The sequence below is a fragment of the Neltuma alba genome, unplaced genomic scaffold, assembly GCF_004799145.2.
Source record: "Neltuma alba isolate B1F8T4 unplaced genomic scaffold, ASM479914v2 tig00010370_pilon, whole genome shotgun sequence".
Lineage (NCBI taxonomy): Eukaryota > Viridiplantae > Streptophyta > Magnoliopsida > Fabales > Fabaceae > Neltuma > Neltuma alba.
Window position 1 is genome coordinate 626,307 of NW_021635275.1, and position 61,685 is coordinate 687,991.

Here is a 61,685-nt window from a genome sequence, read left to right on the forward strand (position 1 = left end):
CTCTTCAGAATCTCCATCAATTGAACTTGTCTTACAACAACCTTAGCTTATTGGTGTGTTGCCTTCCATTCCTACCACCTTAAATTTTTATTTGATCAGAAATAACATAGAACACCTAATTTGCAACTCAAATGATTGTCATTGACAGGTATCATTCCAACTTAGATAAGAGCTCTTTAGAATCTCAATCAATTGGACTTGTCTTATAACAGCCTTACATTACAGGTGCAGTTATTCTCCTATAACCTCAGGTTTTGTGACAAATCTCAACAACTTTCATTTGTACCCAAATTTATTTATTACAGGTGTTATCCCTTCTTCAATTTTCAATTTGATGAATTTAATAGAAGTTGATGTTTCTCAAAATGAATTAAGTGGTAGCATGCTGAAAGAGTTCGGACATGTCAATTAATTTAAAATGTCTCATACTCAAATGAGTGCACAAGCTCTATCGTGCAAGAGGAAAGCCCTCTGTCCAGTTATTATTAGTTCAAGAAGCATCCCACCTTAGCCAAAATCATCAGTCTTCTCCGAAGATTTTCCCGTGAAGAGTCATATTCAAGCTCAAATGGACCTATAAAAGGGAAGGACAGATTATGTTGTGAAAAATAGATATTAAAATGGAGATAATGGAGGGTGGTGATTTTATAAAAGCAATGAGAAAAAATTTAGACATTTTCTCATTGTCATCTATTTTATGCGAATTTACTATGCATCTTTGAAAGTCCACGTATTCCAACTCCAATTGTATGGTACCAATAGACTACTTTTGTACTAGTATATATCCAGTAGTTGATATACAAGCCAGCTTGACATTCAATTTTGTTTTAAATATAAAATCCCAATCCACGTTGTCTCTTATATGTATCCATTTTTCCCAATGTAGTCCTTGTAATAGTTACATATGTTAAAAGTTTTATTAAATAGTAGTTAGTTAATACATATGATTAGCAAGGGTATTTTAGAAAAGATAACAACTATTTATTATAAACAACTAATTTAAATAATTTTTTTATTCCACTCAAATTAGTTAACTAGCTCTTATATTAAAGACAGGTGGTAGTATCTCCCGTCCTTAATTTAAAAGTCAAATAATTAATTTACATATATTAAAAAAAATAGTTAAGTTAGTTATTCATAATAAATAAATATTGTCTTTCCTATATTATTCTTGTTAATAGCATGTATGGGATCTACCTTTTAATGAAACCCTTTAGCATGTGCAATATAATTACCACTGCTTCAAGAAAAAAAAATAAATATGAGAGATAAAATAGATTGATATCTTATAATTTGGATCAAACTAAATATCTACCTAGTCTTGTACTATTCAATTGGGGAATCTCACATCTTATACTTTAGTCAATTATCTCAATTTAAACATTCTCGAAGAACTTTGACCTTAACGATATATGGAGTTTTAATTTTCAATTCTATCTTAATTTTTAAACAGCAAGAATAAGTATATTTCTATAATTTAATTTGTCATGTGTCTTTAAATATTGAAGACTTTGATATTGACTATGCGTATTATCTAGTGATACTCTTTCGGTCCTTAATATAGGATTTAATTGTTAAGTTAATTTTGGTCCTAAATATAAAACTTATTTTTTATATTTATCAAATTTTCTTAAATTACCCCTATGGATACTTTTTCAACCATAATCAAGTAAGAAAAGAAAGATATTAAGAAAAATGATTATGGTGTTTTAGAAAAAAAATATATCATATTTCTTATAGTTAGCTAACTTCCTTTACTTCCTTAATTTAATTAAATTAGTTAAATAGGTCTTATATTAAGGATCAGAGGAGTATTTTACTACTCATTTCGGCCAACTTTTCCTTTGCCAAATAAATATTTTGTTATAAATTGATGAACTTTTGTACTTGTTCCTGGATCTTGCTGCTCTTTCTTTATCTTTGTAAACTTCAACAAGCTTTCTACCAAAAAACTTCAACAAGCTTGACTGATATTAAAAGCGTTCCACATATGATTTCGAATATTGATTCAATTGTGCCGAACTCACAAGTTATGTTTATGTTCACTGCATTTGCTTTTGGACATCTTAGACGTTGATAATAGAGCTTTTGAATTCTTTCTTACTTTTCAGAATAGAAAAAAAAGGTTACTACATTTTATTAAAGAAAAAGTCTTCATAATAAAGTATTGAAAAGAGGTTGCAAAGTTATATGCTTTTTGCTATCAAATTAAAAGAAGGCACTGTATATCGTTTAACCACACAATAATGATAAAGAAAAAGTGTAAGCATGTTTATATGGTTGCTGCGGGATAAGATCGTTCAACTTTCGTATTTCCATACCAATCTTATATATAAATATATATATATATATATATATATATAATTTAAAGACTCTCTGCCTCTGTTCGCATTTGATTATCACTTGCATCCAGCCAATTTGTGTAATTAATATGATTGTTTGGAAAAATAATTATGAATTTGTGAGACAGAATGAATTATGATATTACATCATATCTAGGATTAAAGCAAACCCTTCAATATAATTTTATCTATATTTAGAACCAAAGGGAGAGCGTGTGTGTGTTTCTAAGCACAAATGATTTTCACTCACCAGAGGATAATCCACTATGAAACTGTTTTGAAGTCTTTCTTATCTTGAATGAGATATCAGAAGTTACTAAATTTTAGAAGTGGAAACAAGCTTCTATAAATGTTAAAAAAGAAGTTGCAAAGGTATATGATCTTTAATATGAAATTAAAAGAACCAACACATAAGCACCCCTCTCTCAATCACCCACAATAATGATAAAGAAAAAGCATAAACACGTTTTTTGGTTGTCCTGGGACACGCTTTGCTTTCAACTTTCTTCCCATTTACATATAAAGACTCAAATTAAAGGATAAGATTTTTAAGCATAAGTCCTCTTAAAGGATAACGTGCCACTTTTTCTCTTTCTTTTTTTTTTCGAGAGGAAGGAGATTATGCAAAATAATCTGAAAGTAAATGAGGACTTAAGTGACTTACATTTAGGACCAAAACTTCCACTTGTAAGTGACTTACATTTGGTACTACAGCAGTACATGTAAGTAAATTGGTCTTATATGTCCAATAAGGCGTTACAACTCGTTTTCTTTGTCTTTATTATTCTGTCATTGGACAACATTGACGGGGAAACAATACTTCTAGAGCCATGATAGTTACGCTTTTGTCTGTATAAAGGTACTCTGTGGGTGCATGCATTGTGTGATCATCACTTTGTGCAAACAAAATTAAAGAAAGATGGGTGTGATTTTTTTATTATTATGCTTTGCTATAGCTTCCTTCGTGCAAATTAATGGCGCAGCTAAGGCCAATATGATAGAAGAGGAAAAACTTGCTCTGCTTCACACCAAATGGTGGGATTTTAGCCATAGTGCCTATAACTCCTCAGACCCTTGTCACTGGGAAGAGATATATTGCGATCAATTTGGAAACGTTATTGGAATTGATCGGCCAATGATTACTCCAAAGCACCCTCGACTAGCAGACCTCAACGTCACTACATTTCCCAACCGAGAAGATTTGACACTTACTGCAATGGGTTTGATAAGTACCATTCTAACTGAGATAGGAGTTCTTCATGATCTTACCTATCTAATTAAACTTGTCTCATAACAATCTTACTAGCAAGTTAATTGACATTGTTCACTCCTACCAAACTCACCTATTAGCAATCTACTAATGAAAACTGCTTTTGACAGATGCAATTCCATTGCAAATAGGAGAATTTCAAGGTCTCTTTTTTTTTTGGACTTGTCTTGCAATAATCTTACATGTGCGTTATCTTCCACTCTTACCCCATTGGATTTTTATTTTGATCAGAAGTAACCTATAACACATTTACAACTCAAAGGGATGTGTTTTGATAGGTACTATTCTAACTCAGCTAGAAGATATTCCGTGGGTTCTAGAGCATCAACAAATGAACGGTTTCCACTCTAAATAAAATCGGAGAATCGAGAGAGAGTGGGAGTGGAGTGATGAAAAATGCAGATATATATATAGTAATCACCTAACACAAAAGAGAGAAAACCTTGAGAAACACCGTACATGCACAAACCCCCCCCCCCGGAACATTTATAGAATCCAAATCCAAAATCATAAAGGATAGAAGAAGGCATGTCAAGATAAGCACCAAGAAAACGAAAAGAACAACAATAAATGAAGATAAAATTGCCAAAGTAGATGCATGAACCAAGAATGAAAGCCATTAGAAAAAGATGCTAACATCAACAACCAATAGCCAATTAGATGCAAAAGAAACTACCCCCTAAGACCACCACGTGGACCAATCACAAAACCGCTACAAATAAGACAAACCTTTGAAGAGCTTGGAAACTCATGGGTTCTAGAGCATCAGGAAATGAACAGTCTCCAATTCAAACAAAATCGGAGAATTGAGAGAGATTGGAACCGGAGTGATGAAAAACACAAACATATATATAGTAATCACCCAACACGAAAGAGAGAAAACCTTAAGAAACACCATAACCGCACAAAACCCCCCCAACATTTATAGAATCCAAATCCAAAATCATAAAGGATGGAAGAAGGCGTCTCAAGATAAGCACCAATGAAACCCCACTCTCCCAAAACATAGAAAAATGAAAAAGACAAAAATAAATGAAGATAAAACTGCCAAAGCAGATGCATGAACCAAGAATGAAAGTCACTAGAAAAAGATGCTGACGTCAACAACCAATAGCCAATTAGATGCAAAAGAAACCACTACCTGAGACCACCACGTGGACCAATCACAAAACCACTACAAAGTTTATAAGTTATATAGATATAGATAGATAGATAGTTCAGAAATTGGCTAATTATGGTTACGTGCTCCGCTCTTCTTTGAGATTCATTTAAAAAATTATTAAATTATAATTTCGATACATTTTCATGCTGAGACATGGTACAAAAAACACAAAACATGAGAATTAATACTCCCTCCCACTTCTCTTTCTTTTAATAATTTAATTGTTCTCTCTCATACTCTCTCTCCTTATTAATGGGGGCATTGTTGGAAAAAATATTATACTTTTTACACATTAATTGTCCTCAACTAATTTTAACTGTTTTTTTTATCAACGTAATTTGATTATTTGTCTCTTATAATAAGGAACGGAGGGAGTATTATTTAACATAAATATAATGGAAGAATATGAATGAAAACTTGTGTTAAGCTAATCTATATTTGATCTGTGCTCGTTGGGAGAACAAATCTAATCGGCACTCACCTTCAAGTTAGATAATAACAGTAGTGATTTTTTTTGGTTTCTTCCTTTATTAATGATATGAGGAGTCATTATTGATTGCTTTTGCATGGATCCATATATTTTTCTAGGAAACTATTCGTAATTTGTGCTTTGTCTGAAATTGAAATTAAATGCATACTGAAATATTATTAACACTAATACAAGAAAGTAAGAACTGATATTGGTGCTCTTATAATTCTAAATAATCCATATCTTTTCTTGGTTTAAATGAGGTGATTGAAAGTAGCTTAAAAGAGTATTTGAACCAATGAATATGGAGTGTCGACTCAGAAAACAAAAGAAAGATAAATAAGGACAGGTATATGTGATAGGAGTACTACAAATCCTTTATTGCTTTATATATTTAATATATAAATGACTAACTATTTTCAGGTTTATTTATAAAAACAATAAACTGAGAAAAGTTTTTACATCTTTCCAATTATATTCCACCACAGGAACATAAGAAAATGATGACTTTAAAATTAAAATATGTTATTCCACAAAGCAAATTCAAGGTCTCGTGGCTTCCGAAGGTGACTTTTAATTGCGACATTTCTGACTAATAAAGTTTATTAAAAACTGCAGATGTAACAAAATCCGTAAAAAAAAAAAAAAAAAACTGAATCTGTTTTAAAAGAATTGGAAGGATAAAATTTTTTTTACAAGAATGAGTACACATATATTTAAGTTAAAATAATCATTAAATTGTAATTTTACATTCTAACAATCTCTAGTAAATCTCAACGATCTCTTCATTTAAAATTATAAATTCAAATTAAGAAGGCTATTTAAAGTCTCTCTACATTGAAATCTCAACAATCTCTTTACTTTAATTTAAATGAAGAGGAAATTCAATGCAAATAATCTCAAGAATCTTAACCTTTTTTTATGTGCATTTATTTTATATTGAAAATCTATGAATATAAATTTACCCCCAAAGGTCTAATTAAATGCTAGCAACATTTTTTTTTTTTGCCAGAAAATGCTAACAACATTCTGACTAATAAAGTTTACTAAAAATTGCAGTTATAACAAAATGTGTAAAAAAAAAACTTAAATTAAAATAGTCATTAAATTGTGATATTTACATTTCAACAATATCCATGTAAATCTCAACCATCTCTTCACTTTATTCACAAAAACTAATTTATCATTTAACGTTCACATCTCCCAAAATGACACTTGAATACTCCGGGAATTTCAAGGGAAGAATATTATCTGCAGACTAAACTAAAAGGTTATTCGCACAAAATATATATTATATATATCTAGTTAGATTTAATCCCAACTCTTTGAAGTGGATATTTGATTATATGATTTTTGGCTTTACAAGCATCCAGTATTTTAATATATTTTACCTGGAATATGTTATTTAATATTTTATGTTATAAATTAGCATAGTGTAAAATCCCTAGCCAAAAAACAAAAAAACATAATGTGAAGTTGATAGATAGCTATTCGGATATATTTTTGCTGTGTATGGCTTGTTAAGAAGTATTTTATGGTTTTATTTATTTATTTTTCTCTTTGCTTGATTATTTCTTTCTGTTATGATTTTCTTTTGAAAATCATAAGGAAGTTAGGGAAAATTTGAAAAATGATTTCTGTCAACAAAATTTTTTCTGGAGAAACAAATTGTATTTAATATATTCTTGAATAGCTCTAGAAATCAAAGATTTTTTTTTTTGATGAAGGTCTAGAAATCAAAGAATGAACCTCTTCGAATTGTAGTAATTTTTAATTAAGCTAAAAACTAAATAAATAAATCAGTGACACTGGTGAGATCCACGAAAGTTTGGCCCTCTTTTCTGATAATCTCGACTTTAGATGGATTTGTAAGAGTAAGAATTTCTTACAAATTAGATTAAATGGATTTATGTACTTTAATCTTTATGGTAACAGAGCTAAAACAAAACAAAGCATTAAATGTTATGCCGCTTTTTTTATATATATAAAACTTCATAGAATGGAATGAATGACATTTTTTATATAAAACTTCATAGACTACAATGAACAGCTTTTTTTGATTAAAACTTCAAAAATGGAATGAAAAAAATGGAGAAAAACATTTGCCTCAAGCATCAATCCAATGGAAACATACATAAGTAATTATGTTCTTTAGAATTCTCCATATATAAGCTCGGGTGTTTGGCCCATTGGTCCAAGGATCATTCTTTGCATCTCCTTCCCTTGCGTACCTTCTTATCATTTTCCTCGCCCTCTGTCATCATTTTTTTAGTGGTTCATACTCTATTTCATGCACTGTCACTCGCCTTTCTTCCACCGAAATTTTTTTTGCACCCAGAGTCAGACTAAATGCCTCGGGATGTGCAAGTGAGAGCTTTGTCATGAAAGTGGCTTCGTTCTCCCGAAAAGCATGGCAATGGTCCAGTAATGTTCTTTGAAGGCACGATGATGTAGTGCTCTCAATACATGGCAAGAAGAAGAAAACACAAACATACACCTAAAACCAAAAGAGAAAATAAGAAACGGGGACAAAAGACGGCACCACAGCACAAAAGCACCCAACAACTCCATATTTATAGGATGACCAACTCAAAAAAGATCCCACTTTCCCAAAATATGGGGAAACAAAAGGACGGACAATAAATGAAGATAAAACTACCAATGCAAATACGGGCACCAAGACTGAAATGATATGGACAAAGCACTGAAAAAAAGATGCTGGCATCAACAACCAACAACCAATGAAATGCAAAAGAAACTGCCACATAAAACTGCCAGATGGACCAATCATGAAACCGCTACAAGGTTTATAGGTTATATAGATATAGATAGATAGATAGATAGATAGATAGATTTCTCATTAAATCTATATTTTATTTATGAACCTGTAGAAAGAACAGAGTTGTATTAGTAATAAAAAAAATTAAGATACTTGATTTTATTTTCAATAAATTTTACCCGGAAAATGCATATCTGAACTTAATTAATGCTTAAAAAACCAAAATGATCATAATTGTTATTTAACTTTTCTTACTTGAAAACCGTTTTGTGAATATGTTAAAATTAGATTTAGGTTAAATATAAGAAAATTAAAATAAAATTATAAATTTTTTATTTATAATATAGTAGCAGCGGAAAAAACATTTCTGACTGTTGTTCAGTAGTTAGTTGTGATTTGTTTTCTCCTTATTGGTTTGTCCAGTGGAGTCAGCTTCATTGTAATCTTGACGAGCACATATGTTTGCGGGATATTGGATTATATATTAAATCTCTCTTTGTGTGTTGCTGAAATCTGGAAGACTTTACACTAGTATCTAATTTACACTTCAATATTAATGAACACCATTAACAATGATGCTTTTCTTCTTTTTTGATTTTTCAAAATAATTAGGAAAAAAAAGTAAATTATTAATACTTGTAACACCTGTTTTCAAATTGCCTTTTGAATATTTGTAACACTTGACGTATATATAGCTTACTTTCTACGTCTGTTTTATCTACAACCTCCCCTTAACAGATAAAAAAAAGAAGTCTCCAAAATAGACATTAATAGTATATTTTGTAGTAGTGTTAAAGTTTTTAGGAAAAATGACAGAAAAATTATTCTTGAATTTGAAAATTCTCAAATGATCACTTAAATAATCAAAATTTCAGTTTAGTATAGTTAACCAAAATAGGATTTTCAAATTTATTAAAATGACCATATTGCCCTTAAAAGAAATTATCAAGCACTCTCACTGGTCACCGGAACTCCAGTGGCGATAGAGTTCACTAGAGTTCAAGTGGGTGGCCAATCACTGGAGCTTTGATGTTTGGTAGACGTCTGGTCATTAGAGCTCAAGCAGCCAATAATTATTTTTTTGGGTGATTTTTTTAAGTTTAGTAACATGATTAACAAATTTTTTAATGCTATTAACAAGTTCGTTATGGTAGGTAGCAACAAGTTTTTTTGAAAATTCAAAAAGTAATATTTTCATAACTCGAGTAACGCAATTAACAAGTTATATAACGATATTAAAAACTCTCATAATGCCATTAACCATGTGATCTAAGAGTTTTTTGTACTTTTAGAAATTAGCCATGGCATCATAAATAGGGAATTGCTCAAATCCTGTAGTACGATTAACAAGTTCTTTAATGTTATTAACAAGTTTGATATTGCCATTAACAACAAATTTTCTAGAAAATTCAAAAAGTAGTATTGTTACAGTAACGTCTTGAGTTTTATTTTGAGTTTTAATAGCCTCTTTTTGGTTGATTTTGAGGATAAATTAGTGATTTAACCTTGATCTTGATGTTTGGTTTGGGATTAAGGTATGTTGAAGGAATAGGTGAACAAATCCCTGGAAAGATTTGTTCACTTTGCCGTGGCGAACCGGGGAGTTCAAGGGAGGATGTCTTTCGGGAAGGTTTCGCCTCAGTGAAAGTGGGAGTTCGCCGCAGCGAAGTTGGTCAGGTGAGCGAGAGTTTCCTCTAGGAAGCTTTTGCTGCAGCGAAGTCTAGTTTTTAGACGAGTAATCCCTCTCAGGATTAGTTCGTCGTGACGAAGGGGGTCGAATCTATATAGTCGCGGGAGGGGTCTGTTTGTGCAAAAAATAGAAAATCTAAAGGAAGAGAGAGAGGCTCTGCTAGGGTTTCGGTGTTTTGGTTTGGAGAAGGTGTTTTTAAGGGTCCAATACCTCAAGTAAGTGAATCTAACCTCTAATCTACTTTCTTTCTTGGAATTTTTGAGGATTTATGGTGAAACCCTAGAGTTTTCTAGGTTGTGATGGAATTGAGGTTTTTGACTGATTGTTTTGAGTTTAGATGATTGCTTTGGGTTAGTTTAAGTGTTTAATCGGTGTAGTTTTCTTAGATTTGAAGAACTTTGAGTTTTTGAAGTTAGGGTTTATGGAAATGGGAGGTTTGTGATTGAGGATGATAATGTGGAGGTTGAATTTGAGTTTTATGAATTGGGTTATGATAAGGAGGGTTAAATTGGATGTTTAATCGGTTTAGAATATTGCTAAGACTTCAATTGTTCTAATTGGATGTTTGGATGTTGAATTCCTAGATTGGGTCCTTGAGGTTCGAATCCTAAATTGATGTTTGGAAAGGAATTTAATGTTTTAATAGATTTTCATGACCTTGGAGTGTTGCCTTGATAGTTATGCCCTTTGGAGTTGGGTAGAGTTTTGGTTGGGTTAGGAATTTTGTATCCCCAAGTGTTGTGTTGACCATTTTATGAGTTTGTTAACTGATATATGGTGGTTGTGTATTTTGTGCTTGTGTAGACCGGTTGTGAGTCTTGTTGGTGCACGGGGCTTTATTGTTGGTTTATTATTCCTTGCTTAGGTGAGAGGTAACTACTTTCCAATCCTGTGTACATGCTGTTACGGTACTGTGAGTGGATTTATGTTTTGTGCTTCGAGTAATAAATGGTGTTCTAAATGTACTTTGTATATGAAAAGAGAAATTGTCTTGTGGGGTATTACATGACATTAATGTATTGAGAGTATTAGAAAGATATGCTACCTGTTGAAGTTACTTATGAAATGTGAACTTATTTATTGGTAATGCTTGAGCATGACTCATGATTTGGGAAATGGTGAGAGATTTGGTTGATACTACCACATGGTAAGGCCTCCATTAATGCATGATGGTTGGCTCTTTACATCCCCTAGAGTGAGGGATAGGCCTTTTATGGCTCCTTACGTCCCCCATAGTAAGGGATAGGTCGTGTTCAGCTCTTTAGAATCCCCCAAAGTGAGGGATATGGTTGGTGGGTTGCATTATTGCATGTGCATATTATGTTGTGGCTATCGCCTATAGTTTTATATGTAACCGCCCCCACTTGACACCTCATGAGCACCTATTAGTTTGTACCCTGAATTGGAATCGTTGGTTACTGGGACCTTTGTCTCATCCCGTGGTTTACAATGTTTTTAGGTGAAGGTTCTAGGAGTGCGCCTTCAGGAAGAGACGCAGAGGCTTGAGCTTAGTTAGCTGTAATGCCTCTAGCTTTTGTATATGTATGGCTAGTTGTATATTGCCACATATAGGGTCTTCTGGATATATTTTGATTACATGGCCTTATTGTAAACTGGAGAAAGAGTCATCTCCTTATTTTGCTGGCTAAAGGCCGTTCTTGTTATTGTACAAATTCTGAATTTATGTTCATGCGGATAGTTGAATGGGCTTTTATGCGATTCTCTGTTTACTCGAGCATGAGGCCCGGAGGCCCAATTGAATGAATTGGGTGATTGATTGTAGGAAAGATCTTTGGTTGTATGCAACTTGTTTGGGTTTCTACCCACAGTTTAATTGTTAGCTTTAAAAATGGTTACATGTTTTCTTTTCTACTATGGTAGCTTGCATAACAGTTTTCCTTTTCTACCATAGTAGTAGTTTTATATCGAGACTTATAATGTATTAGAGAAGGAGTTTTACAGTTACGACTTCAATAACATAATTAACAAGTCATGTAACGATATTAACAACTCTCATAACAAGTCATGTAATGATATTAATAACTCTCATAGCCACAATGACTGAATAATAAATGAGAAAATTTTATTGCACAACTTTCACAAGGAGCTGATATTAAAAACACCAACTATAATAAGAAAATTCTGTTAATGGCATTATGAGAGTTGTTAATATTGTTACACGACTTGTTAACTGTATTATTGAAGTTATAAAAATGTTACTTTTGGATTTCATGAAAATTTGTAGTTAACGGCCATATCAAACTTGTCAATAGCATTAAAGAACTTATTAATCACTTTACAGGACTTGAAAAATTTCCTAAAAAATAGTTGCCAGCCATCAGAGATTTGGCTACTAGTCGTCGGCTAGCCTTTAGAGCTCTAGTGACTGGCAGCCCAACTGAACTCTAGTGGCCACTACCAACACTGAAGTTCTAGCAATTGACCAGCATTTGATGGTTTTTTTTAAAAAAATAATTTTAAAGGGAAATATGGTTATTTTAGCAAATTTAAAAATCCCAATTTGGTCAGCTATACCTAAACTAAAATTTTGCTGACTTGGATAACCATTTGGGAATTTTCAAATTAAAAATACTTTTTTTGTCATTTTCAAGTTTTTAAGTAAGTAAGAAAAGACCATAATAGTGGTAGTTGTAGAATTTTGAATGTTTGCTTGAATTGTAAGAAGCAAATAACTTCATGACCCTGACATAGAGATTGCAGAATTGCAACACATTTGACACTTTTAAGGTGCATGTATACATACTATTTTTATCCTAAATGTAAGACTCATTTTATAATTAAATATTTATATTATAAAATATGTCTTAATTTAGGACCAGAAGAGTATTTAATTTCATTCATAATTAACTTAATATATAAAGGATGCTTAGGCAAACAATCTTGATAATGATGGGAAAGGAGTCTCTCTACCTCCATTTTTCATCCACTCCTCATCTCAACTATAGAATTGAGATTATGGGTAAGAATGTTTATAAGCAATTCATCAAATTGTTTTCATCCTATATTAATAAGGGAAAATGGCCAAAAAAAAGTTAATAATTACTAAATGCCAAATAAGGAATGTTAACAAAAATTTGTTGTCATTTTCAAATTCAGTATTATCAATACCCAATAAAGTGTTATTACTAAACCTAATTTGAGATTTAACAATTTTCAGCTTCCTTTTTTATCATTTTTCTTATTAATAATCTTGTCCTTCAGTGGATTTCTCCCTGGTGACTTTTTGTGTGCATCTTTATTCTGTCACGCCTTTTTTTCTTTTGGAATTTCAGAATGGATTTATGTCATTCTAATTCACTATTTTACTGATCAAAGCCTAGATGCAAAATAGTATCAATGGAGGTTTTAAGTGAAAACCAAAATCCCGATTAAAGAATACAAAGATACAGGAAATCAGAAAAATACAAAATAGGAGGACGCAAAATTAATAAAGAAAGAAAAAAATAATTATCCAAAAGTTTCAATGACAAGTAAACACTTATCATTTCCTACCCAAAAATTTGTCATTATACTCTGTTCTATTGTTATTGAGATTTTTTAACAATTATATATTTTTTTCCTATTATATGTTGGGTCTTTTAATTTTATATAAAGTTTCAATTAATCTCTTAATTTTAATTAGGGAGAATCCCATAAAAAAATTTTGAAATTACCAATCCCAAATGAGAAATTCTTACAAAATTAGTGTTGTTAAAACCTACTAAATGTTATTATTAAACTTAATTTAAGATTTATTAATTTCACGTTTTTAATTTGTGAGATTATTCTTTTTACCTCAAAGTATACTTTTTTATTTTTCTTTGGGTCAATTTACCTAAAAGTATACTTAGTTGGCCCCAAAAAAAAGATATATATATATATATATATATATATATACATCTTTTTTTTAAAGACTTTTATAGCAATTTTCTAAAAGAAGTTAGGCTAACCTCATGACGAAGGTATCGGGCTTTTTATGGCCTGAATAACTTTCCACTTTGTAATGTGGGTCAGTTTGCATTTGCCTATTAATTCTCTCGCAAGTATTACTCCCTTTATTATTTTTATGAAAAATTTTAAAAAAAGTCTCTAATTAAAATTTGTATTGATGAGAAGAACTAAATCAATATCTGTGTGTATAAATTTGCACAGTACCAATACTTTCTATATATAAAATTTATCAGTCCTTCACATTCACAAAATTTTTAATAGGAAATTTTTTTTTTCGAAATTTCCCTTATTTTTATAAGTTTTAAAATTTCAAAATTACCTTAATGATTTAGTCAACCATATAAAAACATCAATGAAGTCAATTCTTCCCATCAAACACGTTAGATGACCTTAATCTCTCGTCGTGAGGCATACTCCAACTTTTAGACTGTGGGGGGGGGGGGGGAACAGGTTGTAAGAAAAAGATGTAAAGTTGTGCGACTTTTTCTATTAAATTAAAATCATCAATTTATAATTATTGAAATGCAGCGTCAATGAGGCACCACACTACTAGGGAATGATAATACGGGTCAATCATGAAGTTATAAGTTAGTCCATGGTTGGTTGAACCCATGTGATGCGGGTCGAGAAAGCCTGTTTGCAAGTAGATTGGCTTTTAAGGGGTGTTTGGATGAAACCAAACCATGGTTTGGAGAATAGCTTCTGAAAATAATTCTGAAGAGAATAGATTTTTGAAAAATAGATTTTATGAAAAGTAATATTGATAAAGTAAGAGTGTTTGGATAGTTGTTATCAGAAGTACTTTTCATATGTGCAAATTACTAAAAAAAAAAACATATGTTAATATGATATTACATAAAAGATAAATTTTATAATATATTTTTATTTGAAGTAATAAATTGGTTAATAATATTTTTTTTGCCAACATAATAAATAACATATAAATAATACAATTAATAAATAATTAATGTGTATATGTATTTATAAAATATAAGATTAAATATGTTTTCAGAAAAATGATTATTTTTTGGCCAATTGAAAAATATTATTTTTTCTTAAAGATTTTAAACATGAAATCCCATACCATTTTTTTACAGCTAGTTTTTTTAACAACATACTACTTTTGATTTTTAATATAAGAGCTATTTTGATATTCAATTTAGTTCTAAATATAAAACCCCAATCTATTTGTTTATCTTATTTATCCATTTTTTTCTAAAATAGTCATTGTAGTAGTTACACATGTTAAATATTTCATCAAATGGTACTTCTAGTTACTACATATAATTAGAAAGGGTATTTTAGAAAAAAAATAATACCTATTTATACAAATAACTAACTTAACTAATTTTCTTAATCTACTCAAATTAGTTAACTAGCTCTTATATTAAGGACTAGTATGGTATTACAATGTAAAAAAAAAAAAAACCACATTTTCCAAAAGCAATTTTTTTTTTTTGCTTTTCATGAAACCATGGTTTGGGAGGGTCAAACCATGGTTTTGGAGCCAAACCATGGTTTCATAAAAATGTGGGGTGTTTGGCAACCTAAATTCTAAAACCATGGTTTGAGCTCCAAAGTGATTTTGGCAAGGTTGCCAAACACCCTCTTAGTCAATCTTAATCCATCTTTAAAACTATAAACCTCTAAAATTTAAAAATAATGAGTTCCTTTTTGGGAGTTATATGTGGTGTTCATCACGTGTTTGGCAATTTCATGTCCATTATTTTCACTATAAAACCTCGAAAGAGCGAAAACTTTAATATTGATGAAGACCATTAGCAACTCTGCCCATATCACACGATAAGATCATTATGTCCATTTGCCATTGGACAGGCATACTCCAATGACTTTGACGCGTAAACAATACTTCCAAGGCCATGGTAGTTAAGCTTTTTGTCATTTGGATATTTCTCTATATAAAGACTCTATGATGGGTGCATGATCACTTTGTGTAAGCAAATTAATTAAAGATGGGTGTGATAGTTCTATTTTTATTATGCTTTGCTGCTACAACCTGCTTCGAGATTAATGGTGCTGCTGCCACCATGAGAGCAGAGGAGAAACATGCTCTGCTTTAGAGCAATTGGTGGGATTTTAGAAATAGCGCGGACAACTTCTTGGATCCTTGTAACTGGAAAGGCATACGTTGCAATGACTTTGGAAGCGCTTTTCAAATGAATCAACCAAGGATTATTGCACAGAAACCTCAGTTAGCAGACCTCAATCTCACTGCATTTCCCAACCTACAATATTTTACACTTTCTGGAATGGGTTTGGTAGGCACCATTCCAACTCAGATAGGAGTTCTTCATAACCTCGTGTATTTGGACTTGTTTCATAACAATCTTACTGGTACGTTGTGTGCCTTTCAATATTATCTTGCAATTTCACTCAATTTAGAAGTATTGTATTTACTTCCACACAACCTATTGCATCTATTGACAGGTATTATTCCAGTGCAAATAGGAGCTCTTCAAAATCTCTTCCATTTGGACTTATAACAACCTTGCAGGTGTGTCAGCTTCCACCCTTGCTATACCTTGACCTTTTATTTCAAAAGAAATACTACTTCTAGTCTTTAATATAATAGCTCATTTGATTTTTATTTTGATTATAAATATAAGATCCCAATCCATCTTGTTTCTCATATTTATTCTCTTTTTTTTTTCAAGGTAATTCTTATAAGAATGGTAGTTCTAGCCTATACATTTGATTTGAAATATATTTTAGAAAATACAATATCTATTTATTACAAATAACTAACTTAACTAGCTTTTTTAATCTACTCAAATTAGTCAATAAACTCTTTTATTAAAAACTAGAGGTAGTAACATATAACATATTTGCAACTCAAATGATTATTGGTTTTGATAGGTTTCATTCCAGCAGAAATAGGAGCTCTTCAAAATCTCATTCATTTGGACTTGTATTACAATAATCTTGCGCGTGTTACCTCCAACTCTTATTGCATTGAATTTTTATTTGATCAAAAATAACATAGCACATGTTTGCAACTCAAAGAAATGTGTTTTGATAGGTACCATTCCGGCACTGATAAAAAGTCTTCAAAATCTCACATATGTAAAGTTGTCTCTAGACAAAATGATTTCGAGTGATTTACTTCTCATCTTTATTCAAACGCAAAAAAAAAAAAAAAATCAAAAAATCAGACATTGACACTAGCAAAAAATAACACTTCTTAAACCATCATACCGAAATCGTTCATTGCAGGGAGCCTAAAAAATATGACTGGTAGCATTTTTGTAGATATTGATATACATTTTAGATCAGTTCCTTAAAATTGTGATCTAAATAATACTTTTTGGACTGAACGTTAAAGCAACTGATCTAGAAACCTTCCTTAGTTTCATGGGCTATAGAGGTGACTCCTGAGTTCTGAGATAGTTTCAGCTTCCAATGTGTGGTTGTGATGCCAATAGGCATTTTGTATACCGTTCGGTAGGCCCACAAAGCATCATCCAGTTTAGAAGACCAATCCTTTCTTGTGTGTCCCACTGTCTTCTCTAATATCTTTTTGATTTCTCGGTTGGAGATCTCTGCTTGGCCATTGGTTTACGGGTGATAAGCCAAAGCAACCTTGTGCTTGACAACATACTTTTTCAATAGAGCCCTAAATTGATTGTTGCAGAAATGGCTTCCCCCATCACTAATTATTGCCCTTTGGGTTCCAAACCAGGTGAAAATGTTCTTCAGGAATTTGATAATCACCTTAGCATCATTTGTTGGGGAGGCAATGGCTTTAACCCATTTTGATACATAATCCACCGCTACCAAGATGTATTGATTGTTAAAGGACTTCGGGAATGGTCCCATGAAGTCAATTCCCCACACATCAAATAATTCCACCTCAAGCATGTTATTTAGAGGCATTTCATTTCTTTTGGATATATTGCCCATCTGTTGATAACAACCACAATTCAACACAAATTCGTAGGCGTCTTTGAACAAGGTAGGCCAGAAAAATCCAGATTGCAAGACCTTTGCAGCAGTCTTGTTACCCCCAAAGTGACCTCCATATTCAAATGAATGATAGAATCTCAGAATTTCTTCTTGTTCACATTCTGGTACACACCTTCTTAGCAATTGGTCAGCACAATGATGAAACAAGAATGGTTCCTCCCAATGGTAGAGTTTGATGTCATGTAGGAATTTTCTCCTCATGTAGGAATTTTCTCCTCTGATGATGGTTCAAATCCTAGGGAATAATGTCATACACAATGAAATTAACAATATCAGCATACCATGGCTCCTCGATGTGAGCTATAGTAAAGAGCTGTTCATTAGGGAATGTTTCATTAATGGTCTTGTCCACTTCGAGTTGAGCATCAGTACTCAATCTGGATAAATGATCAGCAACTTGATTTTCTGTGTTCTTTCTATCAACAATCTCTAAGTCAAACTCTTGCAGTAGAAGCACCCATCTAATCAGTCTCGCTTTTGACTCTTTCTTGCCAAAGAGGTATTTGAGAGTTGAATGGTATGTATACACCGTGACTTTGGCTCCTACAAGGTATGATCAAAACTTCCCAAATGCAAACACCACAGCAAGCAACTCTTTCTCTGTGGTGGTATAGTTTTCTTGAGCATCAACGAGTGTATGGCTCACATAGTAAATTGGGTGAAAAGTCTTATCCTTCTTCTACCCAAGTACTGCTCCCACAACATAATCACTGGCATCACACATAACAATGAAGGGCAAACTCCAATCTGGGGCCATCATTATTGGAGCAGAAACAAGTCTCTTCTTCAATTCTTCAAATGCTCTATAGCATACATCATCAAAATTGAACTCTATATCCTTTTCAAGTAAAGCACATAGTGGATTGATGATCCTAGAAAAGTCCTTGATGAAACGACAATAAAAGCCGGCATGTCCTAGGAAACTCCTCACACCCTTTACATTTGTTGGTGGAGGAAGTTGTTCAATCATAGAGATTTTTGCCTTGTCAACCTCTAGTCCATCCTTGGATACCCGATGACCTAACACGATGCCCTCTTTCACCATGAAGTGACATTTCTCCTAGTTGAGAACAAGGTTGGTTTCTTCACAACGTCATAAAACACTTGCTAGATTGATTAAACACTCGTCAAATGAATCACCAAAAACTGTAAAGTCATCCATGAATACGTCCAATCGAAAACTAGATGATAGGTTACGAAGATATACAAGGAAAGAGACGCTTTGGAATACCTTTCAGTTAATCATGGGTTACACCCAGAAAAGGCGGCCCTTTAATTTCTGAATGAAGCCTTACAGTAGTGTGCTCAATCATATCTGCAAAAATGGCCATCATACAACATTGAAAAGTGGCCGGTGCATTGCACAATCTGAAAGGCATACGTTTGAAAGCAAAGGTCCTATAGGGACAGGTGAGAGTTGTTTTCTCTTGGTCTTCCGGAGCAATAGCAATCTAATTGTAGCTAGAATACCCATAAAAAAAAACAAAAGAATTCCCTTCCGGCAAGCTTATCTAACATTTGATCCATAAACGGGAGAGGAAAGTGATCTTTCTTAGTTGCAGCATTTAAATTCCGATAATCCATACATACTCTCCACCCCTTAATAGTCCGAGTAGGAATCAACTCATTGTGAGTGTTAGCCACTACAGTCATACCCGATCTGATTTTTTGTTTCTTACTTAATAGAGTATATTAACCTTGATTAGAAATAACCTATAATGCATTTGCAACTCAAAATGATTAGCTTCAATAGGTACTATTCCAACTCAAATTGGAATCCTTCCAACTCTCACTTATCTAGACTTGTCTTATAATAATTTTATTGGCGAGTTATGTACCTTCTACTCTCATATTTCATATTTACTCAATTTAGATTTGTATTTACATCTATAACTTAATAGAGTAGATTAACACTTAATTTTTTATTTGGTAAGAAACAACGTACAACACATTTGTAACTCAAATGACTGGCTCTCTAACCAGTACTTTTCCAACTCAAATTCGAGCACCTTGGTGGGTTCACAAAATGCTAGCCCGCCTAAATTATTTTTTTTAAAGAAAATTTTGTTGTTACATAATTGAAGCAAGGACCAAGGAGCTAAGAGGATCAAACTTGATTTTTAAGCATAAGTTAATAATTGTGCAACAATAACTAAATTTATTATTGAATATAAGTTTGTCATTTGAATAGAAAATTTTTTAAATATTTCTTTAGTTCATGTAAATTACTAATAAATGTTATAAATAGTACTGGCCGTAGTATTGATTTTTTTTTTTTTGATGTAGTATTGAGTTTTTTATGTCAATGCTAATTGTACATATTAGTGCACTAATATAGGTGTGACATGCAAGGTACAAGATTAAACCATGTTACTGGGAGAAAAAAATCTTACACACATATACATTATCATAATGCTTTGAGGATAAAGTCATAGTGTAAACTAAAACTATGGCATTAAATAAAAATAACATGTTGACAAGAAGATGTGCATTAATTCTCTCTCTTATTATTAAAATTTTAGTTTCATTTTTTCAAATTTTATGATTACAATTTTATTATTTGATATTATTGTTGGTGGGGGAATGAGAGTTGGGCTTTAAAATCTGAAATGTTAAAGTTGGACTTGAACTAGATACTAGATAGTATATATTTAGGTGAGACATGTATAAAGATTGATTTAAAAAAAAAGGGGGGGGGATACCTGCCAACCCACAAGCTAGCCCACGGTGGAGCGAGCTCAAAGCACTGCGGGTTGAAATAGCCCACACCTTGGTGGGTTGGCATTTTGCCAATCCAAACCCGTCATTTTTTACAAACTCATCCCATATTACCAGCTCTTTAGAAGCACTTTAGAATTAATGGGATAATCTTATAACTGTTGGGTATTGAGAATGACTTCTTATGATCGTTAGATATTAGCTCATTAGAGAAAGAATCATAATACGTTTCAATCGGTGCTTAATTGAAATAACACGTAATAGACAGCTAAGAATCAGGATATGTTTAGGTCAGTGCTTAATTAAAATGACAAATAGACAAATGTCATCAACTCAAAATTTGTTGCAACAGCTATCATTAGAGGTTTTTTTTTTTGGTGAAACAGGTTTAAAACTCAAGCTTTTTATTTTTAATTTTATTGAATTTTTATGCTATAAAAACTAAAGTGTTTTACTATTTTAACTTTAATTTAATGCTTTTTTTTTGTTATAAAAGAACTCAAATTTATTTTCAACTCAGTTCTCAATCAAAATCAAATTAGGCCAAAACACAGGAACTCTTAATTTATCGGTAAAGGTTCTTTTTTTAAAAAATTAATAATTGACTAATATTATTTTTAGAAATTAAAAAATTTACAAATCATACGATGAATTCGACACTATTTGGCTTCAAAAAGAAATTTTTTTTTTAAAAAAAAACAATCTGGCTTGGCTTTTCTCATTCATTGATCCAAAATTAGAATATTGGAATGACAGACTCAGATTTTTCCCAAAAAAAACACGAAACAATAAAAGTTTACTGACATTCATTAATGCATACTATGAGATAAGCGAGAGGCACGAGAGGTTTTGTGTCCCTAAAGATTAATCTCTAGAAGGTCTGTGACAGAATCAAATGGAGTTTCTTACTGAAGGTGCTCTTGGAGGCAAGAATGGAGAGTACTTTCATAAATCTCATCATGCAATGTGTTTCCACCCCCTCTTATAATGTTCTCTGGAATGGGCATCTTACTAATTATTTTGTTTCAAAGAGGGGACTCTGCCAATGAATCACCCTACTTGTTTGTCTTGTATTGTTTGAATAGGTTATCACAGTTTCTTCTCTCCTAAAGTTCCCGAGGCTCTAAGGAGGAAAATTAGCTTGATGACAGGCATGAAGATTACAGAGGAGATTGGTAGATATACTTGGGCTTCCCTCTCTAGAAATAGAAGACCTACAGAGACCTTTCGATATATAGTGGACCGACTCAGATCTAAAGTTGATGCTTGGAAGGTGAATTGCCTCTTAAACTGTTAGTGGCAGTCTCATCCAAGAGGGGGAATTAGGTGAGTTATAAAAATTTGCGGAATTAAAATAAATACTATCGGAAACAGAGTGTAAGTTTAGGAAGATTTCACCGTAGAGAGAAAGACACAGAATTTATACTGGTTCGGTCTTAACCACTTGACCTACATCCAGTCCTCAGAACACCTCTGAGTATTTCACTATCTTCCAAGATTGATCGGGCTCTTGGCACCTCAGTATAGTAATTGAGTCACTCAATCACTCCCCCTTACTTCCCGTAAGGTTACAGACCCACTCAAGAGTCCACACTCTTATGTATCTCACAAATGTAATTAATGATGAGTGAGTAATCTCTCTTACAGAGTGAATAGATGATAATCACTGACGCTCAGTATAGTGAAGGAACAAAGTATTGAATGCAACAGTAAATGATCACAGATGGTAGCTCGGGTATTCTATATTTTCATTAATGCTTCTTCACGCCTTTTATAGTTGAGGTCATTAAGTAACCATCAGACGGAAGAGCTTCTAGCCGTTGTGACTCCGTTTGTGTGTTTTCCCAGTTGCAATGGTTCCGCCATTAATGCTTCTAAGCTTCTGACAAAGTAGGTTACAGGCTACGTAATCAACCGTTGAAGAGCCATTGGGATTTTCCTTCGTAATCGGCAACAAAACTTTTACTCAATAAGTTGATCTTTGCAGTGTAAGCCTTAAAGCAAAACTGAATAGGTGATAATATGATTATTCATTGTTTTCAGGTGGAATCAAATGTTTGTTGAATATGCAGAATAATAATCTGAACATATTTGATCGAAGTGCTGATCGATCATTGGTTGATCGATCAGGTTATCGATAATCAGAGTGAAAGCTTTTGAATCAGTATGAGGATTATCGATCAAGTGATGGATCATTGCTTTATCGATCAAGTGATCGATAAAATGCAGCAGAGACACTTATGCTGATATGTAAACTAGATAAAGATCATAGTTACTTTTGATCATAAATCACTTAGCAAAATAATGAAGATGATCATGCATACTAAAAACAGTTTGAAAGAAAATAGATAATTGAATATGAGAAACATCATAGCTAACTGAAATTGAACTGAAGGAGTTCTATGATCGATCAGTTAATCGAATGCTTGTTAATCGATCAGATTATCGATAATCCAAATGTTACAGAAATGAAACTTCAGTCAATGTTGATCGAACACATTATCGATAAACTCATGATCAATAATGTTATCGATAAACACCATGTGAAAAATATTCAATGAAGAGCAAAGACTAAGTGAATTGATCGAATAGGTGATCGATAAGTGAATGTTTGATCATGTTATCGATAAAATGTGAGACAGAGACTTTATCCTGAAGCTTGTTTATCGATCACGTTATGTGAAAAAGAACTATACAGAATGGTTCAATTATCGATAATGTTATCGATAATTTGACTATAGAAGAACCAAGTAAGAGCAGATGAAACACTGATTCTCGATCATGTGATCGATAATTTGGTGATCGATCAGGTTATCGATCAGCAGCTTTGATAAGTATCTGCATTAAGACAGTTAACGAATAATATTCGATCATATTATCGATAAATGGTTGATCGATAATGTGATCAATAAATGATGATAGAATCAAAGTGCAGAACAAGTAAAGTGTATTACCATTTATCGGAGTCTTTATCGATAACTGATTTATCGATCATGTGATCGATAAATACACCTCAGATTTGGTTGTCTTATCTATTTTATATTCGATTAATCTACATTATTGATCAAGTGATCGATACTTCACAGTAAACTTCTATAACCTCTATGTTAACAATGATCGATCATTTTATCAATCAGTGGATTATCGAACAGCTTATCGATCAAAATATCAGTTATGTTATTTGTTTACACTGCAATTTATCTGACAGTTTATCGATAAACACTTGATCGATCAGATGATCGATCAACACACTGAACCACTTTTATCTTACTTTGTTATCATCAAAACCATAATCCTAACATTAACTACAGGAAGAATTACTCTTGCCAAGTTGGTTTTAAGTACAGTTCCAATATATTCTATGCAAGTTGCTAAGCTACCGATGAGTATTTGCAATGAAATAGAAAGAATTCAGTGAAAATTTCATTTGCATAATCAAATGCATGACCTGCATATAGATATAATAGCGGAAACCTATTGGTCTTTGCATCCTCTCCTCCAGTCTTCAGCATAATCTTTAATTCCATTCTTTTTGGTTTAATCAATTTTTGTAGATGCTTTTCTGATTTTAATGCAAGCTTTTCTAATTTCAGGCCATGTTAAGGTGCAGTCAACCTATTCCTTGCAGTACCTTCAACAATAATGGTTCAATCTTCGCATACTCGGTACATACTGTTTCCGCACACATTTGCAGCTCTATGAAATAAATTTTGGCATCCTCTTTCGTGTCACACGAAGTACCGTTGAGAATCTTTGATTTATATACCAGCTCACCCTAAAACAAAAAAAAAAGGTTTTAAATTAGTAATGAGAGTGCCTTGAAAATCTCCTCTGCAGAGTATGCTTGAGGGGATGCTAAAATGCTGGAGAATCGTCTGGAATATTGGAATTAAGATAGAAAAAGAAGTAGAAACATGTAGGTATTTTGTAACTCATGTTCAACCAATTTAGAGCATAATCGCTGGAATATTTATGTTTCCATTTGAAACATGTCCTTAGACCATCCTTCATGCCCGTGCAAAAGTTTGTGTACCCATAAATAACCTGTTTGTTTACTAGTTACGTTCTAGATGGTTGTTTGCATACAAAGGGTGTCACATACTGACCTATTAATACGTTTAGCTCTGATAATTGTGTTGTGTGTTCATATAAAGTGAGAAGTAATTGAGATCATTTATCTTCATATTATTTTAGTATGTGAGCTAACATATTTGGCTTAATATTTTGATTTTAAAATAAAATATAAAAAATAATTGGATTTTAATTTAACTTTAGTTTTTAGATGCCGTTAATTTTTTATTTGAATCGATTTTTCATAACGTTACTTGAAAAGTGGTTTAAAAATTAAATAAGGGTATTATTGTCTTGGTAAATGTCGTGCATTTTCTCTTATTTTTCCAAACATAAGGGGGAATAATTTGATCACTCCACTTTTATAGCCCACCGATTTTCTTCCTCCCTAACTTTCTTTCCATCCAAACAAAGAGTAAATGCATTTGCTTGATTCATATCATGCTTTTTTTATTCATAACTACTTGTATTATGCAGATGGTTTTTGTAACATCTCATTTCTTTCCTCTTCCCTTTCTTTGTTTTTTGTTGTTCGTTGCCGCAAAGGAAGAAAAAAGCATTGTTTCACTTGCTCATTCGCCAAGGCGAGTGACCAAAAACTTATAGAATGACAAGAGGAGGCGACATCATTTTTTTATAGGTTAAAATATTGAGGGTTTTGAGTTTTTCTTTACTAGGGTAAAACAAGAGTAGCCTTTTGGGAATTCTAGGAACTCTAAAGGCGACAGTAAGTGATTTGGGTTTCTCTGTTTGGTTCCCATCTCTATGCTCCATCAATCTCTCCTCTCTTAGCTAGGTTGGGTATCTCATTAGAGATCTCCTTTCAGTTGGAATTCTTTGTGAGGTGTTCAAGAAATGTTTATGGGATCTCTACAACAGTTACTAGAGAATCAGATAACTTGAATTCTTACTTATTTCTTCTCCTAGTCCACCATAAGGAGGTTTAGTTAAGTTTCGACCTTATAGGAATAGTTTTGGATAGTATAGAGTAGTAGAAATTGATTAGGGAATTTGGTAAAGATACTTTGGAATGTTAAAACTACCTTGGTGGGATTGTTTGCATGGAAAGAAATAATGTTTGGAACCCAAAGACTGGATAGAGATAAGAAACCATAAATTCGTATTTTGAATTTTTGGATTTCAAACATACTAGTTGGTTTACCATAGCTAAAAGTACATTCACCTTGACAAACAATCCAGAATGACATGATTTTTTATTATGTTTTACGTCATAACCTGAACTGTATGCATAACATGAATATCTATTAATGATGAGAATAAATTAAGGTATGGCATATGAATTGATATCTGATGTGATGACATGTATTAATTTCCATATATGATTGTGTGCTTGTAATATGGATTGAGAATAGTGGATTGATATCTGATGTGATGAGATGTACTAGTGATGAGAATAAATTAAAGTATGGCATATGAATTAATATTTGATGTGTGGTATGCCTCCATAGTGTGCACTATGGTTAGCCCCTTGAGAGGGTAGTACACCTTCATTTGTGACACTCCATAAGTATCTTGGGGAAGTATGCATCAAGGGTAGTATACCTAAGATGATACTGGGTAGTGAACCCACTTGGACAACATACCTTTTTTCTGGAGGAACTCATGGCCCTCATGTGCTCTACTGATTTTTGCCGTTATGTATCACACATGTGAAAAGGTCATAAGAGTCACTAGTCACATGCTTAAGGACGGAGCCTATAGGTTCGAGTTGGCAACTATAAGGAGGATGTGAGGTGAGAATTGATTAGTTAATGATCAATGATGATTTATGGATATTGAATGCATAACTGTGTTGTTTTATACATAGTTATGATATCTATTATGCAATTGTGATTTAACAAATGCTTGTTTGTTAGCTAACCCTGCCTAGTATCTCATAGGAGTGCTAGTATGTGAAATGAGTAGGAGTTTACATTACTAAGATTATAGTCTCACCCAATTACTCATCTACAGGTGAGAGCAGCATAGAAGGGGTGATAGGGAAGGAACCAAAAGTGTGAGACCACCCGCTAAGTGACCGAACTTCATATTTTCTTTTGTGTATGTTTAGTTTCATTATTTACTTGCCACTAGAGTCGGCTATTCATTCATTATTGGACTGTTAGTATTTGACTCATGCAGACTGTTAATTTATGGACTATGTTGATTTCCTTTAAACTTTGAGTTTCCCTCTAACAGCCTAAGGGCTGTGGGATAACATTCTAAACATTGTTGTTATCTTGGAAAAATAAGTGGACCCAACAGTTATGCTACTACCATCATTATTTACTATCATGAATTGTGCAAATTAGGTACAAGGGAGGCTTTTCATAATCATGTTAGGGGTTTAATTGATTTCTAATATGGTTATGTGGGCAAGTAAGTCAGTTCTTTTATATCCGTGATATGTTTTGGAAGACATTGTTTCCTTTTATATCATGGTTATTTCTAAATAAAGAAAATTCTTAGGTTGTTTCTTTTATTTGTCCTGGTAATTAAACGTGATCTTTATAATTATGATAATTAAGTATAGTGAAAGTTGAATTAGGGTGTTACATTTTGGTATTAAAGTCAAGTTCAGCTCTGTGACCCATGCTACTTGTTGATTGTGCATAGCATTCATTTAGGGTAGTAGCCAATAAACATGAACAAACGTAACTTCCCCGTTGACTCCTATTATTTTCTTAACTGTTCAATGTTTTCTTCCTAAACATTTTCTTTTTTGTTGGAGTTTCCTCCTTAGGTGGAGAGGATGGCTAGACCTTAAAAGATCAGCATAGCTAGGAGCCACCCAATAGCCTAGTAGGCCAAGTCTAGTCCAACCTCATCTCTGATTGGTACTAAACTGGACCAGACCTCAAGCTTCCTTCCTTTGCCTGAGGTCCTAACTAGACCAGACCTCGAGTTGATATCTAACCTAGTCCAGTTTGATCCTTGCACAAGCCTAGCATAAGAATATTTGCACTCAATGAAAGTATATGATGTTTAATGAAGTTTTGGTATAAGCTCATGGGTGTTTTTGACCTTAATGCAGAAATGAATAACAATATGAAAAAATTCAAATAGGCTATTAATATCCCTTATAAATAAAAATTAATCTTTAAAAGAAATCTTATACGCAAAATTGGAGGGAGTATAATAGGAAAGGGACGGAGGATTATATGGTAATAGTCAAGTAGGGAGGACTGAGGAGACTGATTGAGCAATACTAAACTAATGTAATTGTACATGTTTTTTTTTTTTTGGTTCTTTCTTTGTCTCATGATGTCAATTATTATTATTTAAAAAATTAAGTTTAATATGTTAGCATTTGAAAAAAAATTCTACATTTGAAATTTTAACTTCAATTTTTAATGAAATTAATGATGTTAGGGTTAGAAAATTGCAAAGACATTGCAAGCTAATAAATTAATCTCATGTTTGTCCCAATGGTTAATATCTTTAAATAAGATAATAAAACATAATTACTTACATGCTTAAAATTTATCTTATAAAAATTATTATGTAGTAATTAATCTTATTATTATAATTAAAAAAAGTTATGTTTGGAATAATAATTAATTTCCGTTAGTGTCATGGCATCGTGTGTCATCATTGTTTGTCCTGGAAGGGGTTTTCATGGAAAAGTCATTCTGATATTGGTATCTCTTTTGTTGGTCAATGTTTTAGAGCCTCTCTATTTTGGATCCATAATTCTAATCTCTTTGAAGTAGCATCAATACCTTCATTAACAATCACTTGTGTTAACAAAAGCTTTATCCATATCCCAGTAGATCCTCCCACTTCAACTAGCATAATATTGCAAGTCTGCTCTTCCTTACTTCATGCCTTTAGTAGCTGTAATGTTAAAGTTGTCTCTGTCTTCTTTTCTTATTTTTTTCCATCATTTTTTTAACAAGCTAACTTTTTGTATTATGTAAAACTCTACTTTTTTTAATACTATCATTTTGTTTTCTTGCCAAAAAAAAAATTAATGCCCTTAAAATAAACAAATATAAAAATACAACCATAAAATAATTTAAGAAAATCAACAACTCATTTTTGTCAAATTCTCATTTGCTGGCAAGGTTCTGCAGTCATGGAATTTATCTAGAAAAACGCACCTCAACTGGGTATCCTTTGCTCTTCAACTGCTTGAGAGCTTTCCCGTTTTGGAAATATAACTACGGGATTTCAGCAATGGATCAGAAACCACATGTCCGCATCATATGGGTTGGAAAAATCTCTCCCGACAACTCAAACCTACATTTGCATCATGACTCTTCGATCATTTGGCAAAAAATACTTGCACTTTTACATGATTTTCAAGTTCTTCCTTTAAAGTTTATTTCCTATAATGTATTTTCTAAGGTTCTAGGCAATAGTTTATGTTCCATTTGTTTTGGTACTTTGTAAGATACAAGGGAAATCTGACTATTTTACTCAAATAAAGATAATCTATGGGAAAATTAGGGGGAAGGATCTAGAAAAATAGTATTTATTAAAAAGGATAATAAAAATCATAATTATCTAGAAGGACCAAATATTAAGATATCAATTTAAAAATACTAAATTAACCCTAACAAAACCTCTTAAATAAATCCTGCCTTAATAATTTTAAAAAGAAAACGAAAACAAGAACTAAAACCAACACCATCCATCATTTCCATTTCCATGGCCTCGTACATCATTTGTTAATTCAACTTCTTTCCCACCCATATTGAGATTTAGCTGATTATATTGAAATTTCTGTTTACAATATTTTTTTGACTTACACACAAATGTTTTCTAAATTCTAACAAAGGTTTGATTACCAATTCACATGAAATATATAAAGATTATCTGGATCTTTTAATTTATTAACATTATATGTAATTTTTATTTTTAAAACTTACATAAAGTTCTTCCAAAATTATATAACTTATTTTTAATCTATGTTGTGTTGATTCTGAAAATAAAATTCTAATTTTTTTTCATAATAGAATAATGTTTGTGTATTTTTTTTTACAATAAATATTTGCGCAAGTTGTACAATTTGAGAGAAATTTTATTTAATCTAGTGAAGCTTAGAAAGTCGCATTAGAATTACTAACAGAATATGGGAGAAAACATGGGAAATGTAGTTAAGGGCAACTTAGTGTTTTTCAAGTTTATACGTTAACATTTGATCTTTTTAGATAATAAATATTTCTCCTCTCATCTTTAATGTAAGGCATATTTCATTAATTTGATTAAATTATCAAAGTTAGATAAGTTAGTTAATTATATAAAATATAACATATTTTTTCTAAAACATCAATGATCATTTTTCTTAATATTCTTCCTCACTCTTCTACTTGATTATAATTGAGAAATTTTCAATGAGAGTAATTTAGAAAAGGCTAACAAATATAGAATAAAAATCAACTCGACATTTAAATTTTACATTAAAAACCAATAAGTATTTACTCTAGATCCTTCTCTGTACTTTTCCCATAATTTACCTTTAAAAATATAACTTATACAAGACTGGAGGGAACTTAAAAGGAAAGGAGGTGGGATTGCATGGTAGCAGGCCAGAGGGAATCCAAGGGAAGACCAAGGAGACAATTTAAACAGAACTAAACCAACATTTGAAATGATTAAATTAATTTTGATTGGTTTTGGTTGTTCGATTGGTTTGATTCTATTTTAAATTATTCTAGCTAAAACTAACAAGTGAATAAGTTTTTTTAAGTTAAACATAATAACGTATCCAAATAATACATTATTTAAAGTTATTTATGAATAATAAAAATTTAACACAAAAGTTTACAGAGCTGGAGAAATACAGAGTAATTTATGCGAATTCCACTTTTTTCATACCTTGGACATAGTCCAGTGAGATAATCTTATTGAATTACAAAGTAATTATACATATAATTTAAAAAGAAAACATTCATCAAATCATTGAACTATATTTGAGAAGGATATATAAGGAATGTGAATTTTTCCCTCTTTTTTTCTCTATATATGGAAAGAAAAGTTGAAAAGAAAATAGACTGAAAATAAAATGGACCCCACACCCATTTTCTTCCACACATTTCTTTTCTTTTCTTCTACTTTTTCTCCCTCATCCAAATAAGGAAAAACTCATTTCTTTTGTCATTTTACTCCTTAGTTTTCTTTCCTCCATCATTTAATCCATCCGAACAAGGGGTGAATCCAATAACCTGTCCATACGGATTCTAGTTCTCCTCCACTATCCATCTCATTCTAATGTAGACTATCAAGTCATCATCAACATAGAATATCTAATTTGCTGCCAATTGCAGAGTCCATAGCCATAGGCAGCACAACTCTATTGCTTATACTCGGTACTGGATATTTCCAGGAAGAAGATCTAATGTATAATGCCCGAGACACCCAGTACGGAAAAGATCAAGCAGCTTCTTCCCCACCTTGACATTAGCCTCTTCTGGACATTCAGCAGAAACCTGAAATGCTTTCTGCAATGCTCCAAACTGTAGAGAAATAAGGGCTTCCATTTCCTCTTCATCATTTGTATTCCCTTCATATGCTGAAATTGTTTCGAAGAGAGTTCACCGAACATCGCGAACTACATGATCCTACAAAACGCCATCTGAGTTTTATACAGTGAAAAGCAAAGACTGTTTGAATAATGACTTTATCCATCAACATTAAGAATTATGACTTATTATTGATGAAGATAATGAAAGGCAATCTGTTATTGATTAGCTCTGCATGGAGGTCTTCACACGCATAGTACATTAACTTTTATTGCACTAGCTGGCTAACATGATATTATAAATTTATCTAACTTCCTTGACAATTATAACATGATAAGGATTAAGGAGATCTCTAACGACTCAAATAATTATGCAAATGGTCATTTAGTAAGGTTCCCCAAGAAAAAGGTGTGTATATTATAACAATATCCGTCTGACTCAAATTTTCACTATCTGATGGTAAATCCTATGGCAGCCTTTTCAGAGGCAACCCAATGACACAAGCTCATCATCACCTTGCTTCCGCCACCATTGTAACAATTATTCTTCTTGTCTCCTGGAGTGGCTTTCTTTGGATCTATATTTACCTCTGCATTTGCCGCATTAAACAATTTTCAGGCATCCTCCATACCATCGTAATTACCTATCTAAGTTGAAAGGCATGAATTTCATTGGTTGTTTGTCCTCTTTTTCTATTGGTGGTCTAGTGTTTTAACAGACTTTGTCAATGTTACTTTTATTTTAGAATAGTTTTTTTTAATTAATCTTTCGGTTGATTCGTAATTTTTTACGAAGAGGTAGGAAGTTATCGATGAGAAGGGGGGGAAAAACAGCGTAATAATGAGGAAAAATAGAAATTTACTTCAAATAGCTTGTACCTGCGTGTGATCTGTATGGCTTTTCCTTCTCTGCTTCATACACATTTCAGAGCTATTCAAAAACTCCATTGTACAGTCAAGAGACAGCTTTTCGTTATCCTTGATTGATAAGTTTGCCCAATTCTTGTATTGCTCACTCCTGTTGAGTATAGCTAAAAAGCATTGAGCAACTTCTCTTGTCGCTATTAAACTATCCCTGATTGCTCCTGCTTAGGGATAAAAAGGAAGAAATGTAAGCACATGAAATAGCCAGATAATCTTAAAATGCTGAGCTATGAAATAATCAGGCCAAAACCTTGAGTAATGTGTTTGCAATATGCTAGTGCATTGCCTTTAGTAACAGTCATTTCTATCATGTACCACTGCATTTAATTTGGCAAAGGCGGGTTCCTTTGACTTCTCAATTTTGTTTAGTTCATGACATACTTAAATGGTCCTTCCACTAAATACAAATTAAGTGACGTGGTCAAAGGGAATAAGTGATGTGACCATTAAATTTTTGAGTGTTTTCTCACCTGCGTTTTAATATTACAGGGGAGAGTTTCAATGGGAGCTTACATGTTTGACATCACAACGTCAGAACTCAGGAAAATCAGAGACACAGACTTGCCCATATGAGAGCCCACTAAGAAAAACCAGTGGTACTCATTGAAGCCAATTTAGCTGTCCTACTCTTACGCGACAAGAAAGGCATTGAAAATCTCTCGGTCATATGGGTTGCGATGGAAAGAATAATTTTACAGAGGCACATCATAGGTTGACATGGCCTGTGGCTGGGTATGTCACCACAAACACACGGCATGCCACGAATCATCTGTGCTAAAGCCAATGTGCTACCTTTGGCTCCTAGAGTCTTCATAAAGCTAGTACTTAATAACACGAGGAAACTGAAACATACACCAAATTTGAATAGTAAAGCGGTGGTCCTACGCACAGTTAGCAGCCACATAATCCATTTTTTCAGGCCACATTAACTGTCCCATTACTGTCTGTCAATGAGTTCAAAGCAAGAACTGCCAGAGAACAAAAACAATCTTTGGAGAAGTTAAATACAACATCTATGTTTAGGGGACCATATTGACGATATGTATATTTGGAGGACCAAAAAGTCACTCCTGTAAGAAAATCACAGTGACAGCCATTAAACCACACTAAACTCGGGATAGAAGGAAACTTAGTGAAATATACCTGTTAAAATTAATTTAGAGCAAGCATCAACATCAGGAATTTCAGGGGCTACAACACCTGGAGTGTCCAGTACATAAATATTGGGATGGCTAGCAATCTGAATGGAAAAATTTTAGTGAGTGGAAATGAAATCACAGAAGAGATAGTATGCCTGGACATATGATAATTGATAAATGTTAGAAATAGTGTAAAATATGTAATTCTATAGAGGGTTTTTCGTCCTTCGTTGTATTTTTACTTCCTGAAATAGCCCACCTATATCCTTATTTGTAATTTTAATTCCTAAAATAGCCTCCCTTGTATATACCCTACAATACGCCTCACTTCAATTCCATGTCAAATAACACATTTTACTAATCTAAATATTAGAAAATGACCAAATAAAAAATATGAACAAGAAAATTCAAACTTAAATTCAATGATACAACAGCTTAAGTGGGATCATCAGGCATCTATAAGAAAGGCAGTCAGAGACACATGATTTTCATTGAACTTTCACGGTAGTGATGAACAATTCAGATTCTTTTAACAACACAACAGGATGAACTTGAAATTTGATTTATCCATGAGACGTGTTGTTCATAATTTTCCTAAAACTTCAAGAAAGCACAAGTCAGTGAAAATAAAGGGCCCACCTTAAAACTTCGTATATCTCTGGTCTCCCCTGGTTCTGGACTCACAATTGCGTGTTTCAATTTTCCCTTCTCTGAAAAACAACAGACACAGAATACAAAGAAAACCAATCAGATAAATTACAAATTTCTGAAATACATGCATCCACCAGGTTACACAAAATTTTAGCATATCATATGCTGCTTGTAAGCATTGTAAGGAAATTTTAGCTACCTGCAGCACTAATTCTGCCAATTTGATGCAATGAGTTAACAAGTGCTGACTGGCCAACATTCGGAATACCAACAAGCATTACCGTTGCGGTATGATCAGTCTTCTTCAATTCTCTTACTTGGTTTTGAATTGGGCTTAAAAACTGTCTGAAACCAAGAGTCCTTAAATTACTTCATGTTCACGATCAACGCGCATCAATTACGAGAATTATAGTTGTCCAGATATAAGAAATAGGAAAAAGGTCAGATTTGCTTCATGATTTTCAGTGTCACTGTTCCCTTTGTAGCCATTTCCATTACCATATTTCGAAAATGTCTAAGCACCCAAGATACTCATTATGCCAGATCAACCTATCCCCTCACCACCTGAAACCTTATTTGTAACCACATCATTTCTGAGACAATAAAATAGAGACTTGAAAATTAATTTCAGTTGATCAAGTTCTCCTTTTTTGCCTTCCCCAAACTTGTCTCCATTTTATGATTAATCAATCAATCATCTTGTTAATTCTATACTTTAGAATAACAGATTTAAATTATTTTCACCTTGTCTTTATTTTAGGACACATACGTCCAAGGGGGGGAAAAATACAATTAGTGTCAGCAAAAACAATTTTGCAAAAGCAAAGTAGTTATTTTAATTAACCCAACCCTTCCTTTAAACAAAACTATTATATCACTACATATATTTAATTGAAATAAATAGTTTAAAAACTAATGATTCAGGTCAACAAGACTGTCCCTGCCACTATATAGCAACACGGAATGTTGGGAAAACATGCCTCCTAAAGTGAAACGGAGCAGAGGAAAACTCCAAAAGAATTAATGAAGGGATAAGAGGGGAAAAAGAAAAGAAAATAATAGCAACAGCATTACAGCAGAAAATTAAATCGTTCTTGAAATTTGTAGCTGATTGTTATTTAGATTGCACATTAAAGTTTCATCAGATTAACAACTTTCAGTCTGTCACCATGAATGTTCTTTGCATTACAGTCCCTAGATATATGCAACGAGATAATTCTTGAACGTTAACTGATGGATTCACAGAAAAGGATCTAACTGTTTACCTTCTTGATGTTCTCCTTGTTATGAGAATTGACTCCACAAGAGATCAAGTTTCTTTCCCTAAAATATTTCACCCATTCCTACTCACAAGGCGAATCACGAAATTATTTTAAACGGGAACAAAAGGAGGAAGAAAGAAGCCCAAATGAATATATCTTCGCTAGAAGATATTTCACGTATGAGAAAAAAGTCCCACTCTTTAAGTTCTATAACTATAAAAGATCAGCACTGAATAAACAAACATGTAAGAGTAATTTGACAAGAATTTTAAGAAGACCAAAGATAAAGGAAGAAGTGATACAGGGGTCAATAATAATAAGCTAGCAATCTACAGACAAAGCCCAAAACAAAAAAATCATAATCATAACAAACTGAAAAGAAAAGAAAAGAAAGACATAAATATCCCTCTGCATGTCTACCAAGGACACCACCAACGCCATAGCATATAGTAAACATCAAAATAGGCCAGAACAACCATCTTGCCTAATATCAAAGACTAGGAAGAGAACTTTCCCTTAAATTTTCAAGCATTACAATCCAACGTAGGCAGCAAGGAATAACATGCAAAGTATGCGTACCTCATCCCACTCACATGGTGAAATGGTGGGAGGATAACAAAAGAAAACTTGAAAGCCATTTCAGTTATCTACCAAATGCAAAAGCCATACCAGCAAAAATAATGGTAAGTTAACAAAGGTGTCAAATGAAATTTTTGAAGCATTACCTGGATTTAAGCCCTAGGCTGCTGATTGACAACAGGAACACAACCCAAAATGAATAAAATATACATAATGAAAAACAATTACCCATTACTGTTCACGGAAGGTGTTGATGATGTACATAGTTATGATTATTGTAATATATAGTAGCATATCTCATGATAGATTGTAAACGCACATTGATCTTTACCCCCGATGTGCTTGTCATTATGGTTTTACAAATGTGCTAAGATATTGAGAGGGAATCCATCCTAACCACAACCTACCTTATGAATTGAATTCCCTCAAGAACTCTTAAGGATTTGATTCTCCATGCCTTTTCTATACCGCTTAAAACTCATATTTAGGGAGAGAATCCAACCGTTAAAGAGGAAAGATGAAAGTTTAGGGTCCATAATCACCAACACCTAAGCCTATGTGAATCCCAACCTATGACCAAACTAGAGGTAACCTAAGACATTAACCAGAGAGATTGACAAGCAGCTTAAGATCTATCCAAGGCATAATTACCAAGTTAACAGGCAGTGCACAAAGTAACTGGGGGAGCACTGACAAGCAAACTTGAGCCCAGCTCCAATGTAAAAGCACACAGTTGTCATGGTGACACAATTTTCAGGTACACAGGGCATTAACTGAAGAGATTGACGAGCAGCTTAAGATGCACTCACAGCATAATAAACAAGCTAACTGGGTGTGGACAACATAACCAGTAGAGCATTGCCAATCAAACCTGAGTCCAACTCCAATAGAAGGCACAAATAGTAGTCACAGTGATGCAATTTAGGAATATCGTGATGAATTAAGTTTATCTATCAACATCATTTTTAATTATTTTCCTTCATAGATTGCATTTTCTTCATTCTTTTCCTACTCAAATACAACTGAATGCATCCAACAGAAGAATAATTTCAGTATAGCCCATGAAAATCCAAATGCCAAAGTGAATGAAGCAAGAGGCTTCGGTCACCTGTAATTTTGATCGATCAGCAAGATCCATTTTGTTCAGCACTATTATGTGTCTTGAGGAAGTTGGGTAGCTTCTCAATATCTCGTATTCTGAAGATGATGGAATCTAAAATAAGAGATATAAATAACAATAAGGTTAAAAAGTGAAAACAATAATTTAAAAAATATTGCCAATTTTATGCCTCTCTTACAGTAATCTAAGAAACCAGGGAAAAGGAATTTGGAGAGAGAGAAAAAATCCTTAAAAAAAATTGCCATCAAAGCAGGAATTTTGTCCTCATTTAGCACACAATTAAAAGAAGAAAGAAAATATTTTTTTCAATTTCCATTTCTATTAAAGTTATATCCCACTCATTAAAAAAAGTATTAAAAAGAAAACCCAAAAAAAAGCACATTTCTCGTTACTCCAGCAAAGCATTATTGTAATCAACTCTGCCAAATTCTAAAATTAAAAAAAAAATTAACAATTTTGAAAAAGTATAAACTATAGACTTTTTTTTTTGGGGGGGGGGGATAAAACGGACAAAAACTCAAGTAAATGAGGTTAGATCTCAAGCACTTGAAATAATAGAATTTTCGGTAGGCAGAGAGCATAATAACAGTAGAATACCCTTGCATCTCTCAGTTCCACGATAAGATCAACCAATGGGATCCTCTCTAAGATGGCACGAGAAGCAGCAGCCATATGGGGACTATACCATATTCCTTGTGTTCTTTTGTTCCATTTTAGATACTTCATTGCTGTGCCCATGACTGCAAGGTTCGGATTTCCGTTTGCAGTGAAACAGCAAGGTTCGGATTTCCGTCTGCAAAGACAGAGAGCAACCAGGTAGCAACCTTAGGGTGAATTCTGAGCCGCCGTCGACAACTTGCTGGGGTGAGGACGGATCTGGGAGGCTTTGTTCATTCTAGATCATCTTCTTCATCATCCACATCGAAGAGCCAGAGGAGGCGACCATGGAGAAGGGAGGAGAAAGAGCGAAGAGAGAGGTAAGGTTTTGTCGGGGGAGAAAATTAAAAATACTTTAACGTGGGAAAATGAAGATAAAGAAGTCTAAAATTCAATCTAAAAAGTGGGAAATAATAAAAAAATATTATTTCTAAATTAGAATTTTGAAATTAAGGAGAAATGGAAAAAAATATTTTTTTATCTTTTTTAAATGGTTTGACCCCTTGTTAGTACAAACAGAAACAAACCAGGTCAGGCTTTCCCTTTAACAGGCAAGGTTTGTCTTGTAACAAACCAACTTGAACATGGCCTATGACCTGTTAAAGGCTTTCTTTTCAGCCTAAGTTTGACTTGTATAAAGGTCTGGTCTAACCTGAAACGTGTCAAAAGGCCTATATTTTTTTAAAAAAACTATAAACAAGCTAACATCCCTAGGCTAAAAATAGGCTTTTACAAAAAAATAGACCTAAGCCTTTAAACAGGTCGAAAAAAGGCCATATATGTATAAATAAATGCAAAATTATAATAACCCCATCCAAAATTATCTAAAATGCAACACACAATCTAATATAATCTAATTAATCAGCAAGATAATACTGAATGCAACAATGAAACAAGTTTCCATTACAATTACAATAATTTTGACCAAACAAAAGTATAGCCGTCCGCCACAGATCATCAAATTTTCGACATAGTTTCTTCTTGTTCGAACACCTTGATAAACTAAAGGGTTTGGTGAATAATGAGGTAATTTCTTTGTTGTTAGCTGTTATTCCTCCAATGGCTAATTTTGGCAATGATGTTATGGTGTGGAGTGAAACAAGTCATGGTCATTTTTCTATAAGAAGTGCTTATAATATGATTGAAAAAAATAACCCAATTTTTTATAATGCTACCTACAACCTTTTATGGAAGTGGAATGGAGCTAAGAGAATTAGATTTTTTATGTGGTTAGTGTTTCATAATCGGCTGCCTACTAATCTGTGGAGGAGCAAGTGGTTACAATGTTCTGCTAATTGTGATTGGTGCCAAAATGAGGTTGAAAATACTCTCCATGTTTTAAGAGATTGTAGTTATGCAAGAAAACTATGGCTTGCTATATTAAAACCTACTGCCCATCAACGATTTTTTTCGGCTACTCTTACTGATTGGGTTGCTATGAATCTAAGAAATAACTTTGGCAATGGTCTGGACGTAGAATGGAATATTATGTGGGGAGTAGCCATATGGAAGCTTTGGCAGTGGAGGAATGAATTTATTTTCAACAGTGCTTTTTGTAAGCCACTCAATCCTGCTTTGTTTGTTCTCAATATGTGGTCCTCCTTTGCTGGTAAAAGAGTCGTCGAGAATCAGCCTAGTATTAACACCCCCAATAAGATACATTGGCAGCCGCCGCCGCCCACACTTTTCAAGCTAAACTTTGACAGTGCGAAGTCCAATTCATCTCAGTTGGCAGCTTGTGGGGGCCTTATCCGAGATCATGATGGCACTTGGATTGTGGGATTTTCTTGTTATCTTGGTGTCTGTTCTCCCCACGAAGCTGAGGAATGGGGAATGTTAAAGGGTCTCAATCTAGCAATTCAAATGGGATTCAACAATCTTGTAGTGGAATCTGATAACCAGAATTTAATTCACTCCCTCACCAATTGGAGTTCTCACTCTACAACTTGCTCGACAACTTTGCTAGAGGTAAAGAGGTTGCTTTCTTTACTGACAGAAGTTCATCTTCAGTATGCTCCTAGGAAGTGTAATATCATTGCAGATGCTCTGGCAAAGATAGGGTTTACTAGCACGGCCATCTATGACACAGCTTCTCCTAACTTGAGGACTCTAGTGCAGAAAGATTTATTGGGATTTCAATCCCCTACTAGTTAATTTTCTCTTTTAGGCTTTTTGCCTTCTTGTATACCAAAAAAGAAAAAAAAAAAACGCAATGGTGTAGTGGTGAGATCACTGCCTCCTTGGCTATTGGGCTCACGACATGGTTTTGATATAATTGAACCCAAATAAAAAATGCATAACAAGTCCAAGCCTGTCCTGACAGGCTTTATAAGTTTTTTATAAAACCTGAGCTTGGCCTGTTAAGCAAAATAAGCCCTCAAAAAGGCCTGAGTCAAGTTAGAGGCCCTAATGATCAGGCTAAAAATAGAACAGATTAGAAGCTCCCGACAAGTCGTTTGGCCTGTTTCTACCCTTACTTGCCAGCGACAGCCACTGATGGTGGCTACAAGCTCCTCCTTGATCACTTGGCCCCAAAAAAAAAAAAAGTCATCATTGGGTCACAATGAATTATTAACTTTATAATACAAAAAGTATATATGTATGTGTAAGTTTAGTTTTCTTTCTGTGGCTCTGATCTATGATAACAATTTATCTGAGAATAAAATGTCTTGTAAAATGACAAATCTAAATTTGAGATTAATAATATGTTTTTTCCTTATATATAACACAAAATAACATGTGTATTAATTAAAAATGATAACAATTTATCTAAAAAATGACAAGTTTTGGTTATGAAATGACAAGTATGTACTTAGGATTGACAATACAATTTTTTTTTTGTGAATTAACAATGCAAATTTTAATTGATTCAAAAGTTTAGACTTGTTAAGTCTACACTTATGATATTGTTAATCTCAAGTCTAGACTTATCATTTCACAATCAAAACTTATCATTCTCAAATAAATTATTGCCATCTTTAATTAATTCACATGTTATTTCAGGTTATGTATATATCAAAGAAAAACACCTTGTTCATTCCAAGTCTAGATGTGTCATTTAACAATTAAGACTTGTCGTTCCCAAATAAATTGTTTTCATTTTTAATTGATGCACACCTTATTTCCTGTTATGTATCAAGAAAAAATACATTGTTAATCTCAAATTTAAACTTATCATTTCCTAATCAAGACATGCCATTCTTAGATAAATTGTCATCATTTTTAATTAATGCATATGTTATTTTATATTATGTATCAAGAAAAAACACATTGTTAATCTCAAGTTTAGATTTATCGTTTCATACTCAAGACATGTTATTTTCAGATAAATTGTTATCATTTTTTATTAATGCATATGCTATTTCCTATTATATATATAAAAAAAGTTTCGTTAATATTAAATTTAGATTTGTTATTTCCCAATTAAGACTTGTCATTCTGAGATAAATTGCCGTCATAGGCTGAAGTCAAAGTAAAAGAGTCAACTTATATTTTTTTCTGCATTATGAGTTTAACAATTATTGGTGGCTCAATAGTCACCCTTTTTTTTTTTTGTTGGCCAAAATGATTAAGAGTAGTGGGATCAAATCCTATCCCTTCCACTTTCCTTTAAATAATTTCTCACATGGCAAAATAGAAATCTGTCACCGAAAAAAATCGATTGGCAACCAACACACCGGTGGCCACAACCAGCGACTGGTGGCAAGGGGTTGAACTTTTTTATTTAAAAAAAATAAAGGGGCATTTTTGTCATTTTTTCTGAATTTCAAAATTTCAATTTGAGAATAACTTCCATCTCTATCATTTTCAATTCTTAGCTTCCTAAATTGGAATATCCTAATTTCAGCCTTCTTTATTTGTCATTTTTCTATCTACCTATTGATGATAAGGAAGGCGTCCTGTAGAGCTATATAGAAGTTTGTCAAATGATACAGCGAGGAAGGAGATGAATAAACTAATTTTTTAATCATTTGTTGATAATATTATCCCCGATTTTTAATATAAGAACTAATTGACTAATTTGAGTAAATCAAAAAAGTTTGTTAAGTTAGTTATTTATAATAATTAAGTGTTGTCTTTCTTATAATTCTCTTGCTAATTATATGTATTAACTAGAACTATACCATTTGATGGAATTTTAATTTGTGTAACTGTAAGTACTACAAGGACTATTTTAAAAAATAGATATATACAAAAGACAAAATATATTAGAGTCTTGTATTTAAGATTAAATTAAAAGTCAAATTAACTCTTATATTAAAAATAGGAGGAAGTATATCCTCTCTTTTCCAATTTAGTAAATTATAGTAGTATTATATTTATTTTTAACTACCCATTACAGTCTTCCCATTTTTTTCATAAATATTTGGATTTGCCTAATTTTTAATCATTTTTTTAAATAATTTGTACTGTCTTTTGCAATTAAATAAATGAAATATTACATGTTTGTTAACTATAAGGTCAGTTTCTCCATGTATTTTGCTCGAATTTAATAACTGTATAGTGTGTTTTCCATTTTTTACCGGATATGATAATGTAATTATTCTTTCATCTTATTTTGTTGTTATTGTTAGCTCATATATATCATTTTTCCCCAATTAAATAAATATTAAGATATAGGTTTCGTATTTGTTTTTAAAAAAAAAAAAAGAGGCAATATGATTATAAATGTTTTTGAACGTTACCATAAGGTCAGTGTTGTACAAATGACCAGGGTTGTGGTTACGCCTGCAAAAATTTCGGTTCGGCATTTGGGGAGCCAATGATAGGCGAACACATGTGGTGATCATAAGGGAGTTCTCTCGAGATTGTGACGGTTTCAAATGATGGGGAATCGTTGTGCATGAATGTATAGTTTGAAATCCCTGCTATTAATTTCTTTAGCACGATTACCCGATTAAGTTTTCCAACCTTCAGCAAGTGTAATTTTTGTGGTAAAAAGGCATTTCTCTAAATCTACACCTCTTATCTCCATTTTCTCTCTGCTTCTCCCTAAAGCCTCCAAAAAAGCTTGCATGCCAGTTGGGCTACTTTGACTTTTGCATTCTTTGTTACTAGGCGTTAGGGTTGAGTAAGAGAGGATGTTCATGACTGGGACTCTAATAGTTTCGCCACGATGTGAATGCTAGCAATGGCACCCAACAATGTGAATTCTCCACGGTAATTCTAACAAATTTCAGTATATATTCAATGTTAGTTTTAGTTTTCAATCACTGAATCCGTCAAGAGTTCAGAGACATTGGAGGCAATGGCCATTTGTGGCACTGGACCTCAACAACTTCATGCCTCTCGCGCCTTCTCTAGCTCCCTCAATCTTGCTCATGACTCTGGCTACTTCTCCCTCCCTCTTGGTCATGCTTATTACAAAGTTTGAAGATCATCGTCAACTTCCACTGGCACGGCATCTGTGGTGACCATGGCTGACATGAAATTTTCGAGCTTTGTTAACAAACACCTCTTATTTGCAGAGTAATTATCTTTTCCAATTTATAATGATCTTTTTCTATCTGTTGTCTATTTTAAATTTCATCCTAATTTTTCCTCATTCATCTATTTTAAATGTTTTAATTTTTTTTAAGCTTTATATTCTTAGTAACTTTTGCTGCTTTTAATTTTTACAGGCTTGATTAATTTGAATTGGTTTGTTTGTGAATGCTTGATTAAATGGGCTTTGATGTGTGGCTTTGGATTTTTAGAATGCTTAAATGTGAATGAGACGCTGATATTTGTTTATTTCCCCCTAATTTTTATCTTTACAATCCCTGTTTCTCATCATTTCTTTTTGCTTCCACCTGTAGAGACCCGACGTCACATTCCACATTTTAAGCTACTAAAAAAAATTTTAAAATTGACTAAGGACCAGATAAGATAACGGAAGTATAGACGAGACAACTTTTGAGATAAAATTCTAAGAAATATATTGTTATAAATTGATGAACTTTTCCTGGATCTTGCTACTCTTTCTTTATCTTCGTAAACTTTAACAAGCTTGATTGATATTAAAAAGGTCCCATATGATTTCAAATACTGATTCAATTGTGCCGAACTCACACGTTATGTTTGTGTTCATTGCATTTGCTTTTGGACAACTTTAACGCCTTGATAATGGAACTTTTTGAATTCTTTCTTATTTTTTAGAACAGTTAAAAAAGTTATTACATTTTACGAAAGGAAAAGTCTTTATCAAATATTAAAAAGAAGTTGCGAAGTTGTGCTCTTTGCTATCAAATTAAAAGAACCAACGTGTAGACGCACCACATATTGTTTAGCCACACAATAATGATAACTTAATGACTCTCTGCCCCTGCACTCATTTGATTATCACAGTTGCATTAAGTAAATTTGTGTAGTTAATAGGATCCTTCGAAAAAATAATCACAAATTTGTGAGACAAAATAAATTATGATCTTATATTCAGAATTAAAACAAACGTTTTAACTAACTCTTATATTTAGCATCGAATGTACTCCCTCCGATCTATAATATAAGACATTTATAAGCTATATTGGTCTCAAATGATGATCATTTCCCAGATTGTTAAGTGCAACAAAGTGATTAGCAGAATTTTGATATGTTCCTGCTCATTAGTGACCAAGAGCTTGCCTTCATTATCATATATGTACATATATAAAACTTAATATCTACACTTGCATAACATCCTTGAAATTTAGCAGAAACACTTGTAGAACTTGCGCTATTCCTCAATCGCATCTAGAGATTATTTAATACTAAATAACAAGTAATTCTTCATTCTAAACACTTTTTTAATGAGTTTTTTTAATCTCAATCCCAATTCCACTACCAGAAAAAAAAGCTTTTCACGGCGGTTAAAAGTGGCTTTTCATGGCGATTTTGAAGGCGAAGTTGATAAAGGCGACGTTGAAAGGTAAAGAAAACACAGCGATTCAAAACCGCCGTGGAATATTCTTTGAACGGTGGTTATATATATAACCGCCGTTAAAAATAAATTTTTTTTTAAAATTCTACTTGATTTTCATTTTTACCACCCTGCAGTTTACAATTCCAAATAAATTGTAGGCAGTGCAGATCACGCAGAACAAGATCAATTTAGCTAGTTGATATATATGCAGCATTGAAATTTCTTTTACACAATTCGAAAATAGGGAACCGGCCAATATAATAGAACTAGGTGGTTAATTAAGACCAAGGAACACGTATTGGCTAGGTCCAACAATTCTGAAATAGAAGTAACTACTTCTCTGTACAATGGAAATCATGAACATGTACATATAAGAGGGAACTGAGAGAAAACATCTAACAATGAATTTTTTGAGAAATAACCTATCTATTTGAAAGCTAAATTTCAATTTTTTCTACCAATGTTGTTGACAAAGTGTCCCTCATCAAGTTGATGTCATCCATGAGATATGGCGTAATATTTTGAAATATCTGTTAATAAAAAATAACATAGTAAACTTAGTCAAAAATATGAAATGAATTGAAGAACGTCATGCAACGTAACTCATCTTTACCTCATCTAATTTCTCAGTCGTTCCTATCTCAATTATGTCATTCATGTAGCGAATGACATAATATCCACACTCAACATGTCCTTGTTGACAACGGTACTAAAAAAATAAGATATAAAATTTAAATATTAGACATTATTGATTATAAACATTAACTTTAATTCATCCAAAATGTTTAAAAGTTAGTTCAAAACAACATATACCTTTGGAAGAATCCATTTTGGTGCTTGTCTATTTTGTTTAATCGCCACAACATTAAAAGTATGAAAAGCCCTACCAACATTATAAGAGAAAATAATATTAGAGCATGCTTGTATAAACTTCACAAGTAATAAATATATAAATAAAAACTAACGTGTCGATGACATCTTTGGTTTCTTCGGATGGACTTCCACAGAGTGAATCGAACCAGTAAACTTTGTTGTCAAAAGGGCACAAACAATTAGAGTCCAATGATAACTGCAAAAGGCAAACCATGTTAATTATAACCCGACACATACAGCTTGTATATCTCAAATACAATAATACACTTACCCTTCCACGTAAGGTGCAAAATATAGTAGCTTTCTGGTCTGAGTCATTGTGGTCATAATGTAGATTGACCTTGCTTCCACAGTATTAAATTCTTTCTGCACCCTTTGAGGACCCATAAAGCCATATGTTCCTTCAAGTCCTCCGTTTCGATAGATTTGATTAAAGTGCCTGTTGTTCAAGTAAAAAACATTAGGACATACATGAAGTATAATATGTAATAAGAAAATAATATTGTAACTTACAAAATAGCGAGCTGCATGAAAGCTATATCAAGCTCCTCAAAGTTGAGGAATTGAACGAGGTCCCTCTTGTCAATGGTGAAGTCGTATGTTATATCTGAACCCACAACCCCCAACGGCATCTTGAAAGTCACAGGCTTATCCATGTTTGGCACCATGGAATGAAGAACCTCCAAACTGGAATACATAAGCGCAACATCACTAGGAAGAGGCAAGAGTACAGGATCAGATGATGCGCTCGTTGTGGCCTTCTTTGCTGCCGCCTTCTTCACCATTGGCTTTGCAATAAGTCTCTTTGGCCACAAAATGAAATGTCCTTTAGCTTGGGCCAAGAGTCGAACCTCATTAGTAGGATTGGGCACTGGTGTACCCCCTGACCACGAACAATCCTCTCCACTGTCACCCTTGCTTGATTGCTCGGAATTTTGTTGCCGTGAATCGTTGTGCCCATGAATGCTCGACCACTAGCAACATGAACAGGTGAATTTTCATAATCCACATAGAGAGAACACGGCATCCCATTGTCTTCGACAGGGTCAGGGCTAGGGTCAGGGTCAGACAATGTCAGTGGCTATGTCTGATTATTACTGCCCTTCCCACTTTTTATCACAGGTGAACCCTGAAACATAATATGAAATTAGTTAAGAAACATTAAATAAGTTTAAATGGATCAAATGAATCTTTAGAAGATTTAAAAAGATGTGTGATTATTACCTGGGAAGGTTCAGATACTCGGGGCATCTGGAATCCACTCGTACCCATCATCATCAGAGTCTGTTGAAACTTGGCATCGAATTCGTCACGTATCTTTTGCATCTCTGCCATGTGTTGTTGACTTAGTTCAGCTCGAACTCTCTCTGTTTCTTCCTGTAGTCGTTGGTCGAGCTCCTCTTTAGATATCATGTTAGCAGAGGATGATCTAGTGCTTCTTCGTGAAGCAAAGCCAAAAAATTCTTTAATACCAATCCCTTTAGAGGTCCCTCGGACTCTTCCTGGATGGTCAGCCTTTCCAATAGCAGTGGCCAAGATATCCATCCGTCCTTGAGGGATGAATGTACCTTGAGATAATTGCTCCTCAAGTGTATCCTATATCATTAAAACAACAAATTCAATTTAAGATAATTGAAAAAAACAATTAATGAAGCATAATTCTTAAATATTACTTACAATCCTCTCAGCAACAGTAGCAGACTGTGGAGTAATGTATTGACCCTTTTTAATCCTCGCCGCCTTCCATTTTTCTTGGCGAGAAGGACGCTCAATAGATGGCATGTAGCCAGTAGGATCTGAAGCAGCAGCCATCTGTGCATTCTTCAGTCGTTCCTCCATCATACTTCTTTCCAACCCATCATACCCTGCACGAGACATGGTATGTGGGTATACATTCTGCTCAGATATTTGTTTGTTCTTCTGACTCAATGCCTATGACAATGAAACCAAATCAACAAAATTAGTTTAGTTAAATAAAATATGACCTGATTAAAAATTAAGTTTGAAGAAACCAAACCTGAAATGCAGGGTCTTCACGTTGCTTCACAAAATTCTCCCATGTCTCTTTACTAATAAATGAATATCGTTCCTTAGGATGCTCACCCTTTCTTTTTCCATTAATATAATGTGTTGTAAGCATGGACTTAAAATCCCTCCACCGTTCAGCAATTTGCTTCAACAGACGGTCTCTCATTTGTTTAGTGGCAGGAATATCAAATGTTAGCTGCATGCAATACAATAATAGCATAGAGTTATAAAGTAAATAAGCAACTATAATTAAATGGGTGAAGGACATTTCTTATTCCAATTTCGACTAAGTCTCGTCTTGTATTGATTCCATCTTTAGTCTTTCCACTTATATGCAAAAGTGTACCAACAAGGCTCTCACATACATTCTTCTCCACATGCATCACATCAAGACTATGCCTCACATCAAGACTTTGCCAATATGGAAGATCAAAAAAGACAGATCTTTTTTTCCATATATTTCTCTCACCGGCAATCTTCTTCTTCTTCTTCTTACCGAAGACCACATTAATTCCCTCCACGTGCTGATAAACTTCTTCTCCAGTTAATGGTCTTGGAGCCATTTCATATTCTTGTGAGCCATTAAATGCCTTTTTCAATCTATGGTAAGGGTGATACCGACTAAGAAACCTTCTGTGACCAAGGTATACTATCTTCTTGCCATGTTTAAGTTGCATATAGTGGGTGCCTTCTTCGCATATCGGGCATGCTTTATGCCCCTTAACACTGTATCCTGACAAATTTCCATATGCTGGAAAGTCATTTATCGTGGTGAAGATCATGGCACGTAAATTGAAGGTCTCTTGTTTATATGCATCAAACACATCAACACCTTCCTCCCATAATTTCTTCAGATCATCAATCAAAGGTGCCAAATACACATCGATATCGTTTCCCGGTTGTTTTAGCCCTGAGATCATCAAAGATAGCATGATATACTTTCTTTTCATACATAACCAAGGAGGCAAATTGTAAATTACGAGGAGCACTGGCCAAGCACTGTGTGTGCTACGAAGATTACCATACGGGTTAATTCCATCCGTACAAAGCCCTAACCGAAAGTTTCTTGGCTCGCCACCAAATTGAGAAAATTTTTGATCTATTGTTTTCCATTGAGGAGAATCTGCTGGGTGACGAAGCTTTCCATCACATATTTTCTCATCGAAATGCCATCTCAAGTTCTTTGCATCTGTGGCATTAGCAAATAGACGCTTAAATCGTGGTATTATTGGAAGATACCACAAAACCTTTGAAGGAGAACCTTTAGTCATCTCATTAGAATCACCATCATCTTTCTTCATTTTGTATCTTGAAGTCCCACATTTAGGGCACTTATTCAACCCTTCATAATCATTTCTGAATAATATGCAGTCATTAGGACACGCATGTATCTTCTCATATTCCAAACCCATCGGACACAAAATCTTTTTTGCCTCGTACATTCGTTTCGGAAGTGAATTCCCTTTGGGAAGAATATCACTCTGCAATTCAAGCAATTCCGTAAAACTAGCATCGGTCCAACCATTTCTTGCCTTCAAATTCATTAGTTTCAATACGGTTGTCAATCTTGTGTAATCATCTTTGCACCCCGGGTATAAAGGTGTCTCTACATCACTACACAAAGTTTCAAAAGTGGAAGAAAACTGTGTAGAGGATTCAGACCTTATATCACGAAACATATCCGAAATTCTATCACCAAAGTCTTCATTCACAACCTTCTCATTTGCAGACAGCGTAGTCTTTCTAATTTCTCCATGCCATATCCAATTTGTATACCTCAAATTTATCCTATCACAGATAAGATGCTCTTTTATCTCAGAAATACTCCGTCGACTATTGTTTAAACATTTGACACAAGAACAATAGTACAATCCATCTCTTTTACTAGGGGCATTTCTCTGAGCAAACTCAAGAAACTTTTCAACCCCATCCTCATATTCCTTGTTAATTCTCTTAGCTTTCATCCAACTACGATCCATTGTTCTATAGATTATTTAAACACTTTACTATCAATCAAAATTCATAACGAAGAAAAAAAACACAAAATAACAAACAGATTATTTATTACTAAATTCTTATATTTATTACAAGAAAATTACCAAAAATTCGAAATAAATATCAAAAATTATAAAAAAATTTAAAAACTTCACAACTAGTCAACTCCAAACATTTAAACATGTTTCTAATACAGTATATAAGAAGGAATTAAGGTTTTCTCACATCCAATACCCACCAATCAACACCAATCCACAATTCAACCACATAAAAAATGCAAAATAAACAACACAAGCCAATCATAATGTAAAAACTAATAAACCCATTTCATATATAACAGATTTTCATGGCCAAAATATTCAATAAAACAAGAAAAATTGAAAAGAATGAAAGAAGAGGATACTCACAAAGAGCAGAGAAGACTCAAAGGCGAAGTGAGGGCTTTGAACGGCGGCGGACGCACCACAAGCTCAATGCAGGAGTTTCAACGGTGGGATAGTGTGGGGTATGACCGGTTTTCGGTGGTGGGACGGAGGGGACCGCGGCTGAGCAAGAATGAGGTGAAATGAGAGGCGTTCGAATGGCGGCGGACGGCGGCAAGGCACCACAAGCTCAATGGAGGAGTTTAAACGGTGGGATAGTAGCGGGAATGGCCGGTAATGGCAGTTTTTCGGTGGTGAGGCAGAGGGGGACCACGGCGCACTGAAGAAATGAGAAAGAAAGTGAGGAGAGTCAAGTGGCCGCGGGTTAGAAGAACACACTTTCCACGGTGGTTTTCTTAAAAACCGCCGTGGAAAGTTCCACCATTCTTCGTTTTATTTACAAAAATGCCACCGTCTTTTTTTCCACGTCGTTTTTCTGTTTAACTACCGTTATTTTGCGATGTTAAAAGTCTTTTTTCTAGTAGTGTTCTTAGCTCTTACTTTTAATGTTTCATGCTAAACGGGACCTAATTCCCCCCTCCTCTTTACTCTTACATGTTGCTTGCCCTTGACTAGCATGCTCAAAGCCTTAATAACTACTATTTTACAGAGCGGCTGCCAAATAAATCAGATAACCAAGATGACATTGGAATATATTTTAATAAAAAAAAAACTACAGATTCAAAATGGAGTTTTTGAAGCTTGCTCAATGTTTCTCACAAAATGGTAAGGTTGCACTTATTATTATTAATGACAGCACAGTCAAAGCTAAAATTTTATTATGATGGCTTGTAATAAGAACCGGTTCCTGATGCTCATCATTGGTGTAAGATTTGCACTGTCCAAATATAATTTCTGCAGTTGAGATTTAAAATTTTTAGCTGATGGTTTTTTAAGTAAAAAAAAATATTTCTTGAAAAACTAACATTTAAAAAATTATTTTTATTTTAGATTTTTACATTCAATACTAATATCCTTAGTCTACTCAAATTAGTTCATTATGTCTTACATTAAGTACTAGAGGAGTATAAAAAGCTGGTAATTAAGTTTTCTCACAAAGTAAGGAATGTTAGTAAGTCAATAAATTTGTTTCAAATTGATAGAAGTTACCTATTTTACTCTTATTCAAGAATGTGATTGGAAAATTCTCCTACACCTTTCTTACATTTAAAATTATCTCCTCTTTGTATGGTTAAAAGTGAAAAACTATGATTAATTATCTTATCAACCTCTTATATTTTGGACCAAAATTTTCTTCTAACCAGGTTTTTATATTATGGGCAAGAGTGTATGTACATTGAAATGCAGTGTCAAGGAGGCACCGCACCAAACTGGCTCAGCTTTCATCATCAGAATAACAGCCTTCCCAAAATGACTCGGCTTCTATGCTAATTTTGGGGATCACTTGGCTTTCATTAACTAATCGTTACTATTTTTGTACTAATTGTCATTCTATAATTTTAAATAACAGTGATTAAAAGTCAAATGATCTCAAATACTCATAAAACTTAAAATTAATTCTCCACCGCTAATTCAAACTCAAATAGGTATGAAAACGTAAAGTATATGTGTATTTAATAAGAATAATACTGAAAAATATTATTATTTTTAATAAATTCAATGAATTAATTTTTTTTAATTTCTTTCCTTTTATCCATATACACGTGAGTAAATTTTTCTGACAGGATTGCAAGTGCGGGCTTTAGTTTGTTAACTTGGTAAATGGTGATTGAGAATGATGATTGAATTCCAATAATGCGGCCCCGACACCGCGTTTTCTTTTAATTTTAATTTAATACTAGTATAGTTTTATCATTTGTCACGGGTGTTTAGAGTCATTTATAGTTAAGTTTCTCCTAAGCGACATAATTAATTTGCAAATGTTTAGGAAAATAAGTTAGTTATTTATTAAAAAAAATGTATTTAAATACCTTTTTCAATGATTTGCAATTCCTCCGCCGAAATTATTTAGAGTAATCTTGATGAAGACCATTAATTAATTCCCACTTTAATATTGATGAAGACCATTAAGAATGATCTTTTGTGATGGCCAAAAAAAAAAAAAAGAATAACAATGACCTTTTGCTCCTTCTTTGATTTCTCAAAACAATCGGAAAAAAGGTTAAAAAAAAACATAAACAAGTTCAAGTTTCTTTGGTTTTAAATTAAACGAATAAGTATTAATGGCCTGATGAGTTTTTTTTTTTAAACAAAAAGGTATTAATAGCCCGGAAGTATAAGTTAGATCGAAGTCAAGACCTCTAGCTTAGAAAAGAGTTTTCATATAGCACTGGATTATTGTGCCAGTAGCTAAGCTTGACCGATTTGGTAGAAGGTAATGAAGGGTTTTGATTTTTTAAAACAATGATAAAAAATTTAGGAATTTTCTAATAAATTGTCACACATGGTGCTTGGAGCTTGGATCCCTACTGTTCTTATCACTATAATAAAATTTGTACCGTCTAAACTTTTGATTTGAACGATCTAAATTTGACATTTTTAATATACAATTTATGATGATAAATTTATTTTTTAAAAGTTGTAATTTTGTTGTGAAGAAAAACTAATTTATGCTCCTATAAAGACTCAGCTTCTGCACTCATTTGCTTATCACTTTGTATGAATCAGTGGGCGTTCTCCAATATTATGTCGGCTACTCCAACAATAAGCACTGCCATAGTAATAGTGACTTTACAATTATGCACTGCCATTACTGTCTTTCCTAGTGTTGCCACCTCCATGATAGTAGAGGAGAAACATGCTCTGTTTCAGAGCAACTATTGGTAAGAAAAGGTATATTTCTATAATTTGATTTGTCTTCAAAATTATAATCCTAAAAGTTAAAAATAATAGGTTCTTTAATTTGGAGTTCCATGGGACCACTATGCTGTGGTGTTCATCATCTAATGTTTGGCAATTTCATGTCCGTTTTCACTATAATAACTCCAAAGACTTCGATATTGACCAAAACCATTACTTAACAACTAAGGCAATCTCACATGATATGATTTTGTCCATTTGCCGTTGGACCTACACAGTCCAACCACTTTTACGCATAGGAGGGAGATTCAATAATATTGCTATATATATATATATATATATATATATAAAGACTCTTAGGATGTACTCATTTGATGATCGCTTTGTGTAGACAAAGGAACTGAAAATGGGTGTGATGAGAGCAGCATTTCTATTATGCTTTGTTGTAATAACCTGCTTCCACATTAATGGTGCAGCATCAGTTGCCATGATAGAAGAGGAGAAACGTGCTCTGCTTCAGACCAAATGGTGGAATTTCAGCAACAGTACCCACAACTTGTTAGACCCTTGTCACTGGAAAGGCATATCTTGCAATGATTTTGGAAGCCTTGTTGAGATGAATCAAGAACAGAAGACTACACAACACCATCAGCTAGCATATTTCAATTTCACTGCATTTCCCCATCTTGAACGTCTCCTACTTTCTGGAATGGTTTTGATAGATTCCATTCCAACACAAACCGGATCTCTTTACAAAATTATCCATCTAGACTTGTCCTCTAACAGTCTTACAGGTTAGTTATATATTTTCTATTTCTACTCTTACCTTGCAAATTCACTATTTCAAAATATTGTATTTACCTCCACATAAGCTAATATCTCTATCGGCAGGGACAATTCTAGCACAAATAGCAGCTCTTCATAATCTCATCAATCTCGACTTGTCTCATAATAACCTTATTGGTGAGTTATGTATCTTCAATTTCTACTCTTACCTTGCAAATTCACTAGATTTTCAAATATTATATTTACCTCCACACAATCTAATACAGTAATACCTTTATTGGCAGGGACCATTCCAACACAGATAGCAACTCTTCATAATCTCACTTATTTGTACTTCTCTTATAACAGTCTTACTAATGAGTTATATATTTTCTATTTCTATTCTTACCTTGCAAATTCGCTAAATTTTGAAATATTGTATTTACCTCCACAAAACCTGATACCTCTATTGGCAAGGACCATTTCATCACATATAGGAGCTCTTCATAATCTCATTGATCTGGACTTATCTCATAATAAACTTACTAGTGAGTTATGTATCTTCAAATTTTTCTCTTACCTCACAAATTCACTAGATTTTAAAATATTGTATTTACCATTGTATTTATCTCTACATAATCTAATACCTCGATTGATAGGGACCATTCTGACACAGATAGCAACTCTTCATAATCTCATCAAACTAGACTTGTCTCATAATAAACGTACTGGTGTGTTATGTATCTTCAATTTCTACTCTTACCTTGCAAATTCACTAGATTTTGAAATATTGTATTTACCTCCACACAACCCAAAACCTTTATTAGGAGGGATCATTCTATCACAGATAGGAGCTTTTCATAATCTCACATATTTGGACTTGTCTTCTAACATTCTTACTAGTGAGTTATGTATTACGTTTACCTTGCAAATTCACAAAATTTTGAAATATTGTATTTACCTCCACACAACATAATACAAGGATTGGCAGGGACTATTCCAGCACAAATAGCAGCTCTACACAATCTCACTTACCTGGACTTGTCTTATAACCGTCTTACTGGTGAGTTATGTATCTTCCATTTCTACTCTTACCTTGCAAATTCATTACATTTTGTAATACTATTTTATCTCCACACAACCTAATACCTCTATTGGCAGGAACCATTCCAACATAGATTGTATCTCTTTATTATCTCATTAATCTAAACTTGTCTTGTAATAATCTTATTAGTGAGTTATGTATCTTTTATTTCTACTCTTATCTTGCAAATTCACTCAATTTAGAAGTATTGCATTTTCCTCCATATAATCTAATGCATTCTATTGACAAGGTTCATTTCATTACAGATAGGAACTCTTCATTATCTCAATTATCTATATTTGTCTTCTAACAGCCTTACTGGTGAGTTATGCATCTTTCATTTCTACTCTTACCTTATAAATTCACTATATTTTGGAATATTATATTTACCTCCATACAACCTAATACTTTTATTGGCAGTGACCATTCCATCATAGATAGGAGCTCTTCATAATCTCATCAATTTGGACTTATCTTCTAATAGTCTTACTGGTGAGTTATGTTTCTTCCCTTTCTACTCTTACCTCGCAAATTCACTAAATTTTGAAATATTATATTTACTTTTACACAACTTGATACCTCTATTAATAGGGATCATTCCATCCCAAATAGGAACTATTCAAAATCTCATTTATCTAGGAGAAAACTTGCTCTAATAGAAATGTTTAACAACGTTAAAAATTTCTAAGTTAAGGATTGAGTAAAAAGTTGAAGGACCCATTAAAAAGAAAAAAAATTTAAGGACCTAATTCAAAATCAAACAAAACTACAAAGATTTTCAAATTAATTTTTTCTTCTTTTTTTAGGGTGCTAGATAGTCGAAGAAGTAACATTGGGGCATTAATTCTCTAGTATGTATTTTGGTTTTGCCATCGATTCTCTAACATGTATTACTCTCATGGATTCTTTTTCATAAGGCTTTGTTAACAAGTTAGCATAAACTGAAAATTTTATTTAAAATTGATTACATTTTTTGAGATTTTGAAAATCACCTTAAATGATTTTGTCCAAAAAGTAAAAATAGAAACAAAAACATCATTGAACTCAACAATTACCATCTAACACGTTATGATTATGGGTTTGTTTGGATTGAGGGTAGAAAAAGCAACTTATTTTTAATCTAGCTCTTAGAAAAGTGAGATTAGGTAATCTGATTTATGTTTACATTGACTTTTATAAAAGTTAGTTTGTAAAGTAAAAAATTTTTTTGGATTATTATTGAATAAGTAAGTTTAGTTTGTAGAATGACTAAAATTGGTATAAATTTTATTAAATAATAAAAAATAATTAAAAATATGAATTTACAAAGTATAATAATTTTAAATTACTATAATAGGAAGAAGTTATATTTAATGAATAAAATATATTTAAATTAGAAATCATAGTAATTTAAAATTTTTTAAACCAAATAATATTACATAATTAATTGGATGATATACTTTGTATGATTTATATAAATATAAAATGAAAAATAATATTAAAAATTAAAAATAGTGTAAAAATTGTTAAAAATCATTTTCATTTAAGATAATATCAAAAATAAATAATTAAAAACTAATTGAAAAGCACAAAAAATGTATAAAGAGAAGTATAAGAACAACATAAATATAAATGTAAAAATGTCTTTTAATTCCAAAAAACTATTCTTGCTTAAGTCATACATAAGTTTTAAATACTTTTACAATCATGTTTAAAAAAACAGCTTTTGACTCATAAATTAGATTGGTCAACTGCAATAAACAACTTCTAAATTTATAAATTGACTTGTCACTTTTCCTCCCGCAACAAACAGGCACTATACGTCCACTTATACTTTGAGCCATGCACACGTCAGTGACTTTGACGGTTTGACGGTGACGATGGCTCATTGAGAACGTCTTTAATAAAACGTAGAACAGGAAGCTGGGAAGTTGTGATATTTTTATCAGTATCAAATTAAAAGCACCAAAGCATATTGAAATGCAGCGTCAAAGAGGCATCACCTTAGAATTTAGAATACCAACCTCCGTACAATGACCCAGCTTCTTTAATTTGCTAATTTTGGTGATCACTTTCATTAACTAATCAATAATTTTGTAGTAATTGTCATTCTATAATTTTAAATAACAATGATCAAAAGTCAGGTGATCTCAAATACTCATAAAGCTCAAAACTAATTCTCCACCGTCAATTCAAATTCGAACAGGCATGAAAGAGTAAAGTTTAGTATATGTGAACTTAATAAGAATCATATTGAAAAATATTATTGTTTTTTTTAATTAATGAAAGTAATGTAAGTAATTTTTTCTGATAGAGGAGTACACCAACAAGCAAAGACTTTGTAGTATATTGACTTGGTGGTTGAAAATGATCATTGAATTCCAAGAGGTTTTTATTTGTCATTTTTCCTCCCTTCATCTTAGTCAATATGGTTTTATAACTTGACACACGTCTTTAGAGTCATTTAAAAAGTTAAATGCAACCTAAATTATATTAGACTTGAAACTAACCCTTTCCAGTTAGAAATATTAAGCCATAATCATCCAATAAGTAAATTTTTTGAAATTCAAACTTATGCATTCTTTTTTACTGGATGAGGTCACTACCACTTCAACCCTGTTTGTTGATAGACTAATTAAGAAATATGTCACACTTCAAATGGCATGGAGATTGCCAAATTGCGACACGTTTGACAATATGCATGTGTGTAATATGATCATGGAGGATTTAGGCGGAGGAGGAGGCAACAATCTTTTATGTAGCTTTCTGCCGATGTGAAGTGTTCACGGTTTATTTGTCCAGCTTTCTGCTTGGTGATGTCTTATGCATTTCTGTTGTATCACTTCTTTTTTTTTTTTTTTTGGGAATTTCAGGATAAATTTATGTTTGTGTGCGTGTTAGTTTTTTTTTTTTTAAATTCACGTCTAAACTGAACGAAGGCTAAATGCAAAACAACATCAGGGGAGGTTTTCGGTGAAAACCAAAACCCCATTAAAAATAAGAAAATACAAGAAATCAGAAAAATGCAAAATAGGAGGATGCAAAATGGACGTTTATAAATTTACAATTAATGTCCTGAAATAAAATAAGAGTACCTTGGTAAAAAAATATTATGAAACAAATAAATAAAAATGTGGTAGACTTTTAAAACTTTAATAAGTTTATCATTCAGAAAGCTTAAAAAAAGTTTTATTGATTAAAAATGAGGGAAAAATAAATTAATTAGTGTTGGTCATTAATTTAATTTGATTAATTAGAATTGGTTTTGACTTTGTAACTCTAATTAGTTTGAATTAATATGAATAAGTTATTATTATTTCATTTAAAAAAAGGATAATTATAGGATACGGTGAGAGAGAATATAGGGGATTTAGTTAGGGGCAAAACAATATTTCTAAATTTATATTTTAGTATTTGGTTCTTCTAAACAATTACAGTTTTTATGATCTTTTTCAATAAATATCATCCATATTAGGTCCCTCTCTCTAATTCTCCCTATTTTAAAATTAGATTTTGTTTAAATGTAAGAATTTTTTTTCCCGATCAAAAATCAACTTGTAAAAACTATACGTTTCCTTTTGTAATTATTATAAGAAAATATAATTATTAAAAAATGAAAATGTTTAAAAATTCAATAATTCATAAATAAAATTTTTTTAATATTCAATATAAAATTTCATGAAAAAACCAAGGAACCATACTTTAACATTGTAGCACATGAACATGAGATTTTTTTGGGCAACCTGATGTACAATGCGAATGAATTTGCAGCGGGATTCACAGAAAGGGCATGTCAAGGATGAAATAACACTTTTTGTTATTAAGTTATTTAGTTAATAGCTTGCTATTTCTGTTATGTAAATTAGGCTTATATATAAATATCTATTACTCCTATAATTCTATTTATACGACAGAAAGAAAAGACATATTCAAGTCCTATATATAGGGTATTAAAAGAAATTTTTTGTATGAATGTGCAATCTCATCCTTCATTTATTGTCGTCCTGATTTTACTTACATGAGGTATAATGTATATTAAATAGAAATAAAGTTGGTAAGTTGTTAAATTTTAAACGAAAATTAATAAACTTTAAAGTTTTTTTATATACAATAATGAGAAATAAGATTTTTCCATTCTCAAAATATTCCCAGTCACATGATATCTAGAGCCTTCTGACTCTTTCTTCCCCTTTTCGCCCTTAGCTTTTCTTTCTCCTTCCCTTCTCTGTCCTCTTCTCTTTCTTACAAGTGATGATGGCACCCTCTTGCCGCCCACAGCGGCTCATGCAGGTCACCAAGCTTTTACTGCTACACTTTTTATAACCCTACAGGCTTGGTTTCGAGCATACGACAAGGAATCCAATATGAAAAAAAAAAAGAAAAAAAAAGAAGCTTTCACGCAGCTGCAGCGACAATATGCAAGCCACGATACAAAATTTTATAAATATGTGCAACGTAAAATTACTTCAAAAAAATTAATCCAAACAACGGCTAGATATGAAATCTCTCTTTATGTGTAGCTGAAATATGAAGGACTTTGGACATACAAATATCTAATTTTAATACATATTTTATGTTCAGTTAATTAATTTACACTTTAATATTAATGAAGACCATTAACAATGATGTTTTCCTCCTTCGTTGAATTTTCAAAATAATTAAAGAAAAAAAAGTAAATTATTATACTTGGAAACCTTGTTTCAAATCCCTATTTGAATATTTGCTAAACTCGTCTGGAAATGTCCTTAGGTAAGACAAGACCATATTATATAGTAGTCGTTGCAGACTTGTGAATGTTTGCTTGAATAAATTGTAAGAGGCAAATAATTACTTTAGACTGTGACCCTGACTTGCAAAGAAATCATGACATCATCCATCACGTTATTCAAAATACTAATGTTTTAAAGGCCGGACTGAATATCAAACCGAAGATATTAACGAGTCAGTTTAAACGGTCGGATCAGTTAGATTGTCCGATCAAACCTGTGATATAATAATTAAATAAAATAATATTATATATATGTAATTAATATGTATAAAATAAATTTATAATTAAGTATAATAATTATTAATATAATGATATCTCAATAAAAAATTTAAAATAAAAATGAAGATATGCTAAAAATTTATAAACTTTTGTTAAAAAAGTGGTTTTTTTTGGCTTTATTCTTTATTTCTTTTTGATTTTCGAGATGCCTTTTTGACTTTTTATGTACGTTTCTGTGATTTGTATTTAGTTCTTGCTATTTCGAGACGCCTCTTGCTTTTAACCATCGAATTAAGAGTGTGTTTGAATGAAACCAAAACGTGGTTTGAAAAAGTGATTCTGGAGAATAGATTCTGGAAAAAATAGATTTTTGAAAGAATAGATTTTATGAAAAAGTGATTTTGAGAAGTGAGAGTGTTTGGATAGTTGTTATCAGAAGCACTTTTTATATATACAAATTACTAAAAAAAAGAAATAAGTTAATATGATAATTACAGAAAAAATAGTTTTTATGATATATTTTAATTTAGAGGAATAAAATTGTTAATAATATATTTTTATTAACATAATTAATAATACATAAGATAATATAATTAATAAATAATTAATATGTATATATATTTATAAAATATAAGATTAAATATGTTTATAAAAAAATATGTTTATAAAAAAAATAACAAGATACATATCCTATAGGCTCTCACACTCTCCCTTTTTTCTCTAAAAGCAAAAAAATTTTGCTTTTTTCAAAACCATGGTTTTGGTTTTTGAGGGGGGTGTTTGGATAGCATTTTGTGCAAATCATGGTTTGAGCTTCCAAACCATGGTTTGCAAATGCATCCAAACGGTGCCTAAATCTATTGGGTAACATCGTGTTGCCATGGACATACTTTCACTTAAGAAAATTTTAAACTCTAACCATTCACTTTAGTTTTGGCAAGCTCAAGATCCCCCTTCCACTGTTCTTTATGTCTTGCGCTGCTGCTGCAGAGTTTTTCCATTATGCTGGTATCTATTGTTTTCAAAGATAGATCTCAGTTTTTGATTGAGGCTGAGCAGATTTAAGTAAGTTATTTGTCATAAGCCAAACTCTGTTTTCTCATATAGCCTTCTTAATATTTTTATCTTTCCATAACTTTCTTCATCATCTTCTTCACCTTCTTCCATTTGGTGATGATGTAGCATTTCTGTATGACAAATTTGAGTCGGATGATTTTTGAAAAACCACCCCAGGTTCAGATTTAACTCCAGCTCCCGGCTAAATGACCGTCTAGAAACGGTTCAAAACGGCCTAACTGATGAAGCAGTCAAACTGCAAAAAACGACTTGGAGAACTCTCCTGTCACTGGCCAAACTGGTCCAACTGTTTGGTCCGGTCCGTCTTTTAATTCATTGCATAATGTAAACTCCAAAACTTAAAATATAAATTACTGAAAATTATTGGAATAAGTTGAATAAATTACACACCATCCATTTCCTTGGTACACGCTCCCTCCAGTTCTTTATATTTGTGGGACTGCAAGGAGAAATTGATGGTCCTATACACACACATACATCCTTTATCCTTATTCTTATAAGAAAAAGGACGCACGAATTGATTTTTTTCAGTAACTAGGCCCTAGAAATTTTGTTGAACGGTGAGCTATTAATATTTATTCAAATGGCTACAAATCTAAAAATCTTAGTTCTAATTGTAAATAACCCGAGATGACCTAAATAAGTACTTATTTACAACTTACATTCTTGTATCTGTGGCCCTTTTTCTTTTTAGCAAAAGTTTTCAAGATATAAAAAGTTGATGTTTGGGTGCATTAGTTTCCTTTCTTTAGAATTTTTTTTTAAAGAATATGGATCCCCTGCTGTGAGTTTAGTTAGGCTTGTGTGCAATGGTTAAGTAGAGTTAGAGTACATTTATCTTCTTTTTTTCTACCTTTGATGTGGGGCACCGGAGCACTGCACACAAATCTCATTTCAGGAAATCCAAATCCTAATGCGAATTTAAACATTAACACATTGTGATGTTCATCTCACGTTTAGCAATTCATGCCCGTTTTTATTGACAAGACTTTAATGTTGACAAAGCCCATTAACAATGATGTTTTTAATTCTTCTTTGATTTTTCAAAATTGAAAAAAGAAAAGAAGAAAAGAGATCTATTATCTGTTATAACTATTACATTCATCTATATATTACGCAGCTTAAACCTGTACAAAGTTTTTTAAAAAAATTTTGATAAAACAGATCAAAATGCTAGATAATTTTATTATTACGAATATAATGGACCTCAGAACTTTTGTTTGAATCTAAGAAAAATAAAAGATTGAGGTACAAATTTATTTTGGAAGTTTTTATTTAGAAGCACTAGGCACCTAAAAAATTTTTTTTGGTATAAATTTACTCCAGACTTTCAAAATCAGATCTTAGCAATTTTTTGTTCCTGTTAAAAATGTTAACAATCAATATCATTACTTTAATTGTTAATGTTATTTTTCTTAATATTGATGAGGACCATTAATTAATGTACACTTTAATATTGATGAAGACCATTAACAATGATCCTTTTCTCCTCCTCTGATTTTTCAAAGCAATTAGGAAAAAAGTAAATTATAATACTTGTGACGTGTTTTCAAAATCGTATTTGAATTTTTGCTGAACACGTTTACAAGAGTCTTTAAGTA

General features: G+C 32.6%; 1 pseudogene; it reads right to left on the reverse strand.

Moving 5' to 3' along the window:
• Positions 1-30,248: 30,248 nt before the first annotated feature.
• On the reverse strand, positions 30,249-37,349 carry LOC114756050 (DAR GTPase 2, mitochondrial-like; annotated as a pseudogene).
• Positions 37,350-61,685: the final 24,336 nt, after the last annotated feature.